This window comes from Dipteris shenzhenensis, chromosome 1, assembly GCF_047967505.1.
Source record: "Dipteris shenzhenensis isolate YYH24624 ecotype China chromosome 1, Dip_SZ_1.0, whole genome shotgun sequence".
In the NCBI taxonomy this organism is placed as follows: domain Eukaryota; kingdom Viridiplantae; phylum Streptophyta; class Polypodiopsida; order Gleicheniales; family Dipteridaceae; genus Dipteris; species Dipteris shenzhenensis.
The window spans coordinates 11,798,268-11,867,013 of record NC_141596.1 but is presented as its reverse complement, the minus strand read 5'-3'; the positions used below and the strand labels follow the sequence as shown (position 1 = coordinate 11,867,013).

General features: G+C 40.4%; 2 protein-coding genes across 4 annotated transcripts; both read right to left on the bottom strand.

Moving 5' to 3' along the window:
- Positions 1-26,655: 26,655 nt before the first annotated feature.
- LOC147905379 (uncharacterized) lies at positions 26,656-31,403 on the bottom strand. 3 transcript variants are annotated; one of them, XM_087379754.1, is made up of 7 exons: positions 31,351-31,403; positions 31,180-31,271; positions 31,001-31,067; positions 30,881-30,929; positions 30,619-30,759; positions 27,337-27,362; positions 26,656-27,190 (listed from the first exon to the last, which is right to left on the bottom strand). In XM_087379754.1, exons 1-7 carry the CDS (start codon positions 31,390-31,392, stop codon positions 27,122-27,124), a joined length of 486 nt encoding a protein of 161 aa, XP_087235880.1. In that variant the 5' UTR covers positions 31,393-31,403; the 3' UTR covers positions 26,656-27,121. The 3 variants fall into 3 exon arrangements, 2 of the variants coding, with proteins under 2 accessions (XP_087235880.1, XP_087235889.1); XM_087379763.1 differs by having other exon boundaries at positions 30,881-30,911; XR_015541589.1 differs by having other exon boundaries at positions 27,145-27,190; positions 27,337-27,398.
- Positions 31,404-35,280: 3,877 nt separating this feature from the next.
- LOC147905378 (BTB/POZ domain protein, putative (DUF177)) lies at positions 35,281-36,982 on the bottom strand. The gene is made up of 2 exons (XM_087379742.1): positions 36,466-36,982; positions 35,281-36,368 (listed from the first exon to the last, which is right to left on the bottom strand). The coding sequence occupies exons 1-2, from the start codon at positions 36,969-36,971 to the stop codon at positions 35,948-35,950; spliced, it is 927 nt and encodes a 308-aa protein (XP_087235868.1). The 5' UTR covers positions 36,972-36,982; the 3' UTR covers positions 35,281-35,947.
- Positions 36,983-68,746: the final 31,764 nt, after the last annotated feature.

Here is a 68,746-nt window from a genome sequence, read left to right as displayed (position 1 = left end):
CCAGGTCCTCTTATGACCAAAAGGAGAACGTGATGTCGAAATAATAAGCAAGACTTTCCCAAGTGTTGTAGCGATCCTATCAACAGACTCACCCATGGGTACCAAGGTGGGAGATTCGAAAAATCCACCCACACTTGACAGTCATGGTATAGAAACTCATCTATAGAGAAGGTCACACTCTAGGGGATAACAAGCACTAGCAAACATGTAGGACCTACCCAAAGTTGTTGCGAAGAGCTTTCAAAACAAAACGCACCCAAAAAAAGCCTTTACCAATGAATTTTGCCGTATAGACTGAGGTTGGAATATCGCATTCAAAAACCAAGAATTGTTGGAGCTCCTCCAAAGTTGGTACCCTGCCTATAAAGAAGAAGTAGGCACTTCCTCTTGCCAACTGCTTGAGCTCAAGCCTGATGTCTTCGACCTAGAGCTCAGTGTGCAATGTGCTTCTGACCCGCTTCGTACCACCCTTTGGTGGTAGCTTCCCTTGCACATTGAGAAACCTCTGCTTGCAAGATTTGTTTGGCTCCTTCCAACTCCAGTGGGGTGAAGCCCGCTTGGAGCTATTTTGCTAGCAATTCCATGTAGGACATCAATTCTCCATCCTCCTTGAGCTGCTCACTCATAGCAATTACCTCTTTTGAGGCACCACTCTCCTCCTCTTTCAGGGCACTTCCATCCTCACCACGCACCACACTCATTGGTCTCACAATCTCGAATGGTTGCTGCTGCTGATTGCTTCTCCGTCTTTTCACGGAACGTATGCTCCCTAGCACCACATAGGGATGGGTGGCGGGCATGCACTACTCAAACAAGTTTTGTCACCTCGCTCGCAACCCTTCAAAGTAGGTTCCACATTTATATTCAAATTTTGAAAGCTTGTCTTCAAAAATCATTACCAAAAATGTTTTTAGAAATATTCTAATGTCATTGAAGTGGATACAAAAATTATGGATCTTTGCTCCATTGTAATTACAGAAAAGCGTGTTAGGATGGCAAACAAAATAGTAGGCCATCTTGCCTCCATATTATTTTCCTACAGTATAACATAGTAATATTTGTCACTGGAGGTATGATTGTCGTTGATATTATTATAGCACTTGGTGGGTCAATTTCTGCCATGAACTGCAACTCTAATGCGTTTGCCTTCCTCATTGGTTGTCGCTAGAACTTGGAATGTGAAGTATGCATCGAATACCTTGCAAATTGGCATTGTGTTGTGCCATGTGTTTTCATGGTCACTTGTTTGTCCAATGTAACTACTATCAAGAGTGATGCAATGAATGCAACAAATGTTATATGAACATCGTGTAATTACTTCACAGTGAATGGAACATTTCCTCGAAGAAATATCCAATTAGAAAAATATCAAAATAGTGATGCAATGAATGCAATAATTGTGATATGTTATCTCATTACTTTTTTCTCATCTTCACTATGAATTGGAATATCCTCCAAGAAATAGCAAAAGATTGAATATTGTAAAACAACATTTGAGCAAAACCCATCCAAATCTATTGCCTTGTTTCTTTTACCACCTCTTTTGACATTATTTTTGAAGGTGACATTAAGTTTTCTCCTTTACCTTTTGAGCTTTCTTCCATGGTTTCTGAGTGGGAGATTAACTCTATACATTGCCTCCATTGTTCACAATGGAACCTTGACTTCATACAGTGACATCACATTTGTTCCTTTACCTTTGAGATTTCACCCACATTTGTCAATGGAACATTAACTCCAAAAATTGCCTTGTCAACATTTTTAATCAAACATGATGAGCTTGGCACTTGTATGCTAATGTTCAAATTAGGTAGATAACAAATCATTGAATAAGTTTCACATGTAGGAGCAATGCTTCTAGTGATGTGACGATGAGGCTAGGATCTATTGATAAAGAAGGAAATGAACTTCATGATCACAAATAAATTCATAAGATATTGAGGGAGAAAAGCAAATTCTCAAACTTTATACTAAAAGTATTACAATGAAAGGACTTCACATGAATGTAACATGGAAGGAAAGAAATTTGAAAAGGAATCATACTTGATTGAGTTGCTGACATCCTTTGGAATTTTTGGAAGAAGTCGAAAATTGAAATGTAAACTTGTTTTGCAACCATTAGGTCTAATGCGCTCTATGGGACCACCTTGCTCCAATATGCAAAGGGGAGTCTACAAAGTATTCTCAAGGAAACTAGAGATAGTATCTGAAGAAAGGACACTTATGCCTCATTTCGAATGCGGCTGCCTCGGTACATTGTTAAGTACTCATCAAGACATGCTTTACAAGCCATTGTATTATAGCTTCTAGGTTGTTTTCCACGGGGAAATTGAGGAATGTATTCCTCAATTTTCTACATAGAAACTAAGGAATACATTGGAGAAATCATATAATGGCACATCAAACTCTAGCGCTAATGTCGTTGGTATCAATTTCTTGCAAGAATCAATATAAAATAATGATCTACAATAGAAGAGGCAAGATTGTGCTTCCATAACATGCTAAGAACAATTGTATTCCATTCCTTTGGTCAACAATTGATCTCCTCATTCTCACAAATAGAGTTGAATGTCAAAATGTGAGTCCCTAGTTTATGTGTCTCTTTATAGATCCAATGCATTCGAATATCTCGCACCCCATGTATCTAAACCTACTCAGTATGTTTAAATATGTATTAGGAAGGTTGTAGTTGTACATGATGTAATTTAAAAACTCTCTCTCTCTCTCTCTCTACATAATATATATATATATATATATATATATGTAATATTTATATTTATTTATTTATCTATTTATTTTCACGTATATTTTTTCTAAATATACATCATGCACAACTACAATTAGATATATATATAAAACCATATGCTTCTATAGGAGAATAGGTAGCATGTTTCCACTCCAAGAATGTGCCCTTCCTTGGGGTTATAGCACCTTGCCTTTAGCATGTGCTTTTTGGACTTGATCTACAAGTAAGTTTAGCTCCATTCAATTTGAGACAAGCATTGCTCTAGATTTCCTTACATATCTAAAGAACAAAGTTTGTGCACACTTCTAGCTAGTGTTGACTTCATTGGAAAAAACACAGTCTCACTGTAATTTTAACAAATTTTTTAATAAATAAATATTCAATCCAAAATAATCAATGACTCAAAAGAAGTAGTAACTCAAGGTTAGGCTTCAAAAATGTAGTTTTGGGCACTAATAAATAACAACTACGTGCTCAAAAGCTCAAAGAAGAGCTTGCAACACTTCAAAATTGCACAAGATAGAGAGTAATAATGTTTGATTTAGAAAAGGTTTTAAAAAGAGAAAGCTTGGAATAAATATGGAAAAAGGATTCTACTAAAAAATAGATTCTCCGTAGTTAAAAGCATAGCTATTGCAATTTTAGGAACTCGGTTATAATCATCAAGTTAGTTCCAGTTAATGTGCTTTAGTTTGTAGGTTTTATTGTTTGACCATGAACTTTTCTACAAATTTGCAATTTGTCATTGTGCATAGGTAACCAAAATCTATTGTTGCACATATATGTGTGTAAGCTATCAAACTATTGTTGCAATTCACAACAAGGTAGAAGAGACTACTACAAAGCTAGCCATCATGATGAGACACAAGAAATTATTTGTTATTGCTTTGGTACTCATGTTGCCTCTATTTGCTATTGCTTACAATTTATGCTTTCAGCTGCCTAGTGTGCATTCCTCTTGCCTCCATGTATCATGTCTGCTTGGCACTTGTCTTGCAGTTGCTTGTAATTGCTTGTTTGCTACATGTTTATTTTTCTCTTTGCACCCTTTAGCAAGGTGGGACATCCTAGAAGCAGTAACAATCATAGCCCAATGCTATATTATATCATTCATCATGTGGCTTGATGACTGTGAGGTTGTGATACTATTCTCAAACAACACTCAAGAAGGAAAAGCCATTGCAAAGTTTCTTAGACTACTACTACACAACCACGAATATCTCTTGGTCTCGATAGCTATCCCATGATTCTCACATACACCTCATTGTTATATCTATGGTCATTCCTTTGTTGATAGCTATTACATTCACCTCATTCCCCAAAAATATTCACAAAAATCAATTCATTAAAGCAAGGCAACCTTATGGCAATAGCTTTGCTTGTAGTTGAGTCATTCTCTCTCACACTTGCACATACACACTCACACACATTCCCTAAGTACTATTCATACTTTATATAAAACCACTCTCATGACTGACATGTCCACCACACAAATTCTTCACATCATACACATTTACATGCGTGCACACATGTGCACACCCTTCCATGCATGCACGTGTGCATGCATGAACACACACACACACACACACACACACACACACATGTGCATGCATGCAGATGCACACACACACACACACACACACACACATGCACACACGCACACACACACAAACAAAAAAACAAATAATATTCATACCTTTTATAATGCCACCCTCATGCCTCACATGTCCCCCACATATTGAAGAAATTTTGCTTGAAATGAGGAATAGATCAAGTAAGCATAGATTAAGTCTTGTAACAAGGAAGAGGCCCAATGAACATGAAAATGTGCTTTGAAGTTTTTGGTTTCTTCATAGCTATTGGAAAACAACTTCATGTATGCAAGGAACAATGATGGCACAAGGTCATTATGGAAATTAAAGCAAAGGTTTAATCATGTGAATAGTAGCCTTTGGCAACAAGATTGCTTTGTATTGTAAATCTGATCCATCAAATTTGAGTTTAAGTCCATAAACCCACTTTCATCCAATAGTATGTTTGTCTTCAATTAACTCTTCAAGAGTCTGTGTTTTGTTATCTATTATAGCCTTGTATTCCTCATCCATTGCTAGATAGCAATGGATGAAAAATACATTGTGGGTCTTGTGTAGCTTCTTGATACATTGTCGCTCTACTGATACACATTGTCCATAAATTCATAACTACTATAAGTCCACTTGCATGGGACTTTATTTTCAATGGATTATCTTTTGAGTTGTGCAAAAGAGCAATAGCAATCATAGCCCAATGCTATATTCTATCATTTATTTTGTGGCTTGATGACTGTGAGGTTGTGATACAAGCTCAGGCAACAATCAAGGAGAAAAAGCCATTGCAAAGTTTCTTGGACTAGTACAACACAACCATGGACGTCTCTTTGTCTCGATAGATGTCATGGATCTCACACATCATTATCATAGCCATGGTCGTTCCTTTGTTGATAGCTGTTACATTCATCTCATTCCTTGGGCATCAACAATATACACAACAATCAATTCATTAAAGCAAGGCAACCTTATGGCAATAGCTCCGCTTGTAGTTGAGTCAATATAAATACTAAGCGTAAGCCATACAAGCAAAGCACATAAGAGATATAAAAGCAAGTAAATCACAAAACAAAACCGATACATGGTAAAAGTTTCCTTGAGGATCCTAATCATGGGAATACACGATGTAGGTAGTGATCGCAAATGTAGAAGTATGCAATTGTTTGGAACCCTCAAGCAACTAACAAGATAGGAACAATATAATTTGATGTTTTTAGAAGCATACCATTCAACAATACAATAATTGGGTAGTGAATGCAAGACATACCATAAACTATAGGCAAGCTTTGAAAGATTGCGCATGATGTCAGATTGCAAAACCTAGACATGCAAGTTGCAATGCAGGTCTATTTTGGCACATTGCTCAATAATGGCATATTGTGAAAGAGATAATAGTGAGATACCAGAAAACATTAAAGGCTAAAAGATAGGACAAAATTTGGAACATGTAGCTTAATTAGGATACCATCTCATCTCTCATTTCTCCTCTCATCCCATCCCCTTTCATTTCCCCTCTCATCCCCTCCCTCTCCCTTCCTTTTTGATGCTACTCCCCCTCCCAATTCCCCTCTCATTTCCCTCATCCCCTTCACCCTCCCCCATTCATTCCCCCCTCCCTAGTTTCTCCTCCCATCCCTTCCCTCATTTTTCCTCAGGGCTTGGCATTTTGCGAGTAAGTTTTTGTGAGTTTTAAGAGTTTTAATTGAATTTTTTCTATAGCTCATGGCATGCCATTAACGATCATATGGTGTAGAACTCTTACAACCACCTTGATCTTTAGCCACAAGGATTGATATGACTCAATCATAATGATTTTTTTAAATGGGAAAATTTATGTAGAACTGTGCATTTAGCATTAGGAGAAATTTAAAATATTGTTTTATGCACAACTTGTATTCCTACATGCAGAGGACCCAATACAAACAAACACATCTCCCACAAAACTAGTAATTATAGATGTTCAAATATTTGACCTATGGATGACCATCGTTACTCTACTCCATTGGTACAAATTCCTTGGAACAAAACAAAACGTGAACTATGTTGCCAGAGGGGTATAAATTCTTGGAAGAAACAAAACTTTTGATGCATGCATAATTTGACCTCTTTGACACCACAAATGAGCTCAGAAGGCTCAAAAACCTTGAAAATGACTACAAACAAGAGTACCTTCAGATGAAACCCCAAAATGCCATCTGGGAAAAAAGTTTTTGGCACCCTGTCTTTATAGCTCACTGGTGAGCTATTGTTTCACCTATTTGTGCTTGGCTCAACCACGAATGCAATGATGCTTGGCTACTGCTTGCTTGCCTTTATAGCTTAATGGTGATCTATTGATCCAAGGTATTTATGATGAGATCTTGTCCTCTAATAGAACTAGCTCCATGGTTTCCATTAAGTGTTTCCTATGTTTATAGAATCTATTGCCTAGTTTTATTATTATTTATACTTGCATGGTGATATGCAAGAATTATAACTATCCACTAGCTATAAATTCACACATAAAAATACTTGAAAAACTCAAAACCCTTTTTCCTCTTACCCCTCCCATCCCCCATTTTCTCTCACATCCCCCATTCCCCTCTTATTCCCTCCCATCCCCCATTCCCCCTCCCCTCTCCTTTTCCCTTTCATCCTGTCTCATCCTGACCTATCCCCATTTATTTCTCTCATCCCCATTGACCCCAACCCATTTCTCCTCTTCCATCCCCTCTCATCCACTCCTCATGTACCCTCTCATCCCCTCCCAATTCCCTTCCCTTTCCCCTCCCTCTCCCGTCATCCCCCTCCCCATCTCATCCCATTCTATTTGGCCCTCTCCCTCCAGTTTGATGTCCCCCTCATTTCCCATCCCTTGGTCCCTAATTTTCCTCTCATTTCCCCCTCTCCCTTTCCTTTTAAAACTCCATGTTTCCATAGCTCCCTATCCTCCTTTTACTCTAAAATTCTCCATCTCCATCTCCATCTCCCTACCCCCTCCCACCCCCTCCTATTTCCCCTCATATCCCATTCCTTTATTATTTCAATTCCCCTCAATTTCCTCTCTCACATTCCCCTCATTCACCCCACTGCTTCCCATCTAAAGGTCACTTCCCCTCTTTGGTTCTTTTTTTCTCCCCCTGTCATCCACCCGATCCCATTTTAAAATCCATTTACCACACTCTCCTCTTCTCAAATTTGTTGCCTCTTCCCGCTCTCTCTCTCCCTTTGCCTTTCAAAGACTTTTGATAAACACACACACACACACTCTCTCTCTCTCTCTCTCTCTCTCTCTTGTGTGCATGCATGGATAGCCTCTCTATCCCTCTCAGTCGTGGTGAGCCGAGCTCCATGGCTCAGCCCATGGCATTAGCTTACTAGCTAGCCATGGAGCACTTGCAGCTCGACAAAAACAATCGAAACAAGCAACAGCTTGAAATAATTATCTCCTTAAACAACGTCAACCTAGTAGCTCAAACACTGGTGCCGCTCATGGAATCCCTGGTAGCTCTGAAGGGAAAAATTTGCACTTAATTTGCTGATTGGGGTTTTGCTATAGAGAATTGGCGAAGCGAGGAATTCAAAGTTCTTTTATCGTTTGAACAATGCCTTGTGAATGTAGCGAATGTCATGCCCATGAGCACTTGGGAGAGAACAATAAATGAGGCATTCCAATGCACATCACAAAATCATGCCATCATCATGTTCAAGACACAAGAGGATAGTTTGTCATTCCTTTGCCAACCAAAAGCCCTAAAAGGCACCCAGATATGGATAGCAACATATTTTACTCAGCAGCTTAAGATGAAGGCTAATGAACTTCAAAAAGTACGAGAAGCTCGAAAGAATGGCAAATGGGTAGTATATCATGAAGGCATTGCAATCATTCAAGATTTCAAATTGGCTAGGCACCAATGTAGATGTGGAGACACTCAGTCCATAATTGATGTAATACATAAGTTTTTAAAGACACTAGGATGGATTCTCAGTACTTAACTGACATTTTGGTTTGATGGACTCTTAGTCCTTAACTGATCTGGTTTTTTGAGTTTCATAGACCTTTTGGTCTTCCATAGAGTTTAATATACTTTCTTTCTTTCTTTCTTTCTCCCCTTTTGAAGCTTGCTCCCCATCTTCTCCTCCTATCCCTTCTAAAATCCCAACTCCCCTCCTAAAATGCTCTATCTACTTTTGAAAAATTTTCTCTCCTTTTAAAATTCCATTTCTCCACCATTTGCATTAGATCATCTTATTTTAGGTGAGCATTGAGCATATCTTGCAATGGTAGATTAGGATCGTCTTGAGGCCACAAGTAGCGAAATGATATCTATTGGAGATATTGAGGAAAAGTGCATGAGGGCCCTCAAACAATGATCTCCTAGATGAGAGAATGCATCTATAAAGGGATGGAGTTAGAGAGGCTACAAGTCACATCACAAGCCTCTTGCCTTTCCTCGTAATGAGAGAGGTAAGGATGGAGGCCTTATGTTAATGATCATCATGCCTCAAAGTCCACCATCCTACGGTCAAGCATTCTTTATAGGGTTAACATTGATGAGGGTATGGTGTAAGACTCAAAGGATAGGAGGTTTGAATTGTATACACTATCTTCAAGTTTAGTTAAATGCTTAATAAGATGATGCAAACGCTTAAGCATTACATACCAACTGATACCAACTGGGAGCTGGCTAGATGTGCAAATGCCACCCACTTTTATAGTAACAATGATTTAAAGGACACCAAGAAAGAGTTGAAGAAGAACCATAAGTTTAACATGTAATAGAAGGCAGCAATGCAGGAAAATACAACACATTCCACTTTTATTCCAAAAGGATGGACTACTTTTATCATTTTTTTGTAACCTTACCCTTTAAAGTGGTGTTATATCTTTAATCCCTTTTTTAATTGAATTTGTTTGCTAAAATGTGTTGCTATGTGGACATGAAAAAAAGATGGACTGATAATGCATGCCAAAGGAGTGCAACTATGCATACTAGAATGGATCATGAGGGAGGAGGACTTTGGCAGCCTTTTTGTTGATGTAAGTATTTCATGGACATCCCTTTCAAATTTTAGCTTTTATTGAGACTAAGTCCCTAAATGTTTGAATTAGCTTTGAGCAAGAGAGAACAAGGATAATGATGCCACATGCAAAAAGGAGGTGGATCCACAATGGAGGAGACTGAGATGAGGAGGCAAAACAAAAATGGTGGCAAGAGTCAGTTTATAATGATGACTCCTCTTTTGACTAGGTCTCTTAATGTAGTACATAATTTCCTATCTCATGGCATGTAGTTAATACTTATTCTTCTAATATGCTATAATATAACACAAAAGGGGTACCAAACCAAGCTTCTCGATAGTGTTGCAACTTTAATAAAAGTAAAATTAAATGTTTCAATAAATAAATAAATAAATAAATATATATATATATAATATTTTAAAAACAAAAAGTCAATTTAACAAATAATTACTAAATAACAAGTAATTATTTGTTAGACTTGATTTTTTTAAAAAGTAGTTTTTTAAAATATAATTAACATTAAAAAATGTGCTAAAAATATATATAAGTGCTTAAGCATAGGCCCCCTTTCGCAATGGAAGAGGAGATACATCCTTTGAAAGTCAAGATGGTATATATAACAATTGTTAGCTGGAAGATCCATTGTTGGTGGCACAAAGAACTTCTTACATTAGGTTGGTCAAGGAGTAGTACCATTGATCGATTCCTTCTCCTCCACAACCATTTTTTATTATGATTTAGAAAGGCACATCTTGCCCTCCAATGATATATTTCCATGCCTCATGGTGTTCCAAAGAAATAATTCTCATAGTCTATGTGCAAGAGGCATATGCTGCAATAATGCAAGCATAATTGTTGTTTTATTTATAAGTAGACTTGTGATGATAATCTTAGTTAAATATTGTCATATAAACTCTATGAATGTGGTAGTAAAACTATTTTGCATATGGTGGTAAAATGGGTGGCTCTCCTCATGTTGGCACATAAACTTTTGAGGAATCCAAACTCAATTTGCTTTTGTATTCAATGTTACTTTACTTTCTCCTCATGAAAGAAATTTGCGAATTGATCCAAATGTCTCTATTTTGTCATGATCTTGCATACCTTTGCATGACAATAAAGAATGCCGAGGGACTTGGATCAAAGAGTCCTGGCTTCTGAGAGAGCTGGGCTCAAAAGAACTTTTTCAGAGTAGGATCTTTGGGAGGCATTGGATTGTCTAGAATGTAATAAATCTCTTGGCCTTGATGGTCTCACCACCACTGAGTTTTTTGTCTTGCCTTTTGGAGTGTGTAAAAGGTGATTCTCTGAAGATGGCTAACTTGGCTATGTTGGAGGGGGCCCCTATCAAAGGATGTAAATATGGGCTTAATGAAGTTGTTTTCAAAGAGGAAAAATAGGCTAAAGGTGAGAGATTGGCAGCCTTTTACCATGCTCAATACATCTCTTATTTAAGTAAGGAACTTGAGAGAGAATGGGGTCGAGTATTTTGAGTTTGAGTGCTTAGAAAACAATGTTAGGTGAGATGCATCTATTGCACGAAAGGAGTTATGGAGATGATTTCCCATCACCTATGGGGATGCCCGGTCACACAATGAGGGTTGGCTTCCCTTAGGATTGTGGCTTGTACAGAGAGGACAATGAGAGACTTCACTTGGGGGATGGTGGCCTACCTCTCGAAGGGATGATAATCCTTCTCAATTGATCTTGTCTCACTGTCATACAAGATACATGGACATCAAGTCTCCTAGATAGATATCCATGATGCATCTTAACCCTCCCGGTCATGCCCATAGCCTTTACTGGAGGATAGCATTTGGGAGACAGTATGCAGCATTACCGTTTGGAACATATGGGTCGCTTGCTGTAGCCGGGTTATGGGAGGCCAATTGGTTTCTCCGATGGCTACCTCAGTAGCCATATGGTAGGACATCATCTTCACTTTGTGCACCATTAGGGAGTGTACTCCAGCCTCGAGAGTGACCGCCACCAAAAGATGGGAACGCTTTTACCAAGCTTGGCATGCATGAATCTAGGGGTATTAACTAGATATATAGACCACCACCATGGTTGCTAGGTCCTGTTTTTAGAATCTCTCTAGGCAATGAGCTGTGAGATCCAAAAAACATGTGGGCTTCCCTATAGTTGGCAACCTATTCTCTTTTTGTACTTTGATCTGTAGCTCCTTTTGGAAGCTGTTTGGATGGTATTTTCAAGCATTAATAGAATTTTTCTTTCTCTCTCAAATGGTAGGATACCAAGCTGGTGTTGCTTAGAGAGATGGGTAGGTGGCTTGAGCTGAGGCCAGTAAGAGTGAGTTGCACCGACACCTCATTGCACATGCATGACTCTATGGCTATGGTTATTTGCAATGGGCTAAGTGCCCATTTTTATAAGTAATACAAATTGGTTTCATTTCATACTCCTCTCCTCGTATTATCAGCTTGTTTGCTTGTTCACATGTCTTCATACAGTTATGTCCACTCTCGTAGTGAACTCAGTAGACGATGTTCATTTCCCATAACTAAGCACTAATAGGATGCTATGTGCCAAGAAACTCAAGGAGTGCAAGAGAGGGCATCTTCACAAGGAGAGCACCCTTGCAAGCAGCGGGTCGGTGCACAGACCAAGCACTGAGCTAGTTGTATGCATCGGGTGACATGGCAAACATTGAGACTCATGGCCATACAAGCTGTATTGTTTTATCTATTGCTATCTCTTTGTTGGTTTGGTCCATCAAGGTGTTCTACACTTGCATCCTACATAGTCAATTGCTTTGCCTCAATTTTTCTCAAATGTAGGATCCTTAGGTTCTATGCCATATCTTCTTGGCATGTTGCATTTATTTGCTCATCAATATGACTATCCAAGAACCACTAGCCATGGTCATTTTGGTGCTGACCTCTGGCTTGGTGATTCTGGACCTTGTCCTTATTCAGGTTGGTGATTTAAGGAGGGTTGTTGAGGTTGAGGTTTGGGCCATTTGGCATGGTGTCACTTTGTCGATGTTGTTGTAGTACTTTTTCATATCCATGGATGTTTTTATGGAAGCTATACTTTTACATTAATATAAAATATTGGTAAAGTTTATCGAGATACTTTTTTTAGTTTCATGATATTGACAAAACATAATATGATTTCATATAATTTCTTTTGAATTTCCAAGAAAATATGTAAATCTTGGGAAAAGTTTCAAATCTGGGTATATAAACTTTTGATGCCAATATAAAAGTTTCACTTCTTAACAAAACTAACATGAAAAAATCATCCTTGTTCCCATGTTATTGGACTGTCTTCACCTTGGCATTTCACACATGAATCAAGTCCTAGTTTGACAGTGCCAATATAGTGCCATGTGCTAAGAGTGATTGTTTCTTTTGTGAGTGGTTAATGCATTTTACTATTTTTTTGATGAGGGTGTCGTGTGTGTGATCAAAGCAAGTATCTTTCTACTTTTCAATGGATTCCTACAAGTCTTCCTCGACGACTTATACATACACTCAAGAGAAAAGGATGACTTGAAATGCCTTGAAGTAGTACTAAAAAAATGCAGTGAGTATGGAATCTCTTTGATTCCTCTAAAATGCCAAATCTTGGTCACACACAGAGTAGTCTTGGGACACATAGTCTCTCAACATGGAATTGCAACTGACATGGACAAAATAAAGATCATCATGGAACTTCCTCCCCCACTAAATGCCAAGGGAGTCCAAGTCTTCATGGGCCATGCCATATACTATAGAAGGTTCATATTGAGGTATGCCATGATTGCAAGGCCCCTATATAAGCTCCTAGTGAACTTTATTTGGATAGACGAATGGGAACAAGCATTTGAAACCCTCAAGTGGAGATTGATCATAGCCCTTGTTCTAATGACATAAAATTGGGATATAGAATTTCATGTACATACGGATGGTTCTAATTATGCAGTAGGGAATGTGTTATGTCAACTTGGCAAACACAACAAAGACTACCCAGTATACTTTGCAAGCAGCTAGCTAAATGATGCGGAGGTGAATTACACCACAATAGAAAGAGAAGCCTTGGCAATGATCTATAGTGTGAAGAAATTTTGACACTATCTATTGGCCATTAACTTTATCTATTGGATACTGACTTTATCTTCTACACAGACCATCAAGCCTTATTATATCTTATGAATCGGGCATGTACCATAGGTCAGACCACTCAGGCTTCTATTGCAACAAGAATTCAATTTCAAAATCGTGGTGAGAAAAGGAGCTCAATATTTCATTGCTGATCACATGTCATGATTAATGACAAGAGAAGAGCCAAAAAGAATGCAAGATGACCTATAAGATGTCACATTATTTCAAATAGACACTGTGCCTAACTGGTGTGCAGATATCATTGGGTACTTAATGGCAGGAAGACCACCTCTTGAAATGAAAGCAATGGATGCTAAAAAACTAATTCTAAAAGTTGTACCCTATCAACTCATTGTAGGGCAACTTTACAAGATGGACAAGGACTAGGTTTTAAGGAGATGTGTAATGCTACATGAGATCATTCCAAAGCCCATGAAGGCAGTGCGAGTAGACATTTCCAAGGGAAAGAACCAGCACTTTTCAGAGGATACTAGTGGCCAACACTTTGGGCAGATGTCTATGAATACGCCAAAAGCTGTGATGTATGCCAATGGACTACTAAACCACAAGACAAAGACTTCAATCCCCTAACAACAGTCATTGAACAAAAAACCTTTGAAAAATGGGGGATTGATTTTGTGGGTCCCATCCATCTAGCAGCAGCAGCAAAGGGAACACAGGCACGCTACATCATTGTGGCCCTAATTATTTTACAAAATGGGCTAAAGTTAAAGTAGTCATGGTATGGTATATACTGTAACTTCAGGGGGAATCCCTTTCATTTCTTTGTAGGACCAAGCCATGCAATCTCTATATTCCATCAGCAATGCTTTTAATTCTTTTTCTTCTTCTAGAGTGAGCTGTTTGCCGATGTATACAGACTTTTCTTCTTCTTTGTCCAAGGCAAGATTTAGTTTCCTTGTCTTGGCTGATCTCAAGGTAGGATGTATAGACTATCAATTTTTAATTTTAGCTAGATGGGCTTCCCATAATTTGTATACCATTTTCAATTTTAGGTAGATGGGCTTTCCATTTGTATATCATTTTTAATCAGATGGTTTTCTTATATACAACCAAGCCAAGAGAAGGTGAAAACCCATTGAGAGAGAGAAGGGGGGGGGGGACTATCCACATCATCAAATTCATCAAGTGTGCAGTTATGCTCACTCCCATTCCTTTTAGCATAGTACATGGCAAGCGCTACCATAGTCCTAGCCACATTTTTAGTATTGATGAACTCAAAATCACACAAACTATTCTATTGGTGCATTGAAACAAATTGCTGGTAGCATCAAGAAGCTACCTGTTCAACATCATTCTTCACAGTGTGTGCACCTCAATGATCAATGGATCAATTTCATTGAAGGTAAATGACTTCAAATAGATTATGTAGACTAGGCCGAAACTATGAAGATAACAAAACCTCAAATTGAATGTGGTACAAATCTTGATTGTTCATAGTTTGTAGCAGGTGCTTGCCTAGAGGTTCAAAGTAATTGCAACATTCTATGGGGGCATAGGCCTAGTTCTTCTCAAAATTGTCATGTACCATCTCGATCCCACCTCACTCCCTCCTATTCATCCATCTTTTAGGCAAGTTTAGACTCACCCCTAGAGTGCCAACACGTTTTTGATAACCTCTAGCTAGAGGATGAGATTATAGATGCCACATCTAATCTCCAAAAGGATGTTGATGCGCTATATCCTTGCCTTATGCTCAACCACTCCCCTTAGCCACACACACAAACTTTCAATATCATAAAGCTTGGACAACAGAGGGACAACATAACACCCAAGATCTCCCCTCAACCTCACACACATGCTTTGGACAGTTTGATGGTATCAATGGTGGCTTCATGGTTGTGGATGCTTGCGGCTTCATGCGACAAAGGCAAGGTTGATGGCATTTTTTCAAAATGAAGCCTCATAAGTGCCACATGGATGCTCTAATCATCGTGTTATCTTTCTTGGTCACCAATCCCATCGTCGATGCTATGGATTCATCCTCCAAGAATCCCACCTCAACTTCCTTGTCTATTGAGCAGAAGATCTTTGAGTTTTAAGATTTTGGATCATCCTCCCTCATCACCTCTACAAGAGGCCATAGATTGTTGATCTTCTTCACAAAGAGCAACTACCCCTTCTTGCCTTGCTACTTCCATCACTCCTTGAAATTATCATGTACCATCGATCCCACCTCGCTCCCTCCTATTCATCCATCTTTCAAGAAAGTTTAGACTCACCTCTAGAGTGCAATCCTTTTCTAACAACCTCTAGCTAGTGGGTGGGATTTTAGATGCTAGGTATAGTCTCCAAAAGGATGATGCTTGGCATGCTCACATTGCATTCAACCTCTCCCTTCAACCACAAACACACACACAAACACACACACACACACACACACACACACACACACGTACACACACACACACACACACACACACACACACACACACACACACACACACACACACACACACACACACGTACACACACACACACACACACACACACACACACACACACACACACACACACACACACACACACACACACACACACACACACACACACACACTTCTCCCTCCCCTTGCTTTGGAATGGAAAGAAAAGGGGAATCTAGGGGGCCATTAGGTGGGACCCCATGGGGCACTATGATGTACAATGCCCCGATCTACCATGAACCTTTGAGTTAATGTGCATGCATGCGGATGCCTGAGATGGCATGATATGCACCGACCCAGCACTGCTAGGACCATAAGCACATGCCGGGCCACAATAAACACATGGAAGGTACTAATGACCTAAGTACCTACATGAACATTGAGGAACACACATGGGATGCACTCCATAGTTATGTAAGCATGTTTTTGAGCTAACGGGATATACACTCCTAGAAACATATACATGTAATGAGAAGAAACCGCAAAATGGTTGAATGGGATAATTAAAATGCTGGTATCAAGCTAGGGGGTATGAATTCCCTTGGGAATTTGGTAATTGGAGGTCCATACATTTAGATTAAAAAGAAAAAAACCCGAAAGGAGCTATGCCCCCCCGTGATTAAAGGAGTAATGGCATACTTGCATACATTTGGGTAAACCCCTAGAGGTGTACAACTATACACATGGGGGAGCCTTGAATGCCCATGGCATCGAGCCCCCCACCATCACGACTGAGAAGGATTCACACGAGCAAAAGTGCATGGTGGAGGACATGACCACTTAATGCAAGGGAGCTCCTCGCTAAGGAGAGAAGAAGAGCGGCTCGCCCACCGCGACCACACTTACTTCGAGAGGACCCAAAATCCTTTTACCCCGTGCCCTCTTAGGACCTGAGCTTGCAAGGACTACCCCCAACTGAGTTGGGGTAAGTGCTAGTTAGTGCAACTGAGTCAGTTTGATGGGTCAAAAACTACAGTTAATTCTCTAACTACCATTAGTTACCCTAACTAATTTGAGTCTAGACTAACCAACTAGGGGTTCAACTAACTCCTTTAAGATTTATCATACCATCTTTCAGGCTCAAGATATTACAAGCGGAGCTTTGCTACTATTCTACACACACAATGCTCTCATAGTTATTGTCCTAGACTGTACTTCTGGCCCTTGTTGCCATAGGGTTAACACCCCTAATCATGACAAGGTTTTGACTTGTATACCTTAGTCAAGAATATCCAAAAATGGTTCAACCAGTCTTTGATTGGCTAATTCACGAATTGGCAGCACATGTCTGAGGATTTCCTAAGGAGGTTTAGGCAATAGACCAATGAGGTTTAGACAAGAGGCATTCCTCAGAAGGTTTGGGCAAGGCATCAATGAGGAAGATGTTTGAACCAAGATGAATGACTAAAGCAGAGGAAAGATAAGCCCATACAAGATTTTGTGATATGAATGAAGGCCCTCATCAATCAACTGAGTAGACCACCGGATGATAACTCATTATGTACTAGATTGATTAGTGGCTTGCAATGGACTTGCATTCACCTGATATTGTGAATGCAAACAAGACACATGATGAGCTCTAGAATCAAGCCATTGCCATGGAGAACAATGGAGCAACCAATCACAAGGAGCAAAATAAAGGTGAGGAAAGCACGGACAATAATGCTTCAAAAATCAACAAAGAATAATAAACTCACTTCCAAGCTCAAAAGGTCCTTGCAAGAATTTTGTATTCCAAGTAGTCCCAAAAACATCGGGAAGTGGTTTGATAGATGCTCACATCATCGCCACACCAAGCCGGAATGCAGAACCACTAACTATGATGCATGCACCAAATTCAGGCATGATCGCTCGAAGTGTTGGTATGCCAACAAACACATAGTGGATGTAAATCTGGGAGCTCAGGAAGTTAAGCCAAAATACGAGCCCCCATCAAGGCCCGAGCAAGGCCAAGCAAAAAGGCAAAGGACGAGGTGCTAGAGGTCAACTCCAAGGCCAAGGTCCCCACCCAAGATAAGATAGTCATACTAAGGCATAATGCAAGGTGTGGTTGGAAAGCATTAAGATGCTTAAGAGCAATGCTGAAGAAGAGCCACGCACAATGCTAGTTCGTAAAAATGTTATTGATGAGAAACTCCATACTATTAAAAGTCTTTTCATATAGTATAATGATGTTTTCCTTAGAGCTATCTCCGAGGAGTGCCACCTGAAATATGTTTACATTAGATCCCAATGATACCTGATGCCAACCCAATTCAATAGTAGAGGTATTGAAGGAATCCAAATTGTGCCAAGCAAGTAAAATCTGAGCTTGATCAAATGATCAAGCTAGGTTTCACAGTAAATCAAAGCGATTTTGGTTATTCCCAATCATGATAGTTCCCAAGGAAAATAAGAATGTTAAGAGTAGGTGTGGATATCAATGCTATATGCTCAAATGGTATGGGATCCATTTTTTAGCCCTTTCATCAGTAGCATTCTAGACCAAGTAATAGGTCAATAAATGTACTCATTCATGGATGGGTAGAGTGGCTACAATCAAATTTCCTTGGAACCTGAGGAGCAACAGAAGACCGCATTCATCAATGAGGGGGATGCCTATGCATGCAATGTTATGCCTCTTGGGTTGCAGAATGCAATATCTACCTTTCAATTATTTATGGTTGAGGCCTTCGGGGAGTACCTGACCGAGTCCATAGCAATTTACTTGGATGATTTTTGTGTTTACGCGGAAATCATTGATCACATGGCTTGCCTTGAAAAATTATTTGCCAAATGCAAGCAGGAAAGAACCTCTCTTAACCCAATTAAGTGTGTCTTTTGTTTCAAAGTAGACACCATGCTCGAGTACATTGTTTCCAAAGAAGGCATACAAGCCAAGCCTTCCAAGATCTAAGCAATAGAGCAGATGCTAGAACACATGAATTTGACACAATGCATATCATTTACTAGATTCAATAGCTTCTAAAGGAGTTTTGTGAAGGACTTTGCCAAAATTGCAACACCTCTTTATGAGCTCACTAATAAAGACGCAAAGTTCTAGTAGAATGAAGAGTTGGCAACATCTTTCCAAGCTCTTAAGCAATAAGCGACTATGACACCAATTCTAAGGCATCCCAATGTAATCTGCCATATGCACGTTGATGCATCCGTGTATGCCACTGGTATTATCTTAGCATAATTAGATGGTAAGCTAGATTACTGACTCTATCTAAGTGCAATTATAGCACTATCAAAGAGAGGATCTGGGATGGTTTACAGGGTCCATATTTGATTAACAAAACCATCATCCAAGGGTGATATTGCAATAATACACCTTCAAGATTATCCACAATTGAGAAAGTTGCACACTAGTGTAGACTGTCTTTCACGTCTACCTACATCAAACCAAACTCAAGGTGTTACCATTGAGCACCTAGATGCTCAGCTATTTGCAGTTGATATTTATGAAACCGAGGATGATGTCATGCTCTGGTACTTATCACAAGCCATGTTTTCCAAGAATATGTCCTGATAGCTTGCCTTGAAAGCATGGAAATATAGTTTAATTAAAGCCCAACTCTATCATTAGTGTGAGCAGACAAGGCCTTGCGCAAAAGGGTTCTTACACATGGACGTGAAATTGTGCTCAAAGAGGGGAACCAGCCTCGCAAGAGGACATTTTATTGGAGAATCAAAAACTCACTATGTATTACAAGTAGGATTGTGATGGAGCACTATTAACGGATTTCCACTCTGCTAACAAGATTACATTTCCATCCAAACATTAGATTGTTCTAGAAATTAAAGTGTCGCATTGCAAGGAAAGGAGTGAAACACGGAAACTCACAGACAACATTTGAAAAAGTATTCAGTATGTACAAAAGGATAGTCCTCTACTCAGTTCTGGAAAAAACTTGTACAAGGGAATCTATTAACGACTTGATACGATGGACAGCCGACTACATTAGAGCATCATGCTCTTAAAAATATATCCTCTCACACTCAACCAACGGTCTTCCTTTGAATAAGAATGCCGATGTACAGAGATTAAAGCCCTAAATTATTATTTTATATTGAAGACCTTGAACGAGACTTACAATCGTAATCAACGATTAATAACCCAGGGGATCGGGTTCATTTTAAGATGCACTTCAAGTATCTAGTGGTCCGAGCAATTGGCTATGTATGGATCCACTCAACACTTGGCACTCCCAGTGGAACATGAAATCATCAACACATTCTACAATAACAAGGAGCCGACCTAGGATTATTGCATTAATCATCAATGCATTTCTCTTAAGATCTTCATCTAAGGGTTTGACAGTGGGAGCAAGAACAAGAGCAAGTTGCAAAGGTTGTGAAAGCTAGAGTTGAGGCAATGGGGCTAGATTCTGTCCACAATGCTACACAAAGTTGGAAATTGCTTTGTACAATCGTGGTTGTGGTATTTGGGCTATGGACATTATATTGGCGAGGTGTCAGATGCCCAAGCATGCTTGATGGATTGCGTGGAGTTGATGACTGTCAAATCTTGTACAAGGCCAGCCTAGTCTCAGGAAAGTGCCTTTTGAGTTTTCAAATCCACAAGTTTGCCCCAAGACCATTAGATTTCTTTGGCAAGATGAGATCGAGGTGGATTTGGAGAGGTCAAAGCTGTGGTAACATGAGTCTAGCATTTGTCGAAGGTGGAGCTAGAGGTAGTTTATCAAAAGTGAAAGGGGCAACTAGAGGGTCCCCATCATCTGGCGGCTAGCCCCTTATTGTCAAGAGCCAAGCGCACAATACACTATTCTGCTCCTTCTGGGATCAAATCTTATATGGCTAGTCTTCGACCTGCTTGGTGGTTTTCTGTGCTCCTCTTTGTACGCCAGCTTCCTTGCCGCCAAATTGGTCTTTTCCACATCATAATTTTGCTGAAGGGATTGCACCTTCAGGATCTCAATGATCAAATCTTGTGTGGAGGATCCTTAGGCAATATTAGTCAATAAGCTTAGGGCATTTGTACTAGGTGTGGATTTTTTGTGAGTTTTTTGTCATGAGCCTTTGGGCTCCCCAAATTTTGGTGACCTTTTTCAACCAAACCATATAAACTAATAACATCTATAATGTATAAGCTAATTACATATCTACCACTGTGATGCGATTGATTGTAGATTTTGGGACTAGTAATACCAAGTCAATCTATTGTCCCTAAACTTAAGCGTGTGCCCTACACATCAATGCCACCACATTAACAACCAAGCAATCCCCAAAACAAGGACACTCCCCCCTTGGAAGGGACACTTCAAATATATACCAAACCACGTAGAGGGGTATTTTTTAAATTTTAGTATACAAAAAATATATATATATGTAGAGGAATATAGGGGCATGCAAGGGGGTGGGGGTAGGGACCCATAGGTTCTCAAGTTGTTAAACAAAGGAGTTCTAGATCTTTTTCTTGCTCACATTGTTTTTAGCTTGATGGTGGTGTTTCACACACACACATGATTCTCAAGCTAGTAAACTAAGGTGTTTTATACTTTAGTTACTTTTAAGAAACGTGTACATACAAAAGGGGTTGAATTTGGGGCAATTATATGATGTATATAGGGGTATGAAGTCATAGTAGATCGATATATAGGGGTATTTCTTGAAGGCTCATGCACGCACATGACATCCCCCCATATGTCTAACTGTTCTCCCCGGCACTCCCCCTAAGACACCAAACTCCCCAAAGCCAATTATGCTCAAGACTATAATTCCAAACCCTCTTCTTCATAGTCAAAAAATATCACTAAAGATGCCTTTTAGAAATGGCACCATTGAGTGAAATTCACATGGATTGGATACAATAATGGAGAATAGCTTTAAACCAAACTATACCCCAAAGTACAACATACAAATGACATGTCCGAGACATCTAAAAACATGTGTTTGCCAAGACCAAATGCTAAAACCTTGAAGGCAATCCACACAAAAAACATCTCCAAATGACCTGTTCGCAACTAGCTAGAAATCCTAGCTCCTAAATGCCAAATCATTGCAAACATTTAGGGAGGCTAGAAGTACATCCCCTCTATTGGCTTGAAGTAGTTTGAGCAAAAAATTCTTCTTCAAAACAAGAATTAGTTTAAAATAAAATGAAACATCAAATTTCATATATTCTCCTTCTAGCTTGAAGTAGTTTGAGCCCAAAACTCTATATAAACTAATGCCATGATAAGAAAATTTAAAATGGTGATAAGGTAAATAAGATTTGTAGACTTTAGTCTTGATATGAAAACAAAAACTTTATGAAGGATGTGAATTATGCAATTTTCACACAGGAAATAAGCTCAGAACGTCCCCAAACCTCTAAAATGACTGTAAACATGGATACTTTCTGACGACTTCCAATATGTGTCCTGCCTCGAAGGACACTTTTCAAGCCCATTTTTCATTTGCGCTCAAGCCCATTTTTCATCTGTACTAGGAAGCAAGACACATATTGAGAAGTAGTCAAAAAGTATCCATGTTTACAACCATTTTGGTAGTTTTTGGGCGTTATGAGCTCATTTCCAATGTCAAAATTGTATAATTCTGCATCCTTCATAAAGTTTTGGTTTTTATAAGGGATTTAACATACATTTACTATTGTTTTCACAAATTATTTATCATTGAGATAATGAGGTTATGTATGCATTAGGATACTATAAATGGTGAAGAATAAAGATACCATTACTTTTTGATATATCTTGGTCGCAAAATCCATTTCTACAATTGACATACATGTTGACTGGGAGGGGAGGGGAATAAAATATAGATGGAGATGATGCACAAGTATAGGATATTTCATCAAGCAAGAAGATGGAGTAATATTGATCCTAGAGACCCCCAAATCCAACGTATGAGAAATATTGCTTGTCTTTGACACATATCCATATAATATGAGGATCTAGTTTATGTGGTGCATTGCATATTTGATATCCATTACATTGAAGTTGCAACTTATGTTATGCTAAGAAATGGGAAACTTGAGAGCTTGATAGATGACTTATATCTTCTTGACCTCCTTTTTTATTAGGTGCTCTATTCTAGAATCCTCTAAGAAATTTATGTACTTCTACAAAAATTCTCTCTTATACATCTTTTTTAAATAGGTTCTCTATTCTAGAATATCAAAGCAAGGTCACATAATTCAACAAGATGATCTAGATGTGGATATGGAATAAGGATATTCAATGAGTTCATTGTTTAAAGTTTCTTGATAAAGAATATACTTGATCTATTTGCTCTTAATTTTCTAGTCATCTTATTGGGGTATCCATGAACATCAGACATCTTACTCAGTTGTTGGAAACACATTTACATGTTGGATTAAGATTGCTTTGAGTTGGTGGTTGATGGATCTGAAGGACATGTTCATGATGCGAGTGGGGTACATGAGTCTTGAGTTTATATGGTTCGATTGAAAAAGCTCACCAAAATTCTAGGAGTGCTCTAAAAGCTCACAACACAAAGCTCGCCAAACGATTTTCCCAACACTTGATCCCCAATTGGTTGCTTGTCCATGGCCTTTGCCTTTGGTAGCTTGACTTCCAAACTGCTTGATGCATTGGCTCATGGCAATAGTCTAGTTTTATTCGGTAGTGCTAGACTTCCCATATTTGCATCTAGGTCGCCTCGAGTATCGCCAGCTTCTTGCACCCGAGTTGGAGTATTAACCATAGCCTTTCCACATGGTCCTCCCATGTCTCCATTAGATCCTGCCAGACGATGTTCGACAGCTCCGTAAACGTTCCAATGATGGACATTTGGGAGGTAGTTAGCGGTTGCACATAAGCGTGGAGTTGCGCTTCTAAAGACTTTGTTCGGATTGGCTTTCCACTGTTTACCATTGTATTTTCCATCCAACGCCCTAAGGTGTTCTGCCCGCGACAGCTGTCCTAGTGCAGTGCTATGAGATTGTCTATGAGCTACTTCCCATTGTTCTTTTATTGCATCATCCTCCAGATTGCTATAGTTAGCAAGAAAATGAAGCATGCGATGTCAGCTTTAACCTTCTGAACCTCAGCACGATGCTCTGTCTCGGTGTGTAGAAATCTAATGAGTACTGGGCACTTTCAAGCTTGGCCACTTTGGAAGGTCCGAGCATTGAGGTTGCGGGTTAAAAGGTGCCACTTCATAAGTGGTCAATGGTGCGAAGGGAATTGCCACTAACATCAATTGGACTTTTGATTTTGTGTGTACAATAATCTCCTCCGGTTGCTACCTTGTATGCTATTTAGAAAGCCCATAAGAGGGAGCAAATCTTTTCATCCCAATCAATTCTATTCTCATTGACCAGCTTCTTCATTATGTTCTATAGGAGCTTATTCAAAGACTCTGCCTGTCTATTGGCTATGAGTAGTACACCGTCGACTTCTTGTAAATAATCATGTGGCCAGTAACAAGCTCCTGCATTATTTAATACAAAAAAAGCCCGCCCTTATCTCACTGATCAATTGAGTCGGACATGCGCACTTGGTCATGATCATTTCATAAAGAAATGTTTCCCCACGTACGCAACAGAATTATTGCACATAGCCTGCGCTTCAACCCAATTAATACAGTCGTTGGTAGCCACAACGTGTATCGATCTTCGGTACGTTGGGCTGCTAGTTTGAATGGGCTAATGAAGTCAAGGCTCCATTCCTGGAATAGCTCAATGGCTAGAATTGGGTTGTGCGACATCCGGTGTCGAATGGTTGGCTACCTAACCATTGGCAAGCATCACATTGCCGAGTATATTTGTAGGCATCTTCTGCCACCAAAAAAGCTTGTAAAACCTTTCGTCCTTTACATTTATGGAAAAATGTGTATTAGCTAGTCCCTAATAGGCTTCGCGCAATGCTACTTTCATCTCGTGTGGGAGCACAGACTTTTTGACTTTGCAAGGCTAGCTACTTGCGTCAGTCTCAAGATAGATGATCGCCAAGGATGACTATCTCCAAGATCATCATTCAATGTCAAAACAAAAGGATGGAACTTTCGCTTTGACTTCAAATAGGTCTACATCAAGGAAATCATCCAAAAAATAGGTCCGTCGTTTCACCGTTCCCACATGGGATAGGTAGTCTGCAATGGCATGCGTAGAACCTGGTGTATGCATAACAATAAAATTAAATTCTTGTAGAAGCAACATCCAATACCAAAAAGTTGTTCACCATGTACAACAAAGGCTAAATGGTCCACAAGGAATTCAAATTTGTTGCCGAGAAAGTAGTAGTAGAATTCGTTAACCAAATAGATCATGCCAAAGGCCTTCTTTGCATGGTGCAATAGTTCTTCTTGGCCTAGGACAATCTTTTTGACTGGCATAGTACACAGGCCAATACCATTTTGCCTTTGTTCCTGCATTGACACATAGCCAATAGCATTAACACACTACCAATTGCGATATCAAAGGCATCAACGAAAACATGGAAAGGAAGTGTCCAGTCCGGTGGTTGGACTACGGGGGCACTCACCAACATTAACTAAGGTGATCAAAGGCTAGGTCACATGCTTCCAGACCAGACTGTTGGAACTTTGTTGAGTTGTTCATTTAGAGGTGCTGCCACATCAACAAGATATCAAAGCATCCAGTTGCGCCACAAAACTTGGCCCCAAAATCGTGCCAACTGTTCACTATTAGTCAGTGGTTTAGCTTTGCGCATCAACTCCACTTTTTCGGGACCCCCAAAAAACCCAAAATGTTTAAAAAATCCCAATTTGCCCTAATTTTGGAAAATCTGGTGTCGGATTGCATTTTTGCCACCAGTAAGTCTCAAATTGCTGCCCGTATACTGAAATCGGCCTTCAGCCCGTACATTTTTCTTTAGCCCGTCCAAGTGCACCACAGACATAAACCACGATTCATCATTCCACATCAACAAGATATCAAAGCATCCAGTTGCGCCACAAAACTTGGCCCCAAAATCGTGCCAACTGTTCACTATTAGTCAGTGGTTTAGCTTTGCGCATCAACTCCACTTTTTCGGGACCCCCAAAAAACCCAAAATGTTTAAAAAATCCCAATTTGCCCTAATTTTGGAAAATCTGGTGTCGGATTGCATTTTTGCCACCAGTAAGTCTCAAATTGCTGCCCGTATACTGATTACGGCCTTCAGCCCGTACATTTTTCTTTAGCCCGTCCAAGTGCACCACAGACATAAACCACGATTCATCATTCCATGTATCTTTTTCAATTTGAAATATGACCATTGATGCTTGAATCTACAATGATGTGTTGTTAATTTTCTGATTTACGATTTAGTAATATGTTTCAAGCATCCAATTTCAAGTTCTAAGTGACATATCAAATCTCGACTCTAGTGCCCTAAAATTTAGTTCAATAAGAGTAACTTCTTGCGATAGGGTTTCTTATTGTGACAATACATATTTATCCATAATTTGAACCATATCAACATCAAATAAGCCTACCACATGCAGATTATTCAATCTTCAAACGGGTATTATTCTTGAGGTATTATGCTTGCGATATGGTTCCTTATTGTGACTATATATTTATCCATAATTGAACCACATCGTCATCACGCATTAATATGATTGACAAGTTTGATACTGATGAGGATGAATACCTGAACCAAAACAATATCAGAATGGTCATAAAAAACTAGCATGAGAAGACTCAACAAGTCCCAACAAAAGGGTTTGGAAACACGCTCACTCGCTACTAATCAACAAGGAAATATAATTGCAATGCAAGTGGCACAAAACAATATATATAAACCTTCGCCAGAGTATAATAATATGTGAGAAAGGGACAAGGGAGAGGAAGGGAAGCAGGAGTTGAGAAGAGGCATGAGATGGAAGGCGAAAGTACAAGAGAAAAAATACCTTGGAAGCAAAGCTACGCTTATGTTCTAATCAGTACATTAGTAGTCATTTGGGTTTTACACAAGCACATACTATGAGTGATGATTAGTAAGTTATTCTGCATCAAGCATCGTCATCATTAGTGCTCGAATCCAACTGAATTGCTACAGGACCATTGTTTACTAAACAGATCTGCAAGTTCATGATAGTTGGAAACACACTCACCCCAATTTACTGGCTTTAATGCTACTAATCAACAAGGTAGGTGAGGATATATAATTGCAATGCAACTGGCACAAAAACATATAGCTCCACCTTCGCAAGACTATAATAATATGAGGGAGAGACAAGGGAGAGGAAGGGAACTCATCAGTACATTAGTAGTCATTTGGGTTTTACACAAGCAAATACTACGAGTGATGAATTCTGCATCAAGCATCATCATCATTAGTGCTTGAATCCAACTGAATTGCTACAGGACCATTGTTTACTAAGCAGATCTGCAAATTCATTTCATGATGTGATGCAATCGATTAGAAAAAAACAATGAAACTCAGCCTGCACAGCACATATAATGGAAAGTAGAATAGAATAGAAGTCTCATAAAACAGGAAAGCTGCGTATGTAGAAGGTTACAGATACTGACCTGCCTCTTGATTCCAAAAACACCGTCTGCGATTAAACATAGCCAACAGAAATTTGGTCAATCTGCAAATTATTTGTTTTCAGATATGCATCGCTTTAAAAAGCCACACAACTTAAAAGTTGATCACACCTAAGTAATCAAATGTGTAAGGAGCACTCTGACGGGGCATAGAAGATACAGATTAAATTTAGCTTCCATAATATTGTTTGATGTTTTTCCTTCAGTGTTAGACTGAAGCAATTTCTTTTACTGTGACCCTACAGCCCACTCAAAACTTTAAAGGTAGACACTGATGGCCATAAATATACTCAGGCTAACCACTGGGACCAAAAAGTGTAAGCAGGGTTAGGACACCAATTCAGATTCATAAGTAGTCTCACTAAGGCCTAACTTGGCCAGTATAATTCTGTTTCCTCTGTTGCAGCCTGCTTAGGACACTGAATTCGTGCTCTTAGTGAGCATGGCTGCTGGTATGACAGTGAATAAAATGAACTTTGATGAAATTCTTAAGAGCTTGGCCTTACATTTTCCCATACCCAAGTCTATGCAGCCATACAAGGAGTATGACACCTATGCATAACTTAATCCGCCACAGACCCAATTCATATATGGGGAAAAATGACCAATTATTAACGTTCCTCACTCCAAAGAGATGTCCCTCCACTTCAAAGAGGTAATAGTGGTAAAATTAAGCTTGGTGTGAATGTACAGCAAATTTCTTTCACCTTGGATGTGTTCTCTCACCTATAGCCTGTACAACCCTGCTTTATCCACGCTCATCCCCCTCCTCATGCCCTCATCTGCTTTCCCCATTTTGCCCTCCTTGCAACCCTGTTATAAGTTTTCTCTCCTTTTGCAATTCATTCCTCAGTCTATTTCCTTTCTTGCTATTATGTCAATAGCTACAGGACGTCCCTCATTGCGGCTCAAAATATTCCATCAGGCATTTACCTGTCAAATGCATACATCCAGTACTGGATGTAGCTGGATGGCTCCTTGATTTCTAGTTCTTTCTTCAGCTAAGTAGCCTAGTCCCAAGAGTAAACAGGAGGCCTTTGTGCAAAGATCCATAAAATGGACAGATTTTGCAACTATGTTCTTATTGAAGCAAACTACAGCAGGAATTGGAGAGAGAATCACCCATCTGTGGTACACATCTAGCAGCACACTAGCTGCAAATGCGAGGTACCATTTGAGGGGTGTATTGTGACAGTTTGTAGTTGCTATTGCCCACATTTGTGGAGCTTCAAATACATGATTGTTATTCTGCCTATATGCTGAGACATCCTCTAGATCTGTGAGTATTTACGGTTGCATTACCTCTGTTCACACGTCTTTTATTGATATAATCCTGAGCGTCAGTGATTCTGGTTATATTTCCGCTGCATGGGTAAGCCTTTGAGAAGCTTGAGCATCTCTTAGGGCTTTCAAACATATATGATATAGGGAAATGGTAACCAGAACACGCACGTGAGCTGAGCTATTCTCTCACTAGCCTGCAGGATTCTCTCTCTAAGTGGGAACGTGATTGAACTGTTATGACTGTATCACACGCGTAGCATGCATGTAATGATGTCATGGGCATTCCTATACTTCAACCAAGTCAAGGCATGTCAGAGCAGCTACAAGGGCTGCCATACAGGCCTGCAGCAGATCAGTCTCAACCATGTGGAGAACTAGATTGTGCAAAGAGAATCTAGCAAATGTGGAACATATGCATGCAGATTTGAACAACAGTGCATCAGTTGGACTTGCAGAAGCAACAGAAAACGAAAAAGGTCAGGAAACAGAGACTTGGCTTTTTTGTCGAAAAGAACAACCTAGGTTTGATTACAGTGAGCAACAGTGACACTTGTATTCTTTGAGCTCTTGGTGATTGCCAAGGAATAAAGTTGATAATTAGCATAACCCAAGTCTTCCACTGTGTATCAATTATGCATATGTGATAACGCATATTCAAAGGGTTTATCTCTCTCATTTGATATCAGAACTTAAAAACTATTTATTCCCTGAGGTTGTGAGGGAGTAGGGAATGGAAGCACAACTGCAGTCTCCATGACTCTCCTCCAAAAGGACAAGAAGAACAGGCTCACCAAGTTCCTCCACAGCCTCTGATCAGATGTTTAGTTGTATATCAGTTTCCGACCAAAAGCCTATGACACAACATACAAACTCGCCCAGAACTGTAGCAAGGATTCAAGAGCCAAAGACTCTCGCATACCAGACAGCACAGCCCCAACAGATAGTAAGTATGGTGGTCTCCTCAATGCTAAGGAAAGAAATCATTCATGAGATCACACGTGAGAACTCTAGATCCTACTTTGGATGTGGACAAATACCTGTACATAAATACCACGCTCGGATCTGAAGTAGACAGCAAGATATAGCAACCAAAACACTGAATAGAAATGTCCGTGAAAGGACGAAAACATAGATAAACTGCCAGGCGTGGGCCTTGATTACAAAGCAGGACCCATCTTCTTGAGTCAGGTCAGGCATCGCAGTAAAGGGTAAGGGGGTTTCCTAACTAACAGCTAGGAAAAGCAGCAGCTGAAACCTCTACTAGCAAAGCTTACCGTCTTCACCCAAGAGAGTAGCTACCCAAAATAAGGACTCCTAGGTGCCTTTCATGATGGCATCTACAGCTTAACCACCATGATAGAAAGCTGCAAAGGTGTAAGGAGGTTCCAGCTCATTTTTGCCAATCTTGACGGTGGCCCTGCACTCAGTTCACGTTGTAGCTTTACTCTAGGACACATACCAGGACACATATAGGCAGAGACGAGCAGAAACGAAAAACAGGCATATGTGCAGCAGATGTAGACATAGAGGCACATAGGTCCAAAGAGAGGCCTGGAGCACAGCATATAGATGACTGAAGAAGAAGAATGAAATATCTAGCCTTTCCCATTCAGGAGCAGAAAAAACAGCTTCATCTGTGCCTTAAGGGCTTTGTTTCTTATTCCACATAGCTTGCACATTAACCAGCTGTCCTGCTATCTGTGTTCCAATTTCAAAAGAGTAGAATCTTTTGCCCCGTGCAGGAGTTGTGTTTGTTTTTGAAAGGAAAAGGTATTGCAAGCATGAAATTTCCAATCACTTCACCTCCCTTTTTTGAACAAATCCACTCTATATTTAAAATTTTCAGACATGTTAATCAATAGGCCAGTGTAAGAAAGTGTCTTCTTGTTTCAAACACTACTATTTAGACAGCAATAACTCTGGATGAGCCGAATCAAGGCTACCACTTCTATGAGGATGTCTTACGTATATTCTACGTACCTTTTATCCTATCCGTGCTGTACGCACGACGGAACTTTTCCACAAGAGCTTGATAGAACGGTTTGGCTAGATGACATGCCATTGCGCTATGGAAATCTGGTCGATTGCCTTTAAAAACTCCATATAATGTGAACTGGCTCACTGCAAATTCACAAACCATGATCAGAACAAAGGCCGTAGCTTCACTGAAACAGAGTTCGAAATCAGCTCTCTGTAAGTATCAGATGTAAAAAGAGTACAAGAGACAACGAGGAGGCCAAACCTAACAACAGCTCGTAATTCTTCTCCACGACCTGTAGCAACCATGTAGACTAAGAATGACAAATCAGGAGCAAAGAAACGGCTGATGAATTCCGCCCGTCAAAATGCGACATCGGCTTACATTTTGAAGCGTGGGGTTTCCCGCCTCCGCATTTTCGAAGATTTGCAACTGCAAAACCTTCCGACATCTACAACGCATTGAAGCAAAATCATAGTCAAATTTCACCCCAAAAAAATTGAGAGTCGATTGATATAATAATCGGCGCTAATAAAGGCAGGCATCAAATCGAGGGTGCGCACATGGATTCAGCATCAGCGTCGGTATCGGAGTCGAGGAAGCCGATGAGCACAAGCAAGCCAGGCCCGATTTCGGCCACGATCTGATGATCGACCTGGGAAAAACAACGATGGATTGAAGAAGGTTGAAGGCGATATGCGAGCTTCTACGAATCAAATACAAACAATCTTTACTTGTACACAAGCTGATAGAACACGTTGTATGAGAGCCCTCATTTTGGTTTCGTTTACACGCGTTCCAACTCCGTCATTTGCAGGTAAGGGTGTTTACAGACTAGAGCCGCCCCTGCCCGTCACTCGTGCATTGAATGCATCTGAGCCGTGGGCTGGACATGGGCGGCCAATCTTGCCCGTCCATGATCCTTGGGCAATGTCCATGTTGCGCAAGTATGTATACACCCTAAGAGGTGTAGCATTCCCGCTGTGGGGCCTCTTGCGGCTTTCAACACCTTATTTGGCTGCCCATGTTCAAATCTTGTGGGGTGTATCTTGTTGCCAGAGATTGTAGGCCGCGGCCCCTCGCCAGCTCACATTCAAATCTTGTGGGATGTATCTTGCTGCCTGCGATTGTAGTCAGCGGCCCCTTGTAGTAGGGTGTAGCAAATTAATCTAACCACATCCGATAAAATGCAATTCTACACAGTTTCCTCTTAGAAAGCAAAGCAATCTGACAAATATACCCAAAATTATACCCAATCAACAAGTAGAGCAATCACACCCTTTAAGCTTCAAAACACAATCACACCAAAACCCCATGAAATCTTTTGTAATCCCCTTTTCTAATAGCATGAAAGAACTACTCTTAGTAACAATCAACTTAGGAAACCAACAAATGCATTATAAACTAATAAATGCATGTGAAGAGTAAATTTTTTGATAAAATTGCCCTAGATGTCCTTATGTCAACTTATGAGTTATTACATAAACATAAAAAATGCAATTTCTAATCTTTCCACCTTGAAAAGGGTAGAAAATTGAAAATTATTCCCTTTTATTTCATCCCAAGTTTACATTCCTTCATCTACCATTGACATATCACCTAAAATGCAGCATCGAGACAAGACACCTTGAATTCCAAGAATTTTATTTTTGTATTAGATTAAGAAAAAACATCAAATTCTAAAGTTTATTCCATTTGGAAGCACCTTTATTAGACTTGTGCAAACGGGCTAAATGTAGTGAATATAAGGCTCTTTTATTGTTTTTCTTTTAGAAAAATAAAAAATGGAGAAGACCATACTGAGAATTAAAATTTGGACAATACAAAATCAACCACCTTTGGTGCAAATGTGGGATGCCAATTTCAGTCTCGACATGCTCTTACCGACTAACTCCCATATTGGTGTAACTCCCAAACCTCCCATTAGCTTCTTTTCCCAATTACAAGCTTTATGTGCCCTTCTAGGCCAATTTCTAGGGAATGAATAGGAGCGTTTCATTAGCCCTACAAGCTTGCATAATGATGGACCTGGCTATTGAATCGCCAGAAGCCTTAGTGTTAGAAGAGAAGCAACCATAAATTTTTTATAAATATATTCCAAATTCATGTCTTTCGTCTGGCATGGGCATGCATTTTACCTAAGATTGAAGGGCAAGTTGCAAGAATGCTAGGGGCCACATAGGGTATGCTAAGGAAGAGATGATGACAAAGATCATTCCTAAGATATAAGAAGATATGCAAGTGCCAGTAAGAGTCTATAAAGGAAGGACAATGTAGAGATGCATCCAAAGAATTTGGGGGATAGCCCTGGTAAACAAGGAGTGGACGAGGATAGTGAAGGTGAGAAGAGGAGTATGCAAACGTACCCTAATCCTTTTGAAGTTCTTTGGGAGCAAGATGATAATTATGTCTCAAATCTAGATGCAATAGATGTGGTCTTCAACACTCAAAATCTGAGAAAAGGTTTGGTGAAATGTTTTTGGGTTTTACGAATTGCTTTTGTATTATCCCTTAATCAGGATAGGACTTGTCAAAGAGAAAGCCAAGCAACAAATTGGTTTTCCATGACAGTATTAGCTTGACGGATTTTCATTATCTTTAAAGTAATATTAACAAGGATGCCAATCACAAGCCACAAATGGCACAATGACCTTGATGTATTCTACATGCGTCTAAACTCAAGCACGCAATACAAATAATGCTAGAGACGTCTCCTATGCTCTAAGTGTCTCTATCAAAGGTTATGAATCTTCTCTCTCCAGTTAAGCTTTTGGAAGTAGGAAGGGCTATAACAAGCAATCACCCAAACATTAGTCCGCACATCCAAAATGTGAATTTTCTCTTCAACTCTGTTGACCACCATTCCTGCATGTATGTACAGCAACATTCTTTTATCTTGAATGTTTTAAGTCAACATCGTGCCCCGCCCTGCCTTCATCTGCCCTCTACTTCTCACGACCCTGTTTATGTTTAGCACTCACTAAATAGTGAATTTCAGTTCTTGATAAGACATCAGAGAGAAAAATATCATGGTCACGTCGAAGACATCGTCATGTATGGACAGATTGCAGTACAGTGTTCATTCTGTTCAAGAGAGAAAACTAAAGATTTGATCAGTAGTATCTGGTGAAAAAAGCTGATTTGCTGACCAAGTAGACTGAGAGTGTACTCAAGTTGCACAGCACTGAGATCACACCCAGCAACCAATTAGCGCTTGTGTGGATGCAAACAACATTCATCGTCACCACCTTGGGAAGAAAATCTATTGAGGTCTATGAAAGATAAAGGGTCTATGAGACTGAAAAATACCAAGACACAATGAAAGCTAAGGGGCCAATAAAACAATGAGACCCCTATGTCCTGTTGAAAACAGCACGACTCTCAGATCACAATGCAGTAGTGAACTGGGGGGCCCCTTGCTTTTGCGGACCTAGAAAGTTCTTAGGATGGTTCCCAAGCTCTCACAATAAGTTAGGAGCTGGTATGTCATGACCAAACAGAAGTACCTTTCATACAATAAACGGCTGGCATTTATGGATCCCGAGTTGAACCAGCATGAAATATGGTCACACTAGTTTCCCAAGTGACAGTAGAGCTAGTTTCACTGCCAATTCCAGTTGCAGCAGATTGCAATCTTTATCAGGCCCAGGACAATCAAGAGGATCAAGGAGTCCAAGAAATCTAAGAGGTTAGGTTCCTTGCCAGATGCTACAGATGTAGCAGTCCAACTGTTAATCAGTATCGACTATAGTGAAGCTTATTCAAAACAATTTAGAGTTTGGCATTGGGCTTACCAAGGAGGTTTCATCGACCTGGACTGCTTCCAATTTCAGCAGAACGGGATGTTAGGTGCATCATCTCATGGATGACCTGGCATATCTCCTAGGATTGGCATAGCAGAGCAACCAGTCATGGACAGAGGGCAGTCAACAGCTGCCATGCAAGCAGCCAACCAGCAGCAGACATGGGGATTACCACGCAAGAAGCTACACAAGTGACAGATAGCAGCTGAGCAGGCTACATGGCAACAGCAGGCCTAGAAGGCCCCAACCTCAAGCAGGCCACAGTAGTAGAAATGAATATAGCCGTTCAATAGTCAGCCAGGACAGAGCTGGGCATGAGTCCGTCCTTACAGCATCAGCTAGCAGTAGCTATCAGCTTTTTTTCTCATTCCCTGGGTTCAATCCCATGGAGCATCTCTCAGCTGTATTCTTGTATCCTGGACCTCTTCGCTTATATATATCTAGAACATGCCCAAACTCATCCTCTGAAAGCACAACACACAGTGCAATTTCAATCTCATGACAGTCAACAACATTGAAAACCATAAACTCCATCACATAGCAAGGACTAGCTACTATGGCATTCCATCTTCGTACTGAGTTTGTCTCGGCAACTCTGGAGGTGAACGGCAGACTCGGCCATGCCAAAGGCTGGCACTCAGGAGAAGGCTCATAAATTCTCTTCATTCAACCTACAACTACTTGTGAAAACTATATCATTTGAGTCTCTCCCAAGCGAGCTTAGACAATCTACCTCATAGGGCAATGAACCACTTATGATAGAATTTATTGCAATATCAACAAGCTGCTGCAACATGGACAAAAAATTCAGATACAGCAAGTAAATCTGGCCTGCTCGGATATGCAATGCGAATTCTTTTCAGAGTGTGAGGTGGTATGTTGTGAGATGTCTGCGCTTTCTTAGTCTTTCCTTATTGCCTCTCCCAAGTGAGCTAGACATTTTTTGAATCCTTCTGACCAAAGCCTCACTCTTAAGCTACACAATGATAAAAGGACAAGAGATGCACAAGAATCATGTAGATTGGCAACGAGCAGTAGCTATACTAAAGAGCATAACAACTCTTTGATGTATCCCAAGTTCCAAAAGCAATCTCTTCCAATGAAGTTTCTGCCCCTTCTTCAGAATCAAAGTTAATTCCTTCATATACTGCAAAGCCGACTGCCCATTGTAAACTGTCACAAGAGCTTGAAGCGACAAGATTGTAAAGTGACACCGAAGGAATACATTACAGTTGCCTTTTAAACCCATTCTTTAGAATATGAAAACCTCTCTTTCTCTCCCTTTTTAATGGAGCAAATGAGATTGGAACAACACAACTCGAAGCACATCTTCAAGCTCCTCAAAACCCATCAGACAGTGCATCGATTTCGTAACTTGTTTTCCAAGCTCGACGTAGCCCCCTGTTGAAAACCTAGTCTGTGCTCACTTTAAGTGCTTGCTGTTACGTACAGTGTATCTGCAAATGCCTGGAAATTCGGACTTGAGATCCACCCGTAAAGCATACCTGCAGCGGCTCTTGTTCGGGTGCTAGCTTTTCCTTTCCTCCTCGAGTTGCTTTTTAAGTTGATCCAGTGGACCCCATACTGCACGCTTCTTTTCCTTCTCGGTCATTCCTTGGCACTTACAAGCGTTTAAGTTAAGATTCGTACCACATTGAACACATATTCCACGGCAGCTTAAGCCGCATAAAGGCTGCAGGGGAATCTCAAGGTGTACAGTGTCTCGAATATATTTAGACAGATCTATCGTTTTCTGAGTCTTTGGAAAATGGAGCTTGTCATCCAGATCCAAATCCAATATCTCGTCTCCCTCTTCACCTTCATCTGGCATTCGTGGACCCCCTCCCAGCACCACGCCTATACATTGCTTTGTAGGTTCGAGAACTGGCTGGTCGGTGAGCAGAAGACTAAAGTCTGCGATTACTCGCTCTGCAGCTGGCGTTTTGCATCTTCATATCGACAAGTACGATGATTAGCAAATCTGGCTCTGGCTCTAGACGATTACCGTGCAAATGGAAGCAAAGTGACGCAATACTTCACCCTTACCTGCTGCATCGTACAGCCATGGCAGTCTTCACGATGCCCTCGAGTCTGAGGTCCCTACCTTCCTTGGTGACATCTATCGACACAGCTACGGGTGTGCTAGCCATCTCCGGCGTGTCAGTTTTGATTCCCATGGAAAGGGCCAAGGACGTGGACAACTCAGAGGACAACTTGCGGAGCCCGAGGGTATGGAGGTCGGTGAGGAACTCAAAATGGGTCTGTGTAGAGCTACGTCTGAAGGTAAGGCAACCGGGGATGGGCAAGGAGTCCTCGGGGGGAGGGGGATTGGAAGAGGCGGAAAGGAGCTTGGGGAGGGGTCGGGAGGGAAGAGGGGAGGAAAAGGTGGTCGAGAAAGGAGGGAAAGCATTTCTGAGAAAAGAGGGGGGGAGCAGGGAGGTGGAGCGGGGGAAGGCAAGAAAGGGGGGCTGCTGCTGCTGGCAAGAAACGAGCAGCGGCAAACCATCCATGGCCACGTTGGTACAAGGATTATCAACGCGGAACACCACCATCCCTCATAAGAAGTTTTAGACAGTTTCATGCGCGCACACAAAAAAAAGCTTTACACACTTTCTCACATTATAATCACCGTCAGTCCCTTTCCTCAGCTAAGGGTGTGGATTCACACCACCGGGTTTGAGGAGATGGAAAATGGGCCCATCATGTAGCGATTGGAGGAGTTGTCCACGAGTGGACTCGACACAAACCTTTTGTGTCAACTTCCGAGCTCGTCCCTCTTATTGGGCCAACTAGGATGGCAACTCTTCACACCGATCGCCGCGTGGTGTGAACCCAACCTATGTTCAAGGGATTGCCAAGGCAGTACCTTGCCCCCAATCACACCTAGCTAGGTGCATGGTGCCTCCCCTACAGAAGTAATTTCCACAGTCCAGGAGGAGAGTTGAGTTTGAGAAGAAGAAGAAGAATTTTTTTAACTTCAAGCCACACAACAGGGCCTTCTCATGAGATCATCAGACGTCGATCCGAGGATCAACTCAACACACCCAACGATGAGAGTCTTACAACGTTTAAGACATAGGAGAATGCACCTAGGAGGCCATGAGCTGGATTCTGAGGACTTTCAGATCATGGTTCATCCCCCACGTAGAGGACCAAAGTGAGCTAGATTCTAAGGACTTTTCAACTAGGAAATCCAATTACAATTGATCCCAATAGGTGGAGGGGCAATGAGAAGTGGTAAATGATTAAGCTTGGGTGAAAATTATAATTGTGGGCATGTTTGGATTAGTTGAATATACTTGTGGGCCGATTAGTTTAATTGTGGGCTAGATAGTTTAGTTAGAATTGTATGTTCTATGCTAGTTGAATTCAATTGTCGGTGGCTAGTTTAGTTAGAATTGTGTGTTTTGTGTTAGTTGGATTTAATTGTGGGCTAGTTAGTTTGATTGTGGGCTAGTTAGTTTAGGAGATTCCTTTGCATGTGGCTCGATTGGACAATGGAGATTAAATCTCCATCAACCTTGGACCTTTATGAGTTGAGAGCACATCCACATGCATGGCCGTTTCATTAGGAAAAAAGGGAGCTCATTTTGGGGCCTTTTACGGTTTGGAAAAATAACCTCTCAACCAATCAATAGAAGGCCAACGTAACGTTGAAAATTCACGAAAATAAGAGAAAATAGAAAAAAGAAACAATACTTTATGTAAGTACAAGCGTGCTACATTAATGAGGAGATTGGTTTTTTATTCGTAGAAGATCTTTGGACAAGAAGATAGAATCTAAACTGACATTTTATCTGACAAGATCCTTCCCGCTTCCACCTTCCTTTGAATTTTCAAATATTGTGCCGCCTTTCGTGCGAAAGGTCTACCATTCTACACCATTGCCTCATTGTGCAACTGCCTTCCTTTTCCAAAACTGCTCCCTTGATCCTGTTTGGCGTAGAGTAAGATGTTTCTCGTCAACTGTCTGTTTGCCCACTTTCTCTTTCTTGAAACTTCAAATTGTTATCTTAGTTACATTACTTTGCTATTCTTACAGATTCAGAAAATCTCCATGGTGAACCAAAACCACAGCCGTTCTTGTGCAAGACGCTCTGTGGATGATAATGCTACGAAGGCAGAATTATACCAAACATCCTTACCCCGTCGACCTGCTTCTTCTATTTCGTCGGTAGAGAATTCAAGTACAGTCAAAACAGAAGGAACTTGGGAAAGGTTTAGTGTTTCGAAAGGAGCATGGGTGCTCATGCAACCTAGCAAAAGAAAAAGACCCCAGACAAAAAACATTTTCTTGGCATCGTGGAAGGGAAGAGTACGAGATTTTAAAATCACCAAAGGGAAGATATCCGTGAAAGAAGTTTTGATTCAGCACGTGTACATGCATAAAGAACTTGTCTTGCGAGACTATCCAAAAAATCTTCCGCAACACAGGCCTAATTGTATATTTTTCTATTGTGGTTTTTTCCTTCATGAGGTGTATGGATTTTTAAGATGAAGCTTTCTCTCTTAACTTATTGACATTCTTGTGTTGTTTTATTTCAGATTTATATCCTTCATCGTATGAGACATGGCAAAACATCGATTGTATTCTGGGATTTATAGATGTTCTGCATGGATCGATAGGAGAACAACAATACCAAGGTCGATGTGCAACAGAGCTAGCTCAATCGGGTATATTTTTTACTGATCATTTTTATCAGTTGCTGGACAAAGCTAACACACATGGTGTATTAATAAAACAAGACCTTCCGGCGTGGAATTCGGTGGATTGGCCTCACCCACATTCTAGTGTTACAGAGGCATATAGGGCGAAGCTTTTTACAGAAGTACAGAAAGCTCTGAGGCCCAATATTGCCACTAGGATAGTAAAAATTTCTTTGTGCATGCCTCTCACAGTTTTTGTAGACTTGTTTAATACCTTTCCAGTAAAGGTTTCAAAAACAATGCTCACAGTTAAAGCAACAAATTCGGCATGCATGCCACAATTTTTGGATAAAGGTTGGGATAAGAAGACATGTAGTTCAGTGTTTTGTGAGGTGGTCCAACCTTCTATGCAACTGAAGTACATGGTTGCATCACAAAATTTTATTTTCTCTTTTTATTACAAGCGCAGTCGAATGCTAGGTTCAAAGCTTGTCCCAATGGACCAAGATGAAGAGTCGTTTGGTGCACAAAATAAACTTATTGATATTGATGTTCTTGAGAATGGTGATGTGGTAGCCAGTATCTCGTTAAGAGAATGTTGCTCCCTAGCTCAATTACGCAGTGACATTCTGTTTGAGACTGAAGGTTCTATCTCAAACGACTTTTTATTTATCTACAAGAACAGAAAGGTACACCATCTGATTTATCCTAGTCTCTATAAGCATTGCTATTAGTTTAATTTACCACTCTAATTCATATTGCTTTTTTGCAGTTACTCAGAAGAAGAGAGAGCTCAGTTAAATGCAAAGACATAGAAAATTTTAAAATTGAGATCACACATACTCCATAAAGAAAGGTTTTGTATTCAATCAAGTAAGATTTTGTACAGAATTGTTTAGCTGAATCTGTAGAACATATTTCTAACATCCATTTTCTATTTATGTACAGTTTCATCCAGAGGCTGCTCTACATTTTCTGGAGGATCTTCTCTCTGCTGCTCCATCCTGTCCGTGCTCCATCCTGTCTCCTCCACTGCCCCAGAAGCCTCTCTTTGCTGCTTCTCCACCTTCTCCTCAACATCAACAGCAGGTCTTTGCTCCTGTGTCTGCTCCTCCTCAGCACTCTGTGATTGCTCCTGTGGCATCTGGTCCTCAACATCAGGTGCTTCATATGTGGGATCAAGGTGTATGACACCTTCTTGTACTTTAGAGCTTTCACCCAGCTCCACAGTAGCTGCTACAATAGGTTTGGGGGAGGCATAGCTCAAAAACCTCAAAATTGTATGAGCTCTAAAATTATGTACATAGTTGGGGCTGAAGCTATCCTCTTTCATCTGCAATGGCAGAGGATAATTTAGATTACTTTGTATCATTATGAATTATATTCAAGCTAAATGAAAAGTATTTTTCCTTACCAGATCTGGCTGTTCCTTTTCAAAGTAGCTTGAAAGTATATATTTTGCATTGATCAGCACCCTCCATCCACAACTACTTGAACCATTTTGTTGTGGTGTCTGTACAGTTAGAAAAAAATGTTAGAAACTGTGAGCATCAGCACAAAACAAAATTATTCAATAAGTTCAAAGACATAGCATTTAATAGACTTTTTACCTCTAGACTTAATGGCTCTATTGAATCCAACAGAGAGACATTTGGAGGACAATGATCCAATGCATCTAATAGCCTTCTAATACAACTGCAATATGTATAATTTAGTTAGTATGGTATCAAAATAATGAAGTTTTGAGTTCAGAAAGCACACACAGTACTTACAATTTCAGCTCTCTGTGTGTGTTTTTTAGAGAGTTGAATAGAAAGCACTGCTTCTGCTGGATGTCAATAGACACAAAACTCCAGTGGTCACTGCATAAGGAAAAAAGCATAAGCAAATGAAAGGCTACAAGAGTTCCCAATATTAAAGAAGAATCTTAAAAGAAGTAGTCACCCACATACCTGCTATGATATGGAAGTAGCAAAATGTCAATTACTTCAAAATTGCAGTGTTTGAACCAGCTGGAAATACTCATGGGAGTCTCTTTTGCATCTCTTAATCTAGAAGAAATGGCTGGATCAACAATATGGACTGTATGTTGTACAGAAAGGATGAAGCCAGCTTCTCATCATGCTGCATAGGATCAGAACATAATTAGGGTAGGTTATAAAAGAGTTACAAGGAGGATTGATTTGCAAAAAATGTAAAATTTAAAGACACTTACTAGAGCATTGCAAGAATGATAGTATCTGAGCAATACTCATTCTTGTTAGCCAATGCTGCTAAGCATTGTTTTGTCAAATCAAAATCATTGACTGAAACTTCATCCTCAATATGTACAACTACATCAGGGCCCAGCTCCTTCAACCTTCTATGTATGTGTAGCTCCTTCTTTCCAGTTTCCACATCTATCACAGATTTTGTTTCTTTTACTTGCTGCTTCAGTGAGTCCTCATAAGCAGCCTTCCCTCTGGTGTTCTTTGAGTGTGTTACCTCAACAACCTTTACCTCATCAACCTTGACCTTCCTTGTAGGTGGAATTAGCAATATATCTCTCATTTTGATGTCCTGCCATTCCACAGGATGAACCAGCTTGTCATATCTCCATCTCACTCTGGACAAAGTGTTGAAATCTTTGGCCATCAAAGTCACCCTGTGAGCATGGGCTGCTACAAGCATTGCATCCTCAAAATATTTCTCCAGGTAATCCTCTGCCATTTCCTGCAAGGAAAGAATGGCAGTTCTATTCCACCTGAACCCAAGGTTCCAACTGTCACAAATTTCTCTCACCAGTCTTTGAAAGGGTGCTTTGGGTATTGCAAAACCTATGGCTTTCTGTTGCCTCCTTATTTCCCTAAGCACACCTGCACCCTTATTCAATCTTTTGGCCTTTTGCTTGAGCAAGCTCATTGGCTTACCCTTCCTGCCATGTGAAGCTCTTCCCTTTGGAGGAACACTAAACTTCTTGGAACCTGTCCCAGCTGCTGTTGCTGCAAGACCTGGTCCTTTGCCAACTTGCCTTGTAGTTGATTTGGTTCTTGCCATCACTCTGAAAAACTGCATACAAAGGATTGGAAAGATATCAAAGACATGAAGAACATGTTCTAACAAAGAAAAGGCAATCACAGGGGTGGTAGAAGCCAAATAGAGAAATTTGCAATAAAATGCGATATGAGCAGTTTGGAATTTCAAACAGGTCCACATCGCATTTTGCTGCAAATTTTTTAAATGAAATGCTGGTGCACTCCTACAGTGATTTATATGTTTCTCCAACCAAATATAGTATGAATGGAGGTCATGCAAGAAGATCACATGCAAATATCACACTTGAAGATCTGCATTCCTTCAGTGATTTCTCTGTCTTGGTTTGAGCCTATGCATTTCCATACAGGATGTAATTTTTCTATTTTAGGCAAGAAGATTGCAGAGACTAAGGGGAGTCACAAAACCAGACATGTTCTCATTAAGAAAAGGCAATCACAGAGCTGGAAGAAGCCAAATAGACAAATTTGCAATAAAATGCGATATGAGCAGTTTGGAATTTCAAACAGGTCCACGTCGCATTTTGCTGCAAATTTCTGAAATGACATGCTGGTGAACTTCTACAGTGATTTCTTTGTCTCTCCAGCCAAATACAGTATGAATGGAGTTTATGCAAGAAGACTACAGCTATGGAAGTCAAAAAACCAGAACATGTTCTCACAAAGAGAAGGCAATCACAGGGGTGGAAGAAGCCAAATAGAGAAATTTGCAATAAAATGCGATATGAGCAGTTTGGAATTTCAAACAGGTCCACATCGCATTTTGCTGCAAATTTTCTAAATGACATGCTGGTGCACTCCTACAGTGGTTTCTATGTTTCTCCAACCAAATACAGTATGAATGGAGGTTATTCAAGAAGATTACATGGAAATATCACACTTGAAGATCTGCTTTCCTACAGTGATTTCTTTGTCTTGGTTTGAGTCTATGCATTTCCATACAGTATGTATTTTTTCTATTTTAGGCAAAAAGATTGCAGAGACTAAGGGGAGAACCCATTGTTCCTGACCTGGAGTCTATCTGTGGATGTGCTGTGCTGCTGAGGAGTAATCTGTGCTGAGGATGATTCTGTGCTGCTGGACAAGATGCTGATGCTGCAGAGTATGGAGGTAGGGAGGTAAGAGAGCAGAGACTGGAGGGCAAGAGTTCTAAAACAGGATACCACAAAGAAGTGCAAAATGAATTAAAGAATCACTAAATCCCACACGTGTGGAATCTAGTCGTTTTTCACACGTGTGGATGGGACCCAGATCTCTTGGAGTTTGAAATCTGGCACGTGTGAAAGTACACTTTATTCCTTGGAACTTGTGCCATTCATTATTTCATCATGAATACCACAACCACTTTTCCCTCCCCTGGATTCCAATCTCTCATCCCTGCCACGACTCTCTCCTGATCCTTTCTCTCTGATTCTTTCCTACCCAGCACACTCCATCCAGACTGCAGCCATCCTGAAGACAGTACTGCCAGATCTCCAGGTTACCTAGAGTGCAAGGTTCAAGCTAGAGAAAGAGCAGGAGATTTACCAGTGCAACTCAATCAGTATGGAAAAGGAAAAAAAAGGTCAGAGTTCTAGTTTGGTTTCAATGTTTTTCAACATTTATTTCTTCCATCCATTGGATTTTTTATGTCCCAATGTCTTCACTCAGCTCCATCCTTCTTCCACAATGTGGTAAATCACCCAGAAATTAGATTGTAGGTTGATATGAACAGAAAGAAGAAATTTGCAACAAAATGCGAGGAGAGTGGTTTGGAATTCTCTAAACAGCCCATATCGCATTTTGCTGCAAATTCCTGTTGTGGACTCCTTGCTCATGAAAATTTTCATTCAATCCATTTTTTCTCTTGCATATGAGAGCATAGTGTCCAGGAATCACTGAAATGAAGCAAGTGCTTGATTTGACATGCACATGAACAAAACTTGAGAATTTGCAACAAAATGCGAGGAGAGTGGTTTATAGTTCTCTAAACAGCCCATATCGCATTTTGCTGCAAATTCCTGTTGTTGACACATTCCTCATGAATAGTATCACTCATTCCATTATTTCTCTTGCATATGAGATCATAGTGTCCAGGAATCACTGAGATGAACCAAGTTCTTGATTTGACATGCACATGACCAGAATTTGAGAATTTGCAACAAAATGCGAGGAGAGTGGTTTACAATTCTCTAAACAGCCCATATCGCATTTTGCTGCAAATTCCTGTGTATTATTTGTTTCTCACTTCTACCTCATTAATTTGCTACCTTTAGCCCTGTGGAGATCTTCCTTGATGATGAGAAATGTTTTTGTTTTGGAACAGCTGGCTCCTAGGCCCCACCTTTCAAGAGGAAGCTAGACTTTTCTGCTGCTATAATAAAACCTCAGCAATCACCAGGTGAGTGATGAGATGTCATGAAGGAATTATCTGGTGATATACAATGCATTCACTGATTGCATATGTCAGCATATAGAATTCATAGTATATAAGTTTTTGAACAGGCAAAAAGAAGAGGCTGGAGCAGAGTGCTGATTCTTCCATCAAAAAACAAATGGAACCAGAAGAGGACAGTTCTCCAGATTTGCTCCTGTTTGAGTTTCTTCACAAATGCAAGGCTCAGAGTAACTTCCATTTATACCACAGTATATTCAACATGGAGTTCTCAATGAGCTCTGTACTGGAGCAACACAAAGATTTTCTTTCAGACTATTGGGATGCCTTCAAAGAACTGACAGAGGCAGGAAGAATTGTGGGAGGTGAAAAGGTTTTTGTGCACATTAATCATATTGTCTCCAATGACAGGCTGAGGTACCATGTGAGCAGAAGATTTGACAGCCTGCCTGATCACTATAAATTCAACTGTACTTTGCACACCAGAAAGTGCAGAGTGCTGGAGGAGAGCATGGCATTTCTCATGTACATTGTCTTCAGTCAGGAGTCCTTGGATGAACAAGGGCAGGAAACAGAAGAAGAAGACACATCTGAAGCTTCTGAAAAGGAGGATGTTTCTTTGGGCTCTGAAATGGCAGAGCAAGAAGAAGATATCAACCTTCAGGATGAGGGGCTGCAAGTGGCTGCTCTTGACCTTGTTCAACTGAGGAATAAAACTCTGAGGGGAGCAGAGCCAGTTGAAGATTTTGATGTTCAGAGCAGCAACTATGCAGTGCCCATGCTTCCAGGTGTGTTGATTGGTGGAAAGGATTATGTTTTCCTCCATGATATAGAGTGTATGTTTGATTTGAGGGAGGACTATGCCATTTCCCTTATTGCCCAGGCTTCAAGGCTTGACAAGGAGGTTGGCATAGAGGATGACCAATCACTTCTGGCTTTGGAAACAATGTTTGATCCTGTAGAGGCCCTTTCATTTTGTTTCAAAGAGGCTGAAAAGTTCCAAGAGCCAGATGAAGCTGCCTTCCAGCTCACACAGGAAGCTATGAATCTCTCAGCTCTATACACAGAAAAGACTAGAGAAGAGGCTGTACAAGAAGGGAGAGGGATAAATCTTTGGAAAGATGAACTGCTTGTTGCTGATGAAAATGAGAAGGTACTTCAAATCATATACTTTGACTTCTGCTTAACTTTAGTTTTGTAGGTTGTGTATTGTCTCACTCCAATCCTTTGATATGTTGCAGCTACAAATTGAGGATGACACATTCCTCCAGAGATCAAGTGGAAGCAGGCAGGTTGGGTTTCGCAAAATGTCAGGCCTAGCTCATTATATTCATGATCTAGGCAGTGCCAAGATCTTGATTTACCATAGGCAGTTGAGCAACAATGGAGAAGCCATTGTTTACTTCCTAAAATGTTTGTCCAGGGCTTTAGGTGGACATGCTCTTTCATGGCAAAAGGAAAAGATCATTTTGATAGAGAGGTTGTCTGCCATAGATATATTTGGAGATTATGTGAATAAGCAGGCCTCTAGGGCCGCTTACTTTTTGTCTTACACTTCTTATGCATTAGCATGTGGTGTTAAGGACCCCAAATATCTGGAGGGCTATGGAAAACACCAGCTTGTAAGGTTTCGAGAGCCACCCATGATCGCATCAGGCCACACAGTCCAAGAAGAGGAACAGGTGGAGAGAGCTGAAGAAAAGGATAAAGAGACAGTCGACATCAAGCCAATAAAGAAGAAAAAGACTCCAATCAAGATCAAAAAGAGAGTTCCGATGAACAGGCCCTGGGAGAAATAGGATTTAGTCATCGAATATAGCACAAACATTATATTAAATTTGAACTGATTTGTATAAAGTCTTTGATATCTGGTATGATCTTGTATAAATGATTAATAAGTTGATGATGAAATGATTTGTACATTTACATAGAGTGGTGTCGTTAAATATTAAACTTAACAATATATTGAAATTGTAAACAAATTGTATTAAGTTCAGATCATATGTTTCACATTGAAATTTTTTTCATGCATAACACCAAGAGTCACTTGTTCCACTAAAAAAATTTCTATTGAATGAGTTTGAAAACATGTGGACATAACCCCAATAAGTTACAAATGAGTCCTATTCATGTTTACTTGTCCATTTATGGTTTCTAAATATCTTCGATTCCCTCCACTGTCTATGTCTCTCTGCTGCAATTGAATTGTCTAGAGCTTGTCTTCGTCTTTGCTTTTGGGCTAGAAGAAAAGCAAGCTTGATTTTGGAGCTAGCAACTTTTCTTTTAGCATGCAGCCTTTGTAGTATGCCTCGGTAAAACCATTGGAAGACTTCCTTCAGACTATTCGCCTTCTGACTCCCTCCATAGTGTTGTGTGTGTCTAAAAAATGCATTACGTGCCATGTAGTGAGACTTCTCCATGCCTTGGGTAGACCAAATAGCTGGGCATCCATACTTTTTGACAAAATAGGGAAGGTGGTTGTATATGATATGCTGTAAGACATAAGAATGCATAGTAAGTAATAAAAAAAAGAGGGGACGAGCATTTTCCGAGCGAAATCTTCCGAGCGTCCGAGCGAAGGAAAAAAAAAGCTTCCAACTATGCAAAAATATGACAAAAATGGATCAGAAGAAAACATAGTTTCACTTAGAAATATGAAAAGTATTATAGGAATGCCTATTTTATACACGAATATTTATGTGAATCTTTGGGAATGGTGAGAACATAATGGGATGGCTTTTGAAGAAACCCACATGTAGAGTAGACTTCTCTATGAAAATTCCCTTATGATCCTTCTTACAACTTTTTACTTAATAGGGGGTGACATTGAAAACATTGAAAAACCTCTCTCAACCTATCTTCATGAAAGGGTTTTTCCAAAGAAAACTCATTGAAGCAAGCCATCAAGGTAGTTTCGCCAGCGAAACCCCTTTGAACAAGGTCTTTCAAGGTAGTTTCGCTGGCGAAACTACCTTGGACAGCACTTTTAAAAGTGACATAACTTTCACATCCAATGTCCAAATATAGTCATTCAGCCACTCAAATTGATCGGAAAACCCCATTTGAGCACATCTATGGGGTTATATTTTGGAAAACCTTGCATATATAGTATTAAATATTACATGTATTTTATGAGAGTGATATATAAGCCCAAGTTAATACTTATTTACAGTAATTTAAACTTCTATAGAAACATGTCCATAAATATCTTGTTATTAATACTATAAAAACACTTGAAAGATATTGCCATATGATATGTTTAATAAGTAATTATTTATGTATAATATTATTTTATTGAGAGTGATTATGAGGGACGTTTCTTAAATAAATTATTTTTCAATACTTTTTTAAGGTAATAACAAGGGTACAAAGGGATGTCTATGAATAAGAAGATTTATGTTATGTAAAAATGAATGAGTGACTAGTCTGTATAATTTTATGATAAAGGGATCTAGTTCTAATGAAAATAAAAGTGTAAAAACCATGTTTCTTAAAGAAATACTATTTTTAAAATCTCTTGAAAAACACGCTCGTATAAACCTGCTCATAGGTTTTTGCTCGTAAAATTGACGCATCCAAAAAAAGAGGATCACACTTAAGTAAAAAAAAAAGACAGAACCTTACCATGTAGTGAGTTATATTGCAGGCTGTCCACGCGTCTTTCATTGACTTCCCAAAATGTTTAATTGCCTCCTCAAAGTTCTTGTAATCACTCTTTGTCCATGTTACTTTGTCACAGAACATGAAGAGTTGATCAAGAGACCTCCACACCTCTGCCTTCCTATTTCGTGCTTCCCCATCTGCCTCATGATCTTTCACAGCATTATGGACTTGCTTCCACAATCCATAATTAATCTTTGAAACTGCTCTACCTTGCCTTACTTGCTTACTGTGTTTGGGTCGAGACAAGAATCTTCTTGCCTTAACACCACCAATAGAGGGCTTGATTGGTACCTCCTTGCCATTGGTAGACTTTTTAAAATCCTTTGTGATTTGAACATCTCCTCCATGCAGACCTATATCGGATAACACTTTTTCCAATGCTTGAAGAGCATCCTTTCTATTTTTTTTGGGACGGAGTTTCCAAGCAAATCCAATATATAAAAATACCAATTTCTCAATAATTCGACATAGACCATGCAATGTGCAGATGTGAACATTACATAGTGGAATGTCTAGAATGGCCTTGAAGTCAGGGTCAACTTTATCTCTATTAGGTGCTCTCTTCCACCATTTTGAATCCATTACTTGAGCTGATTCTTTGCAGTAAAGACAAGGAGACTTTGAGTTGCCTCCTTTACTAATGTTATACATGCACTTAAGTGTTTTAAGATCCCCGGCCATGTGCCACTCTACTTGAAAATCACCTTTTCCTGCAACATGGAGATTCTCGCCTTGCACTTGTCTTTTGATTATTGTTGGTATTTCCGTGTGATGAAACACCCAATCTAGTGTTTCATGGTCTTCGGTCTTCACCTGTGAGATTATAGAAAACAAAAGTATTACTATATCAGATTTGAAAACAATGACCAAAATCAAGTATAAAACAGCCCATGATCATACCTGGAACGAGCCTAACCACCATATGTGTTTCTCTGACTGCACACTAAAATACTTCGAACTCGCTTTAGTCAATGATGTATCAATCGCTCCATTCATCAATGTAATAGTAACTCTTTCCATTTTCTTTTCCTTTACAACCTCACACTCATCCAGTTTGATAACAAATTTCAAAATGCCTTTGCACTCCTCAAATGTTATTCCATAAAACTCGACCATTCTTTTTTGAAGTTGTTGCAGATCTAAAAATATATTGTTCCAAGGATCATACACAGTGGTTCCTTTAACACCATGAAATATTTCTTCAATATGGATATACTGCCCAATAAATTCATCTATACTTTCATTCAAATGACCTCTTATCCTCCACACGGTTGCTGGATTTGGCAGTAAAACTCGTTTAATCCTTTGATCTTTTAAAGTTGAGGATATCGCATGAAAAATCGAACTATATCCCTTCCTGCTAACTCCACTAACATCAAGAGCCTCTTGGATTATAGTGCCATCAACTTGATTATTGGATACAAAGTCCTCTACAACATTGCGTTTGACTGTTTTGTATTTTTTTTCCTCAATCAAACCTTTTGCTACACCGCAAGAAAGCAATCCTTTCATTTGTTTAACAGGAAGAAGGTTCGGGTCCATATTTTCTTTTGCAGGCTCCAATAATTTCCTGTAATAACAACATTATATGACTATATTATTCAACACCTCCATTCTTATTTTGCGACAATCAACGAAATAGATATAGTCTGGAAGAGAGCCTTTTTGAGTATACAAAATGATAAATTTCAATCTAACCTTGCTTCCTGAATTCGTCGCTTGCATCCACCAGTCCCAGCCTTCAAATTTGCAATGTTTTTAATCTTTCTACTACGTTGTCTGTCTCCAAGCACGGTTCTCTTCTTTCTTGCTCTTGTCAATTCTTTTTTACTCTTTGAATGCTCCTCGATTTCATTCTGCAACTGCTGCTCCAATTTTGCACGAATGGCTATCTCCTCCATCTTGGCCCCCTTTTCTTGTAGGTACATCATTTTATACGTTTCCGCAAATGCAGATTGCGCTGAAATATAACCAAGAAGTCCATTTTGTCCATCGCCGGCAAACCTCAGTAATGTGGTGGGATTGACAAATGGAGGTGTAGAGTTTTTTACTTGACATTTTGGATATATGCTTCCGTCGCACCATAAGTCAATATGTTGAAGCCCTTCTCTTCTTATATTTTCCCGCTGTTGAGCATTCAGCACCGTATCCTTTTGTCTTTTTTGTGCTGGAGCATATTGTTCTTCCAAGTCGATGTGAAGATGGTGTAATCGCTTCTTCTCAGATAGTGACTCACTAGTATCGGCCATTTTTTGTGCTCCTCAGGTTGCGAAGTTTGTTTTTCAATCTCATAGTCGTTTTGTAACATGAATCGTGGAAGTGTGGCGGTATCCATGTGAATATTTTGAAAACTTGCAATCACTAAGTTCAGTGATGGACTCTTAATGAAAGACCTGCACACGTCGGCCAAAGAGATGCGGAATCTTTGGTAAACAAAAAAAAATCTAAGAGGATATTTAATACAAAATCGTGTTAGTCAGACAAAAGATTATCTTATTCCTTTTTGAATTGACAGTTCTGTAGTCCTTACTGACAAATCTGAGCCACGTTTCCATATTTTACTATTTTTGAGGTCTTTTAGGAGAGAAATAAATCAAAAAATAGTGAATTTCTTACAGGGCCCCAAAATGAGTTCCCTTTTTCCCTAATGAGAGGTTTGGAGGTTCAATCACATGTCACCTCAATCCACCCACCATGAACGAATGCACACTCGCTCTTCCTGCTAGCTGTAAATTGAGGTGTCAAGGTGTTTGCACACCCAATACTGCCCAAGATAACAGAGGGGCATCCATGTACATGGCGTCCACGTGGTGAGCTGCAATAGGTCGCAAAAGAAATGGGGCGCCCATTGTCTTAGGCAAGCAGGGGGACTGCTCAATCCTCTAACAAAGAGAAATAAAAAACACAACATCCAATCAGAAATCTCTCAGCCCATTGTCTTGTGCTTGTGTGGTAAATGGAGCACTTGTTAGTTTTATCGTGTCCACTTGGTGTGTAATCCACACACTACCCATGCCCGCCCAAGCTTGGAGCACCGGGTAATGCATAACCACCCTAAAAAAACTAGCCCTTCAAACATCCATTCTCCCTCCATACGCCCTTGAAGCCTACTATAGGCTTCATTTATGAGCATGTAGCTAGTTGTGAACCGACTTTCTCACTTATTCTAAGTGTCAGTGAAGTTCCTTGAAATTATAGGTGAAGTAGCAGTAGCCCTATCTGAACAAAACTATCATCGGACGCTGGATCTCTAAGATTGGAGGCAACTTCTCACAAAGGATTGTTAGCTCTAAAGGGAGGTAAGGCTTGGAGGGCATGTTAAGAGTACAGCCATGGACGTTTCCACAGCTCTAATTGACTGCATGCCTCCAATTGCAATAGCTGATGCTTGTTCACATGCTCAAGGACCAGACGATAGACTTGGCAAAGGAGGGCACATTGATTTAGGTAGCATTGCTTTAGGGGAGTATGGAGGGAGAACCGATGTTTGATAGTACCTTTCCTTTTGAAAGTTGCATGGGTGGTACCTTTCCATGCTTCAAGAACATCAATGAGGGTTAACAAGGCAGCACGGCAATATGTCCTCCCTCACATAAACTGCATTTCCTAGATTGACAAACGAACCACTTCGAGATGGCTACTGGTAGCCGTCGGAGAAACCAATTGGCCTCCCATCACCCGGCTACAGCAAGCGATCCATATGTTCCAAACAGTAACACTGCATACTGTCTCCGAAACACTACCAGTAGAGGCTGTGGGCATGACCGGGAGGGCTAAGATGCATCATGGATCTCTATCTGGGAGAATTGATGTCCATGTAACCTATATGACATTGAGACAGGTTCAATTGAGAAGGCGTGTCATCCCTTCGGGAGCTAGGCCACCATCCCCCAAGTGAAGTCTCTCATCGTCCTCTCTGTACTAGCCACAATCCTAAGGGATGCCAACCATATCCACTGTGCAATCGGGCATCCCATAGGCGATGGGGGATTGTCTCCTTCCGCGCAACAGATGCATCTGACCTAACATTGTGTTCTAAGCACTCAAACTCAAAATGCTCGACCCCATTCTCTCTCGATTTCTCTACCTAAATAATGATTGCCTTCCAAATTTTGTTTGTAATCTACTACTAACTACCACCGATTATCCGCTTGCCTACATGGTGACCACCTATTAATCCTTTCCACCCAGTGACTCGCCACTTGGTCATTCAACTCTTGTGGTTCCTAGATACTTGGTTACCTAGTTTAGCTACTAGAAGTAACGTGTGGTAGACATTTTGCCTTGGCTCGAAGTTGGATCGACCCCTCGCGATGACGTAGAAATATCAAGGGCTAGCGAGCACAAACTAGGCTTCAAAACTATGAGGCTAAGACAAGTGTTTACATGGGTGAGGTGTGCTAGTAGAAGCCCTCTTACTCACCTCTACTAATGTGTGCAGCACTCAAAATCTTATTCTTCTTTAATAAACAAGAAAAAGGCGGCTTTTACTATATACAAAAGGAAAAGATTGCAAGATTTGGTCATAAAATGGCAAACTGACCATGACCTCCACCTTATAAGTAAAAAGGGAAAACTAACACAAAAACAAACTAAGATATTTCAAACACATTTCATTCAAAATATCTCTCCTTTCAACCATCTAACTCATATCAGCCATCATAGATTTAGTCAAGGCCAGCATAGCATCTTCCCTATACCCCACACCCACCCCCACTTTAAACATGACTTCATTGTGGCAGCATGCACAAATTGCCAATAGGCAGCCAAGGTTGAAGGCACCCTACTAGTATCACCCAACACCACCATCCTTCAATTTGTCTTTAGAGAGAACTTGCTCATCAAACCCACTCTCCTTATCCCTGCAGCACCACACACCAGATTCTTCTAGTGATAGCACAAGTCCACATCACAGATGTATTGAGCATGATAATTGGCCGCCAATCTCTCGCCTTCAGCCTATTTTGCCTCTTTGAAAAACAACTTCATTAAGCCCACATTTACATCCTCTGATAGGGTGCCCCTCAACACAGCCAAGTTAGCCATTTTCATAGAATCACCTTTTACACACTATAAAATGCAAGACAAAAAACTTAGTAGTGAGACCATCAGGGCCAGGAGATTTATCACCTTCTAGACAATCCAATGCCTCCCAAAGATCCTACTTCGAAAAAGGTCTTTTGAGCCCAGCTCTCTCAGAAGCTAGGACTCTCTGATCTAAGTCCCTCAGCATTCTTGAAGCTGCTCAAACCAACACTATCATGAACACCCTCAGACCCAACAATGCATGACAACTCCTTTCAAAACACTTTGGCTATATACAAAAATTCAAAGACAAGGTTACCTTCCCCATCTATCACTTTATCTATCATCTCAACAACCACATGCTTCTTCTTGACTGCCTGAAAGAATAAATTTGTGGGACAATCCCCTAAGGATATCCACAATACCCTGCTCTTTAGCCTTCTTGATTTAGCACGATCTTTTCTTCATTTCTTAAGGCATCATCCACCTCCACCAGTAGACTATGACAACAAGGGCCAGAAGTGTAGTCTAGGACAACAACAATGAGAGCATTGTGTGTGTAGAGTAGCGGCAAAGCTCCACTTGTAATATCTTAATCATACTTACAAAATGAGGATCTAGAGAGAGAAAGACTAAATCTAGAGAGAGAAATACTAAAAGCCGACACTTTTTGACGTTTCCCCACTTTGTGTAGAGACCCAAAAGGTCCACCCCAAAAGTGGAGGTACTCTTGTCCAAAAGGTCTCCTACAAAAGAGGTCCCACCATGGAGGTACCTATGGATTGTGTAGAGACCAACATGTATAAATATCTCTCAATGGAATGAAGCTCCCACTCTTTGGGGTTTAGTGTTCAAGCTCACTATTGTGTTCATGTGATTGATCTCCATTGTGTCCATGCTCTCTTACACTATCATGTTCTAGCATGCCCTTTCGCTTTGCACTCCCTACCCTTGTACTCCCTCCTCCTCCTCCATCTCCTCCTCCCTCCTCCTCCCTCTTCCTCCACCCTCCTCCTCCCTCCTCCCTCCTCCCTCTTCCTCCACCCTCCTCCTCCCTCCTTCTCCTCCTCCTGATGGCGTATTCAGTCCTTGACTCCCTATCTATGGTGATCGCTTGATTGAAGCCACACGATTTTATTTTTGCTTCTTGAGCTAATATCAAGTACTATTTTCTTGATTTCGATGCGACTGCTCCACCAAATTTCTTTATCCTGTGTTAAGTAGGTCAATAGAGCGTTGTTTTTTGATGCATGACTATTGCCAAAGGAAACTCCGAAGATAGGACTCAAGGACTCTTATTGCCTATCGCATCTAAATTTTCAGTTCTGGCATCTTTTTGGTTTGTGCTTCATGCAACCAAGAAGGTCTTGGCTCCTCTTACTCACTATGAGCTCTCAACTACGTTCTGCATCCTGCGAGAGGTATTTGTGTTTTTTGCTTCAACCATCGATAGACATGTAATTGATAATCTCCCCAGTGTTGTGGCTTTGCCGCGGATTATACAAACAATTGTTGCTGCCAACGTTGCAATGAAGGCCACAACGACACTTGCAAGATCGCCAGTGCTAAAATAATTTGCAACGATAGAACCTAGATGTCATGTAAATACTAGGAGCAAGTCCCTAATCCTCTTTATGAGATATATAGTAGGTTCTTCCTTTTTACACATAATGCTTTGTGTGTAAGTGCCCAACATTGAGTGATGGGAGCCTCAAGCTTATGGCAAGAACTCCATTTATCTTTAACCTATTAACTATGGACAACCAAAAAGAGCCACGTGTCACCAAGAAGATTGCTTGGAGAGTTTTTTGCAACCAAGAGAAACGTTTCACCTTTCATTTCTTGGAAGAGAAATGTTTCACCTTTCATTGCTCGCCCACCTTTTCTTAAGCACTTCCTCCTCCCCCGGATCTCCTCCAACCCCTTCCTTTCCCTCTACTCCTTTGGTTTCACCTCCATCGACCTCACGATCAAACTCCTCCCTATTTCGTGAAATGGCAGTCAATGGGGTCGCTCCCAATGATGTCACTTACAGTGATGGCATAGTACTGACGCATAAGTTTGCAAAATTCCCTTTACTTTTGCGTCTTCCATTTACCTAGCATGATGTCTTCCTATTTTTTTCTGCTGTTCCCAACTTTGTTCCTATCTTTTACTAGCACCATCAGCAATTTTGAAGAATTTGTTTGATCCATTCGGTCCTGGCAGTTTTGATATTCAAGCTCCAAATCCGGACGAGGACATGGGCAAAGCGAGTCGAGAGAATAGAATACTTCTTTGAGATGGTGTAAAATAATGGATGACAAGGAATCGAATCATGTAATAGGAAGACAAAAGGTAGTAAGGCAAGGAGTTGTTAGTAGGCAAGTACACAACTCCGTCTCCACACGCTTTATCCTTCTTCTTTTCCCCCTCTTACTAGCTAGTTTGCTCCTCTTCTCTCCCACTATCAAGTCTGCCTCCTTGCCAAAAACCCCTCCAACCATCATTTGCAGATGTCAAGATGTTGATTGGTCAAATATTTTTTGTATGTCCAGAGCGACATTAAGCTTTGGCCTTTCAAGATCATACCAGGGCCTCGTGACAACTTAGAAGCCCATGATCGTAGTTTAGTCAACAACATTTTTCACAATGCTCCCAAGATAATTGTGAGCGATGATGCAACCTTTTAGGGTCCGCTTGCCTTTTGATCATGGATGTGGGACATAGTGGAAGAAGTCAGCTTCCAACGAAGGGCATTGTTTGCAATTTGCTGGCTATTCAAAAGCACCATCTAAGTTTCCCATTCGTGTTACAGATACAGGTATTTAGATTAAGAGAGATTTCTCGCCCTGGTCCATAATTACCAGCAACCACACAAAAAGAATTGATAGTGTGATGATGGAAGGTAATTGTGTCATAGGTTGCATTGTGCATTGCACATCCTGGTGGTAAGTATTTTGAAATCTAAATGGTGAACCACTTCGTGCAAGAGTTCAAGAGAATAGACAAGAACTTTAAGAAGACTCGGACCATATTTCAAGAGGGCAAAGAGGACCCTTTTGTCCACGGCTCAAACCATAGAGTTGGATCATTGTATGAGAGGATAGATTTCTATTCCACTATTACTAGAGTTGACATGAATATGGATATGTTCAAGGTGAGTATTTTGATATCTGAATGGTGAACCACTTCGTGCAAGAGTTCAAGAGTATAGAAAAGAACTCTAAGAAGGCTCAAACCATATTGCAAGAGGGCAAAGAGGACCCTTTTATCCATGGCTCAGACCACAGAGTTGGATGAGAGGATAGATTTCTATTCCACTACTACTGGAGTTGAGATGAATATGGATATGTTCAAGAAATGTATGGCTAAGATGGACAAGACGATGTGGTAGGCCTATTCTATGCCTTGGAATTCTATACAATTAAAGCAGACACAATAGTCCAAGGAACTTTGAAAATGGAGTTTTACAAAGGTTGACTCGGATTGATTTTTGTCTAGCTTTCTGCTAGACACCTTGGCTAGGATTCAACAATTTATTCTAGAGGGGCTAGCATTTTTTAATGATGCAGACTCTGCAAGAAATGTTACAACTAGGCTATTAGCGAGTCACCAAATATAGATAGATAGATAGATAGATAGATAGATAGATAGAGAGAGAGAGAGAGAGAGAGAGAGAGAGAGAGAGAGAGAGAGAGAGAGAGAGAGAGAGAGAGAGAGAGACACACACACACGTACAGGAAGCATTTAGATTGAGAGAGGGAAACTTTCAAAGTTTATAGGGCGAAGTGAGTTCAAAGGGAAATGAGAAGGGGAGAGAGAGAGAGAGAGAGAGAGAGAGAGAGAGAGAGAGAGAGAGAGAGAGAGATGGAGAGAGGGGGGGGGAGAGAGAGAGAGAGAGAGAGAGAGAGAGAGAGAGAGAGAGAGAGAGAGAGAGGTACCTATCATAATGAGGATGAGAAGGTAGGCATCAATGGTGATTGACCTACTCTGAAATGGGCATGAATTGTAATTGTTTATAAGGATTCATTTATAATAACTCCCAAAGTCTTAACTACAAAATTCGACAATTGTCATGATCACAATATGAAATCAAGTTTACTCTCCTCATGTGATCAATTGTTTGAGGTGAGCGACTGAAAAATTGGAGTTGATGTCTTTTACATGCCGCAGCAACGTGCAGGTTAAGTACTAGTGTGACGCCAAAAATTGATATTTTTAACTTGGCATTGATATTGTTTTTCTCTATGTTTGATAAGGGTTTGAGTATCAAGTGATAGCCTAGCGGCTCTCACTTATTTCTATTTTCTATGATATTGTATGGGATTGAGAGGATGAGTGGAATGGCTCATTGTAAATACCATAGGTATGAATTATAAATACCTTGGTATGGGGTGAGAGTTATTTGTGTATGGGATATTATGAGTTTTTTAGAAGATAGAAAGAGTGAGTCATATAAAGAGGTGGGCTCATGTCCATGTGTTCCAATAATATAAGAGAGGCCACATGCCAAGCATGTGGAAGGCATGTGGAGGAGTGTGAAGTCAAGAGGAATCCTTCTAGAACTCCTATGTGGAATAAGGAGGATGTGGACATGTGGAAAAGAGAGGGTCCCTATGGGCTCCATGTGAGGAGACTCTTGACTTTCTCAATATTTTAAGAGTCTTGAGCATCTTTTGAAGGGACACATGGCAAGAGTAGCCAAAAAGGACATGGATGGTGACATACGTGCTTATGTGATTGATGGGGAAAGGAATCTACAGGCAGCAATTGTAAATGGGTGAAGGAGGGTAACAAAATCTCTATAAAAGGAGCCCTCCTCTCCCTTGTTCAGCAGGATCTCTTCCACCATTGGGCCTTATGTTGCTGTAGTTCTAGTCTCCCAAAGCCTCTTCCATGAGCCTTCTCTTCCTCTTGTAGATATTCTCTTATGTAGACTCTTGAGTCCTTCTCTCTCTAGTTTATTCCCTCTCTATTAGTAGTCTTGGAGCTTCCGCTCCCTCTTGTATGTATGAAACCTCTTCTTCTCCCTTGTGTTTGTAGTGTTGAGGTGGATTCTCACTCTATTTGTAATGAAGGTCACTTCAGGTCCTCTCTCTCTCTTGAGTGTCTCTTCCCTTTTCTTTCTTTCAAAGCCTTAAAAGTTCTTTCTATTCGGCTGCTCACTGTGCACACATGGTCCATTTGTTTCCCGAGCCACTATGCAAACTTCTTCCCCTCTTCTAGGCAAAATCTATGAGGGGTGGATCGTTGATGAAGGTGGAGTCTTGAGGGAGCATCCTGCTCAGGCGAAATTAGCCTGGGTGGAGGGTAGTTTTCATGACAGTTTGATCCCCTGTTAGTGTTTTGCTCATAACTTTCTACTCGGTAGTCCGATTGTAATGAAATTTATATCAGCACGAAGCTCTCTTCAAGGCGCATGTTTCTATGTAATCAGATCTTGAATCAGATACTGCTGCAAAAAGTTATGAGTCTCTGTGTTTGACAGTCTGTTTTCATGACAGTTTTTACCCCCTTCCAGTAAACTGTCCATATCTCTTTAACCGTCTGTCTGTTTTCAATGAAACTTATATCAGCACGAAGCCCATCTCAAGGCGCATCTCTTTGTGTACTTGAATCTTTGATATCATGTCTCTACTGAAAGTTATAGGCCTCTGTGTCTTATGACAGTTTGTAGAGTGTTTTGAGCTAAGTATAAAAGTGTCTATGAAGGAGGTGCAATGTTTCCTCGGAATCTACCCATCCGACCTAATCAGCCCCTTCAAACTCCTCAATATATATAAGTTCATGTCATGTTGAGCCGCAAGATCTTCTTTCAACAACGTATCGCTCTTCTCTTTGGTGCAGACCGGCTCACTGAGATTATGGCCTCTGCTGATCCTTTCCTTCTCCCTATGCTTGACTACAACATCACTTGGGATGTTACCATCTTCATCCTCATATAAGGGAGGAAAGTATGGTGTGGTATCTTGGCATAAAAGCTTCTTTCTAATGTCTCATTCTCAATGATAAGTATCTTTGGCAGTCAGTTCGAATGCTGCAGGAAGTGAAGAGGTGCGTGAAGTTTATTACCCCCAACTTCATGTCACATCTTTTGGTGGAGACGCCAGGTACGTTTGGTATTGGATTCATCCCACCTTACTAAACGATCTCAGGTGTACTTGATTGCATGTTATGTCTAGAAGAGGCATGTGTTTTGATGAGATAAAGAAGATGCCTAGAAGAACTCCGTTAGAAGAGATTGCAACCCGTTTAAGAGAACTTGAAGATTGTGAAGGTGATGCTCAAGCTATTCGCACAGTCACCTTGATCATATCCTTTATGTTTGCATTGTTGAATATGTTGGTGAATCGACAACGCCGGCAGCAGGCACAATGATAAATTGGGGATTGATCCATGCACTGGCAGCTTGGTGTGAAGAAGAGTTGAGTCTTTGGGTAGTTTTTGACTATAACAGTGGAGTGGTGATTCTTAATGCTTTCAACTTCTTTTGCTATGCAAATGATGAAGATTACAATATCTTGAAGCTTTTATGTACACTTCCTATTATGAGAAGGGTGATTCTAGAATGCATGTATACACAATGTTTTCATGGTGCTGGTTGGTCACTTATTTTTGAAGATTTTGTTGAGGATCACATTGTGGAGGGTTTTCAACAAGTGGTTATGCATAATCAGTTGGTCTTGGTATACTAAGGCTTTGTGGGATCTTGTTCGGATCTTGTTTGGGATATTATTTGGATCTTGGTGTGTCCTTTTTGTGTTTCATCATGGTGAAGATTCCAGTGTTTCGAGGGACCCAAGGGGAAGACCCGGAGTCTTATCTTCGAGATTTTGTTCGAGGATGCCGGCTTTCTGGATGGTCCATGAAGGATCGAGCAGAGATTTTGCCTAATTTTCTTGAAAGTGTAGCCTTGAGTTGGCATGAGACCTTGCCGGACTCTACCAAGGAGGACTGGGACCAAGTGGTGGCAGCAATGAAGCAGAGATTTGGGGCAGTGGAGTCGCCAAATGCTTTGATGTTGTAGTTGGACTGGTTCTATCAAGGAGAGGGTGAGTTGGTCTCTGCATTGGCAATCCGATATGAAACTTTATGGACAAAGTATGAAAGGGCAGCTTTGCGAGCTGTGGCATCTGCATCATCGGCCCCTCAAAGTCTCTCAAGGATGGAGCACTTAAAGATGAGCAAATTTGTTATGGCTTTGGAGCCTCGTCTTCACTCAAAAGTAATGAGTAAAGATCCAACAACATACGTGGAGGCGCTTCGCATTGCAACCAAGAAAAAAGCTTCTCTAAAGATCGAATCCTCTTTTGTGTCTTCAACAGCTTCAACTTCTAAGGTGGAGATAATGGGCGCTCCTCAAGTACCAAAGTCCTCTGAGTTAGATCATAATATCTCCCAATTGATGGCAGAGTTTGCTGATTTGAAATTGCATTTGGTTAATGCACGACAACCTAGAGCACCAAAGAGTGAAGATAGGCCTCGAGATAGGAGTGGGGTCACTTGCTATGAATGTAATGAAAAAGGTCACTATCGCCCCGAGTGTCCTAGATTGAGAAAGAAAGAAGAAAAACAAGTATCCTTGTTAGAAGCTTCTTAAGGGGATGAGGAAAAAGAGGTAATGATGGCTGAACGGGGGCGTGGTAAACCAAAAGAAGAAGAAGAAAGCAAGGAAGAAGTAGATGAGGAACATCAGGAAGAGGAACACCGTAGTAAGAAAAAGAAGGCATCTAGAAGGAGAATTAGCCAGTCAGACTTTCCTTTAGGACAAGGAATTGGAAGCTATGACTTGTTGTCCGACCTTAAAGAAAAGGAAGCTCATATCACCTTTGGTCAATTACTTGCTTTGTCTCCAAAACTACAGAAGGAATGGGGAAAACTAGCAAGCACAAGGGTGTCAAAGAAGAAAAAGAAGAAAAGTGCCATTCCTGTTGTTCAAAAGGTAGATATAGATGTTGGTGATGATGTACCTGTGGTTGATGTGATCATTGATGGTCAAGTGATTTCTAATGTGTACATTGATGGAGGTGCATCGATTAATGTCATGAGTGAGAAGACCATGATTGATGCTGATTTAAAATACTCTAGTACTACCTCTCCTTATCGCATCAAATTGGCTGACAACACTAGGGTTAAGACCTTGGGAGTTGTGAAGAATCTAGAAGTGGATGTATGTGGAATTTCTGTGCCGACTACTTTTCAGGTGATCCCTACCAAGCCAGATGCACGTGCCTATCCATTGATTTTGGGAAGGCCTTGGCTACGCAAGGTGAAGGCTGTTCAAAAGTGGGATACTGGAGAATTGATTTTGCAGGGAAATGATAAGAAGGTGCGCTACAACATCAGAAGCCGCAAAAAGGAAGTTGTCAAGGAGGAGTCTTCAACATCAGAGAGTTCAAGCTCTGACTTAACCGATGAAGAAGAAGAGACAGGGTGTAGCTCCGAGGAGTCCAACTCAGAGGGTGAGGTGGAAGGAGTGGCCTTTGGTCTTTGTCTTGGTGCTGATTGGGATGAGTCAGGAAGAAACAAGGTGGTGGTGCAAGAAGATCCTGTAGAGACACTTCATGTGGAGGATGTGGAGCACATTAAATGACGCCAACGCAATGAAGAGCTTCTCGGTGATTCTCTATCAGGTAGTGAGAAGCTCTAGTACTTGGATATGCTAGATGATTTTCCATGTCTCTTTGCAACAAGCTATTCACAGGTTCGACCAGTCTCTCTTGTGGAGCACAAGATTGAGTTGAAGCCAGAAAGCAAGCCAATTGTGCAATGCTTAAGGCGATTGGGGGTGATCCAAGCTGAGGCACTAAAGAAAGAGGTAACACAACTACTTGAGGTGGGATTCATCTTTCCTGTTGATGATTCAGAATGGATATCTCCTGTAGTTGTCACACCAAAGAAAGGAAATAAGTGGCGAGTTTGTGTGGACTTTCGTCCTTTGAATGCATGCACTAAGAGGGATCATTTTCCTTTGCCATTCCAAGATGAAATACTAGACCAAGTAGCAGGGCATGAGATGTATTCTGTATGTGATGGGTATTCTGGGTACTTTCAAATTCGTATTCGGGAGGAAGATCAAAAGAAAACATCATTTGTCACACCTTGGGGAGTTTTTGCTTACAGAGTGATGCCTTTTGGGTTGACCAATGCACCAGCTACATTTCAAAGGTTCATGAGTCAAGTCCTGGAGCCTTAATTGGGAAAGTTCATACGGGTGTTTTTGGATGATTTTTGCATTTATTCTCGGCGCATAGATCACATGGAGAAGTTAAAGATGGCCTTAGCTAGGATTGATGAAGCAAAAGGGTGTCTAAATCCTAGCAAGTGTCATTTGGCTCAAACAAAAGTAGTCTTGTTGGGGCATATTGTGTCTCAAGAAGGCCTGCAAATGGATCCTGACAAGGTTCAAGCAATCATGGCATTGCCAAGTCCTGAGAATGTCACTGGTGTTCACAGAATTCTAGGAAAGAGCAAGTATTATCAACGCTTTTGTGATGATTTCACAGAGATAGTGCATCCCATGAACTTGTTGACAAGAAAAGGAGTTTCTTTCCAATGGGGTATGGAGCAACAAGAGTCTTTCCAGCAACTTAAGGAGGCCATGAGTAAGGGCCCAATATTGAAGCCCCCTGATTGGTCTCAAGACTTTTATGTAAATCCAAGTGTATCTTTGCATTCAGTTGGTGCTGTATTGCTACAAAAAGGAGAGGGAGGTAGACTGCAACCCATTTATTATGCCAGCCGACAGCTTACAGATGTGGAAACAAGGTATGAAGAAATGGAGCAGCAAGCTCTCTCTTTGGTGTTTTCTGTCAGAAAGCTTCGCTCCTATTTATTACCTCGACCATTTTTCTTCCTTACCTCTCAGTCTATATTAGCATATCTAGTTCGCAAGCCTAATCCTGGGGGGAGATTTGCAAAATGGTTGTCAGAGCTTCAAGAGTTCTCTTTCTCTTTTGTCACTGAAAATACCACTAGGTCCACTATGGCAGATTTGCTCACAGGACGGGAGGATCTAGGAGAAGAAAAGAAATGTAAGGAGAACATTAAAGATGAAAGGGATACACCACCAACAGCTTTTGTTTTGTATTTTGATGGGGCTTTTAGTCCTTCATGCCAACAAGGAGCCGGGGGGATAATCTTGATGAATCCTGAAGGTCAAGAGGTATGGGCAAGAGGACAAGAGCTTCCAGGTATCAGGATGCGTCAATTTTACGAGCAAAAACCTATGAGCAGGTTTATCCGAGCGTGTTTTTCAAGAGATTTTTAAAAATGTTTTTCTTTAGGAAACATGGTTTTTACACTTTTATTTTCACTAGAACTAGATCCCTTTATCATAAAAATATACAGACTAGTCACTCATTCATTTTTACACAACATAATTTTCTTATTTAGAGACATCCCTTTGTACCCCTGTTATTACCTTAAAAAAGTGTTGACTCCTTTAAGAAACATTCCTCATAATCACTCTCAATGTAATAATACTATGCATATATAATTACTTATTAACACATTTATATCATATGGCAATATCTTTTTAGTGTTTCTATAGCATATTTATGGACATGTTTCTAAAGAAGTTTAAATTACTATAAATAAGTATTAACTTAGGCTTATATATCACTCTCATAAAATACATGTAATATTTAATACTATATATGAAAGATTTTCCAAAATATAACTCCATATATGTGCTCAAATGGGTGTTCCGATCAATTTGAGTGGTTGAATGACTATATTTGGACATTGGATATGAAAGTTATGTCACCTTTAAAAGTGCTGTCCAAGGTAGTTTCGCCAGCGAAACTACCTTGGGAGACTTGCTTCAAAGGGGTTTCGCTGGTGAAACTACCTAGATGGCTTGCTTCAATGAGTTTTCTTTGAAGAAACTCTTTCATGAAGATCGGTTGAGAGAGGGTTTTCAATGTCACCCCCTATTAAGTAAAAGTTGTAAGAAGGATCATAAGGGAATTTTCATAGAGAAGTCTACTCTACATGTGGGTTTCTTCAAAAGCCATCCCATTATGCTCTCACCATTCCTACAGATTCACCTAAAGATTTTTGTATAAAATAGGCATTGCTATAATACTTTGCATATTTCTAAGTGAAACTATGTTTTCTTTTGATCGATTTTTGCCATATTTATGCATAGTTGGAAGCTTTTTTTTTCCTTCACTCGGACGCTCGGAAGATTTCGCTCAGAAAATGCTCGTCCCCCAGGTATCACAACTAACAATGCAGCTGAGTATAATGCTTTGATTCTTGGTTTGGAGGGTTGTCTTCAAAGTCAAGTTAAAGAATTGGAAGTAAGAGGAGATTCTCAGCTTATTATAAAGCAAATGCAAGGGCATTACCAGACAAGAAGTCCTCATTTGAAGGAGCTTAATCAAAAGGCTATGGCACTATGTAGTCAGTTTGATTTTTGCAAGTTTGTTCATATAAACAGAAAAGAAAATCAAAGGGCATATGAGTTAGCTACTCAAGCCATTGTAGTACAAGACCAGGGGGTGGTTTCTTTGGTAGACACTGGATGGCCAGAACTGCAAGATGTTCAGCAATAAGTGGAAGAAGGCATGTTTCCTCAAGGGTTAACTCCACAACAGAAGCAGATATTGGTAAGGAAGGCTTGTCCCTATACCATTGTTGATGACATTCTTTATAAATTGGGAAAAGATAAGGTGCTCCGTCGGGTGGTCCATCCCATGGAGACTAGGAGAATCCTAGAAATGTGTCATGAATGCTATGGTCATTTTGCTTCAGCAAGCACAGCTAGGAGAATTCTTAATGCAGGATACTTTTGGCCACGCCTCCATAAGGATGTATATGAATGGTGTCAAAGTTGTAAAGTATGCCAAGAGTTTGGAAGGCGACAGTTGATTCCTGGGCCCTTGAAGCCTATTCCAGCATATGGACCATTTGAGAGGTGGGGGTTGGACTTTGTGGGACCACTCCCTCGCTCATCTCAGGGCAAGCATTATTTATTGGTGGCCACAGATTATGCGACTCGATGGGTAGAGGCCAAGGCCACAGTCAATAGCAAGGCAAGCACAGTTGCAAAATTTCTCTTTGACCAAATTTATTCACGCTTTGGTTGTCCTTTGGAAATTCTCACTGATGGAGGAACCTCTTTTAGAAATGAACTAATTGAAGATGTGGTGCATAAGCTAAGATAAATCATAGCATGTCCATGCCATACTATCCCCAATGTAATGGCTTGGTTGAGAAAACAAATGGATTGTTGTGCAATTCAATGGGAAAGCTTGTTGACACCAAGAAAAGGCATTGGGATAGGCATTTGTGGCAGAGGTTTTATGGGCTTACAGAACCACACACAAGCTAGCTATTGGGTTTACACCATTTCAACTAGTGTATGGAATAGAAGCCATTTTACCCATTGAATTGGAGATACATAGTCTTCGCACAGCTGTTGCAAGAATGGAAGGACAGGAGGATGCCTATGCTCAACGCTTGGTACAGCTAGAAGCCTTGGATGAATACAGATTACAGGCCTTACAAAACTTGGAATCTTCTCAAAGAAGGCGCAAGGCCCGTTTTGACACCAAATTATGCAAGAAGAAAGATATTGCAGAAGGAGATTTGGTAATGAGATTTGATAGCCGTCTGGACAAGCGGCTAGACAAAAAGTTTATCGGCCAATGGGAGGGACCATATCGAGTCAAAAAGAAGTTCACGAATGGAACCTTTCAGCTTGAGGATGTTGATGGCATGGTGATACCCGGACGCACCAATGAGTATCGCCTTAAATTCTTCTATGCTCGACCACCTTGAGGGCCAGCAGACCCTCTCTGTACTAGAGAGGATCTGTTGGGGGGGGAAAGATGTGACGCCAAAAATTGATATTTTTAACTTGGCATTGATATTATTTTTCTCTATGTTTGATAAGGGTTTGAGTATCAAGTGATAGCCTAGTGGCTCTCACTTATTTCTATTTTCTATGATATTGTATGGGATTGAGAGGATGAGTGGAATGGCTCATTGCAAATGCCATAGGTATGAATTATAAATACCTTGGTATGGGGTGAGAGTTATTTGTGTATGGGATATTATGAGTTTTTTAGAAGATAGAAAGAGTGATTCATATAAAGAGGTGGGCTCATGTCCATGTGTTCCAATAATATAAGAGAGGCCACATGCCAAGCATGTGGAAGGCATGTGGAGGAGTGTGAAGTCAAGAGGAATCCTTCTAGAACTCCTATGTGGAATAAGGAGGATGTGGACATGTGGAAAAGAGAGGGTCCCTATGGGCTCCATGTGAGGAGACTCTTGACTTTCTCAATATTTTAAGAGTCTTGAGCATCTTTTGAAGGGACACATGGCAAGAGTAGCCAAAAAGGACATGGATGGTGACATACGTGCTTATGTGATTGATGGGGAAAGGAATCTACAGGCAGCAATTGTAAATGGGTGAAGGAGGGTAACAAAATCTCTATAAAAGGAGCCCTCCTCTCCCTTGTTCAGCAGGATCTCTTCCACCATTGGGCCTTATGTTGCTGTAGTTCTAGTCTCCCAAAGCCTCTTCCATGAGCCTTCTCTTCCTCTTGTAGATATTCTCTTATGTAGACTCTTGAGTCCTTCTCTCTCTAGTTTATTTCCTCTCTATGAGTAGTCTTGGAGCTTCCGCTCCCTCTTGTATGTATGAAACCTCTTCTTCTCCCTTGTGTTTGTAGTGTTGAGGTGGATTCTCGCTCTATTTGTAATGAAGGTCACTTCAGGTCCTCTCTCTCTCTTGAGTGTCTCTTCCCTTTTCTTTCTTTCAAAGCCCTAAAAGTTCTTTCTATTTGGTTGCTCACTGTGCACACATGGTCCATTTGTTTCCCGAGCCACTATGCAAACTTCTTCCCCTCTTCTAGGCAAAATCTATGAGGGGTGGATCGTTGATGAAGGTGGAGTCTTGAGGGAGCATCCTGCTCAGGCGAAATTAGCCTGGGTGGAGGGTAGTTTTCATGACAATTTGATCCCCTGTTAGTGTTTTGCTCATAACTTTCTACTCGGTAGTCCGATTGTAATGAAATTTATATCAGCGTGAAGCTCTCTTCAAGGCGCATGTTTCTATGTAATCAGATCTTGAAGCAGATACTGCTGCAAAAAGTTATGAGTCTCTGTGTTTGACAGTCTGTTTTCATGACAGTTTTTACCCCCTTCCAGTAAACTGTCCATATCTCTTCAACCGTCTGTCTGTTTTCAATGAAACTTATATCAGCACGAAGCCCATCTCAAGGCGCATCTCTTTGTGTACTTAAAGCTTTGATATCATGTCTCTACTGAAAGTTATAGGCCTCTGTGTCTAATGACAATTTGTAGAGTGTTTTGAGCTAAGTATAAAGGTGTCTATGAAGGAGGTGCAATGTTTCCTCGGAATCTACCCATCCGACCTAATCAGCCCCTTCAAACTCCTCGATATATATAAGTTCATGTCATGTTGAGCCGCAAGATCTTCTTTCAACAACGTATCGCTCTTCTCTTTGACCGGCTCACTGAGATTATGGCCTCTGCTGATCCTTTCCTTCTCCCTATGCTTGACTACAACATCACTTGGGATGTTACCATCTTCATCCTCATCTAAGGGAGGAAAGTATGGTGTGGTATCTTGGCATAAAAGCTTCTTTCTAATGTCTCATTCTCAATGATAAGTATCTTTGGCAGTCAGTTTGAATGCTGCAGGAAGTGAAGAGGTGCGTGAAGTTTATTACCCCCAACTTCATATCACACTAGTCTTACCAAAACTGAGCAATTCAATTGTCTATATCACTAACAAGGAGCCTATAAAGACACCAGCAAATGCAAAAGTTGGGACAAAAGGATGTCCTTTGCATGCAAAAAAGCCCAAGATTTCATTGAGGAATTTAAGAAAGTCTTCCTTCATCTGAATAAGGTCGATTTATCCTCTTCTTTCTCAAAAATTATTCCTTCATCCGAAGAAGGTAAGAAGCATTATACTTTTCCTATTGCTTTTTTTCCTCGAGAGCTTCATTGGTTTTGTGGCTCATCCCTTCTTGGGTAGCTTGCAGTCGAAGTGCTCTGACAGTCATGCCTTTGTCTTTACCTCAAGGTAATGACCCAAGGAGAAAGGAAGTAGAATGGATGCAAAAGGAGAAAGAGGAGATCCCCTCTGTTGCATGGTTCTCACATTTTGCTCATGTTGTTATTGAAAGTGTCCTCTGCATTTTGTTTCAAAGCTAGATTTGTGTCTTGGTGTACTATAGCTAGGGAAAGTTTCAGTAGAATGGCAAGTTTGGGTGGAGAAATCAAGTCCATATTGAAGAGTTTTCATTTACATTGTTTCAATTATCCTTGAACTTACATGAAGGAAGGGCACAAAATGCTCCGGATAGCTTTGGTGGTCTTCCATATTATAGACCTTAGTTTTCTTTCACATTGGATGTAATAGAATCCATTGCATTCTTTGTAACATTTGGTAGACTCATAGCTAAGGTTTTGTATTTCATTCATATTTTTTAGATTTCATACATATACTTTTTTCTTCCAAGCAAACAAAGATTATGAAAAAACAACACTCTAAAAAGGTTCGAGGAGGTAGACATGCAATGTTATCTATCACCTTTTGCAAAAGGACAAAACGTTG

Bases quoted from the DNA above. Each gene is read 5' to 3' on its own strand.
- LOC147905378 (XM_087379742.1), bottom strand. From the start codon at position 36,971: ATGGTGGTGTTCCGCGTTGATAATCCTTGTACCAACGTGGCCATGGAT. The intron at 36,369-36,465 runs GTAAGGGTGAAG...GTCGATATGAAG, and splicing joins ATGGCTGTACGATGCAGCAG to ATGCAAAACGCCAGCTGCAG.
- LOC147905379 (XM_087379754.1), bottom strand. From the start codon at position 31,392: ATGAGGGCTCTCATACAACGTGTTCTATCAGCTTGTGTACAA. The intron at 31,272-31,350 runs GTAAAGATTGTT...TGTTTTTCCCAG, and splicing joins TTCTATCAGCTTGTGTACAA to GTCGATCATCAGATCGTGGC. The intron at 27,363-30,618 runs GTACGTAGAATA...GTTTAATCGCAG, and splicing joins CAGCACGGATAGGATAAAAG to ACGGTGTTTTTGGAATCAAG.